Consider the following 69,444-nt stretch of genomic DNA (forward strand, 5'->3'; position numbering starts at 1 on the left):
CCCATCTATGTTGATTTGATTGACTGAATTGCTGCATGCTTTTCTTTATGACATTACGCCTACACTTATATTTATTATATTTAGTTATTTTATAGGGAATTATAGGAAACTATGGAACATTAAAAAATAATTGTTACTGAGAAGGAGAGAACTTTGACACTGTCAGATGGTTGTACATATGTCCTAAAATGGATGCATGGAAACCTACAATATGTTGGGACACTATAACAGCTACCAAAACATAACATGTCAATCAATATCAAGGTCAAACAATATTTGTACTGTTCCCAGTGCTGGGATTCCACGTCATCATCTATCTCTCATTTTTCTTCTGCTTCATTTTTCTTATTTTACATTTATTTTACTTTATGTGAACATGCATCAACATATGGCTGCCTGGGTGTGCACTGGTTTATGTGTGTCTGTATTAGAATGAGGATGTGAGAATAATTTAATTACCGACCAGATAGAGCGGGTTACTGAGGTTAATATCCTGCATGCACTCTGGTCCTCTCCGGACACAGTAATTGCTTTAAGCACATTAGGAAGTTTATTGACTGCGATGGCCTTTTAAGACATTACATTTCTGCTGCTTAGTGTCAGACAGGAGTCGTCCGGTTCTGCTTACTGTCTCTGTCTCCCTCTATCTCTGTCTTTCTTCCTGTTGCCCTCTGCTCGCCTTGTCACTCTCTCTTCTCTGCATGTGTCTCCGTGCCTGTATCTGCTTAATTGAAGGCTCCTTAAATATGATGAGATTTGTATAGAGCCTCATCCGTAGAGGGGGCTTGATGAGGTTTGATTGGCAGGTGATTAACTCCTCTTAACCCGAAGATTCATTTGTCCTCGGTGGAACAGTTACACTAATGACACCATAAAAGGCTTCTTGATGTGTCAAATTCTGGAGCAGAGCTCTGGAGAGAGAGCTTCCAACAACTCCTTCGAAAAAGTGCAACCCCCTCACTTCTCTTTCTCTCAGTTGAGATCAATCCACTCAACACCTCCTCAGCAGATCTCTCCATTTTCACTCAACTAGACCTCTTAATGAGGATGGAGGTGAATGGAAGGAGTTATTAAAAAGTCCTCACCTTCCTCCTGGGACCGCTAAAGAGGAATTATATGCAACAAAGTGCACTTACAACCCCAGTTAGAGTTATTTCACATTTCTATTGCCATAAATCCACATCCACTTCAGTCATGACAGGAGTGGAAAATTATTTCTAGCCCAGATAGAATTTGGTGTTCCTTTCTTTTTTATAAGGGATGTGCTGGAAGATTTTCATTAGGGGCTTCAGGTAAAGGAAAAAAAGAAAATTACAGATTGGAGGAAAAGAAGGGAGGAGTTGAGAGACAAGGAAAGTGATGGGGAGTAGAGGAATAGCAAAGGAACGATGTCGCAGCTGACAGGGTGGGGAGCCAAGCAATAAGTACAGCAGATATAGCCAATGTGCAGAGATAAATGATGTAATATCTGCATGGATCGATGTCTGTACTGTCCCTCTAAAAGGGGTTCTCTCTATAAATCACATCACCATCCCTCCTACTGCATGTGCACATGCGCACACTGAAATACACACATTCACACCGCAAATACACGCAGCACTCCACAGCTATCTCAATTAGTATGAATTAAGATGTATGGTTGTAAAGTCTAAGTGGCTCGACACCACTATGTAAATGTCTTCTTCCATCTGTCCAGTCCCATCACTATGCAGATGGTAGGAGGAACCAAGGAGGAAATCAATTTGTTAAGATAGCACTATCCAGCTAATGAGAAATCAAGTGGCTTGACTTTTCACATGAATCCCATCATGTCCGCTCATATTATGAAACTAAGATGTCATTAGCTGCACTTAGTGTGACTAATAGTCCAACCACATCCTTGTTCAGTATCTTTGCTAACAGTCCCACCCTGTGGCATTTTCAATAATTACATTTAAAAGGATCACAGGTGAAAGGGTGGGCAAAGTGAAACATCTCACAATGCAAAACAGTAGTCCTGCTTTAAAATAAATAAATAATTGAATTGAACTATTTTATTGTTTCTTTTATTGAAAAAAAAATGGATCAAAACTCAGGGGTTGAAATATTTGTCTCACACACATTTGCCCCTTGAATAATAATTATGATGTGGGAATTTAAAAACACAATGTTGAGTCTTTTTAATCCAGAGTGGCACGCACACACACACACACACACACACACACACACACACACACACACACACACACACACATACAAACACACTTGCAATTTCATGACTTTTTGGGACATTACATTGACTTACATTAATTTTCTGGAGACTAACCCTAACCGCTAACCCTGACCCGAACCTTAACCAAGTTTTCACCCTAAAATATAATGATTTTTGTAATGGGGATGTGCAATTATCCCCATTATTTAATAAAAAAGGCAAGTCCCCACAATCTCACTGCGTAATTAGATGTCCTCACACGACAGGTAAAACAACCTCACAAACACACACACACACACACACACACACACACACACACACACACACACACTCCCATTGTACCCAATGTTGTACTTTTAATTGATGATACATTAATAGTCTTTTTGAATCTCAGAAAAAACTTCTCTTTGTAGGTTGGACATCTGCCAAAAAAGAGCAGACAAAGGGAAGGGAGAGTTCCTTTTAAATGTATAATTAGTGCAGTAACATTCAGAGACAGAAAATGCTACTAATATATTTACAATACAAATACTCTATGTTCAGGAAATGTGTATGTGGGCAGATGACTATAGAAAGACATCTCAGAATCTCTTTTGCTTTGTCCACCGATCTTTAAGAAATAATTACATAATTTGATTAAAAAATGTAGTTAGTAAAACTTCTTCCGTCAATGTTGGCAAATTTATTCATATAGCATTTTTTTTTACTTTTCCTTATCTTTATACTGTGATGCTGTAGTGCAATGACTAAAGAAATCACATGTAAAAAAATGATGATTGTTAGAACTCTTTTAAAGCTGATGCATATATTGCAAACTATTGGAATTAGAACTTCTTGTATAAACAGCATGAATTTCTCCAACAGTTTCCAAGACAGTAAAATTACAAAAAGTGGCAAAGGAGTATAAGACCAAGAGTTAACCACCGTGCTAGCGGTTCTGTGAGGCTAAACAGTATGCACTTTGAACTATGCTAATGTTAGCATGGTAAAATGCCCACAATAACATTATACGGATGAATTAGTATGTTAGCAAAGTAAAGCTAAGGATGTTGGGAATGTAACTCTGGTATATTATTATAAACCAAAGTATTGAGATTTTGAACAAATGATGGCACTAGACTAGAGGAAAAGTCAAGGGTTCATCAAAGTAAATATTCATCCTCTGGTGATCACTGATGTTTGTGCAAAGTAGTAACCATGCTACCATAGCTACAAATCACAACGTAACCAGTAACTGTGGAGTGTGTTCATTGACCTTCATTTATTCAAGCCTAACAAAGTGCTGATAGACTCACATTCACAACTGGGAGATTAACAATCAAGCTCAGCATTCCACTATTACACATTAAGCAGTTTCATCACAACACTTGGTGTTGACATAATGACGTCCCATTGATTTTAGAGTGTGTAAGAGGGGCATTTTTCTAAAGTGTTTATTCTCGACAAGCTGTAGCCAATACAAAAAGTGGAAAGACAATTTCAAAAGCTGAGTTATGAGATGTACAGTAAAACATGAGGTAATTCATTTTAGGTTCGGTTGCACACCATTCCAGCCTTTGTTAGAGCAGGTGTCCTCTTTTTTTTTTTTATGATAGATATGCCAGTTCAGAAATACCATTAAGGCACAGAAGGAAGCATACCTCATACAGACAAAACAAATCGTGGAAACCTGTTCTACAGCATGATGAATGGTGATTCTGCCTCTCCCTGTGTCAACTAGAGTAAGCAAATTGTTCAATCATTGCTTTTTCATCCATGGTGGAGGTTAAGGGATCACTTGTTTTACCATTGGGTGTGTTAGGGGTAACTTATTGATTCAGAAGTTACCGGAGAAACTGAAGGATGGCGGTGGACAGTCTCCTAATATGTTTTTGTCAAAGACTGAAGCACCTTGATATCAGCATAAGTAAAAGTGAACAAATGTTTTGAAAAAGTGAGCTGTCAGTTCAGAAATGACAGTGAGTATCACAGTGTGGCCGATGTCAAAGTTTGCTATCGTCCTAAGGTGACACTGTACAATGCTGCATCATGACAGTGTGGATTGTGAGAAAAGCCACTGTGGTTATGGTTGCTAGGAGTAACATTCTCTTGTCCATGGCTACCAAGTTACAGAAGACAAGAATCTCAGAGCCATATATGGGCATGTGTCTCACAGAGATGATGTCACCAACGTCTGCAGAGGCTCCCCTTTCATTCGTGAGAATGTAAAGACATGGAGTGGGTGTGTGCTCCTCTGAGCTATAACGACAGGGCATGCAGAAAGTAGTGTGTGTGTGGCTTCGAGGGAGACAGGCAGGTTTAGTTAAATGAAGTGAAACAAAACTTGAAGAAGAAGCATGGAATGTAATTATTTCTACACCCAGATTAATAGCTGAAGAGGAACTTTGACACAACTGCTGTACGTTCAAAGTGGAATGAGACAGGAATTGAAGGAAGGCCCCGAAATATAGGTATTAGCAGTTGTTTCAAAACATCAGAGTTAGATAGACAGCAATACAGGAAGAGAGAGAAAGGGAACAAGCAACAGAGAAAGAGGCAGAGAGGAAGAGAGCAAGTGTAGAAAACAAGACAGGGGAGAGGTTGTTTTAGTTCAGTGCTAAGCCTGTTAGCTATCTTACTGAAGGCTTCCTGCGTCAGCACCATGGGAAAATCAGGTAAGTGAAAACTGCACCCAGAGGATATCAACTCTGATTGTATCAATTTGGCCTGAGTTAGAACTTTGCCCCCATGAAACTGTGTGTGGGCATGTGTGCGCTTGCTTGTTTACTGCATGTGTTTGTGAGCTTTGCTATCTTTGAGAAGTAGAACAGAACAAATACTAAACAGTAAAATAAATGATTAACTTTTTTTCATCTTTAATGGTGCTTGCAGTAAGATTTCTAAATGGCTTTTACTGATACTTAGTTAAAAATTTTCTTGCAGCATGCTGAGTAGATGCTGTCTGTTAGGCAGCATTAGTATTTGTATTGTCTGTGTGTGTGTGTGTGTGTGTGTGTGTGTGTGTGTGTGTGTGTGTGTGTGTGTGTGTGTGTGTGTGTGTGTGTGCGTGCGTGCGTGCGTGTGTGTGTGTGCGTGCGTGGCTATTTCAATGTGCCTATTGTGTGGGCACTCGAGAGATTGTGGGACTTATGAAAAGGCCAGTGAGTGATAGGCACCGGGCAGCGGGGGGTGATGTGGATGACGTTTTCTACTCCATCATCTGCCATGTCTTGTACTCTGAGGTCAGTCAGACTTCAGGTGATGAACTCACACTTCAGCTCGAGTTTGTATTCTGCAGCCATGCATGAATCGTCATGTTGCATCATCACGTCTCCTTTGTCAGATTGCTCTCTCTTGCTGCCTAACCCCTTACTGCCTCTCTCCTCCCTGTGTGTCAGCCTCGAAGCAGTTTGCTGAGGAGGTGCTGCAATGCCATAATGAGTTGAGGAGGAAGCACCAGGCCCCTCCAATGAAGCTGAGCAGCAAGTTAAGCAGAGATGCTACCCGGTGGGTTGATGCACACAGATCAAATTAGAAACCATGTCTACTCATACCAGTCATTGTTAACCTGCTCTGGATAACGGTGACAGTTCCAGCCTTTCAAATGAAATAACTACAAAATATGAATATGATATTGAGGACTCTGGTGTGTTACAAGTTATGTTGACAATTAATTGTGTTGAGTAAATGCAAACTTCATCAGTGCTGTCAGGAAAGATAGACACAACTATCTGTCTTGAATAATAGACTTCCAGTTCATTTCCTCAAGTTCAAGGTGCAATAGCTACATTCATTTGCTAAACAACCTTTCATTTTACCTATTACCTGATTTGGCAATGTACATTAAAAGCACTATATAATGTTTGGAAAAGAAGAATGTATTCCTCAATTGATTTCAATATGTTGTATCTTAAAAGAAGAGAAAGTGATAAAATAGTCCACACCGGTATATGTTTATGTCTATGATAGTAGATATTTTGAGTTTGGAGATAATCTACCATTTAAAGTGCAGCAAGTTCATTGGGACTTGATGTGTGTAAAGGCACTTGCCAAAATGACACCATCATTACCGTGTCCCCCCTGTTCAGAGCTGCATTTGGTCATTTACAGCTGCATGTTTTGGGAATAATTTGCAGATTAAAAAACTAAATAAGTAACAAAGCTCACTGAACATGTGTTTGAAGAGCTGGAGTTTGTCTTTCCATCTTGTGATGAGGATGTGTGGTTTATCCACACCATGTTGTGAGAGTCTCATGGGAGTCACATACTTGTCAATACAGTCTTTTAAATAGAGACATGAATAAGTTATCACCAGGCCCGGGTGTTGAACCTTGTCCCTGCACCAGAGATTGTAAATGATATCACTGTATCAACACTGTGTTGATAAAACCTATACAGATTAAACTTTATGGAAATATTGTATAAGCCCCAGATGATCTTTTCACCAGTAATAATATCAACCCATTTACCAAAAGAGATTGTTTAGAGGAATTGCTTTCTGTGCCTGTTTAGCATCTTTACACTAGATAAAACCTCTGAGGTAAGGTTTTTTCACTGTTGTTCACTGTTTATCTTTGAGGTCTGGAAGACGACACAATGCATCAAGCTTTCAAAAAGGGAGACTTCTAGAAAGCCTAAATCTCCAGAAATGACCTACTTTAAAGTATATGCCACACACTGTGGCTATCTTTCCATTTCAGGGATGGATTTCGATGCAGGATTCAAAACTGAAAAAAAAAAAGAAAAGATATTCTCAACTGTCTTTGTCCTGGTCCACAGTTATGCTGAAAGTCTGGCCAGTACACGGATCCTGAAACACAGTGTGGAGTCCAGTAGAGGGAGCTGTGGAGAGAACCTTGCATGGGCCTCCTATGACCAGTCAGGTACACACCAATCAGATTATATATACGCAATATTCTATTCATAAAACTGAATGATTTGGTATATGTCCTCTGAGGTACATATCCCTCCATACAGGCCCAAAAGTTTAGTCTATGGGGCTCTAAGCAGACTGTCCTACCCTGAAAGTGAACAGCTGGGATCTATTTCCCCTCCACTTCGCAGAGTGTTTGAGAGCTCAGACACCATGACTCACTGCAGAAATATGTCAGCGCAGGACGGTGTGATTCATAAAACATCTCCTACAGTGCCGCACTAAAGTGCGGCACTGAGTGACAGAAAGTTCAGCGTCGTAAACAACATGTGCTCGGATGAGATTTGTAGTTCAAGGGTCTTCTTATATTGCTCCCAGTCTGATCAATATGTACAACATAAAACCGATTTGATTGTCCTTGAAGTTGAGGTTACACTTTGTTCTATGCATGTGCAGGAAAGGATGTTGCAGACCGCTGGTACGACGAAGTGAAACAGTACAACTTCAACCGCCCTGGATTCTCCTCTGCCACTGGTGAGATTTAGACGAGCGGTGAGAGGATCTCTCTCACTTCTTTTCATATTTCAGTCAGTGGCAAACCCCCTCAATAACAACAAATTGGCCAGAATTACATTCTATGCCAGAATAATCATAAATAATCATTAAAACTTTTCCAATATTTATATCCAGTATACAACAATCAAAATCATAACAAAAAAATGTAAACCTGAAACAATTAGTTGATTCGTTGATTGGCAGAAAATGAATAAGCCATTATTAATTTTTAAGAAAAACAAAAACATGAATATCATTGTGTTTTGGACTGAAACAAGCAATTTAAATATATCAACTTGCTTTGGGAAACTGTGAATTGCATTTTTAATTATTTTCTGTATCCCAGATATTAATCAAGAGACTAATAAAGGAAAAATAATAATTTGAAATAATGAGAACGTTGCACATCACATTGAATACAATAGGAACATTTAACATGATTAAAATCTTCTTTAAAAGTCACATTTTCAGATTAATTCAAGCATCCGTTTTGTGTAAAACTAAAATCTTTATTTTCGCCCTGAAACATCAAACTTTTCTCCTCATGTTTTTTTCTTCACTGCATTCATCTCAATGTATCATTTCTTGTTTTGTTTCTCTTTGTCATTTTCTGTTAACTTGTTGTCAGTTTCTCTGTCTCTGTGTCATGTTTACCCAGGCTTGGGCTTATTCCCCTGCTGATGTCACACCTCAGCCAGTGTGACTCAGTGATCAGCCATGGGGAAACCACAGTCCACTGTATCACTCCTCAGCCCACACAACATTTCCAGTCTGGCCTCATTCCTCCAGATGGTTTCCCAATAGCCTCAGACTCAAGTGTGCATGAGTCTGTTTAAGTTAATCACACATAAAGGAGATCACTTAGGAGCTAATCATAATTCACACTGATCATATTTAGCAGCCTTAAAGAGATAGAAAGGAATGAAGTATACAGGGAAGTTTGGGACTGATGAGTGAGGCAGGAATCAAGATTCCTTCGTCTGTAAATATTTAGAGGAACTGCACTCAGCTTTGAATGTGTCATAACAAGTCTGTTTTTTCACCCTGCTTTTTCTGCCTTTAATTTCTTTCTATTTTTTCTTTCTCATTTCACTCACCACCTAGGCCATTTCACAGCGATGGTGTGGAAGAGCAGTAATAAGCTGGGTGTCGGTAAGGCCACTGCATCAGACGGGTCTTCCTTCGTGGTGGCCCGGTACTTCCCCGCTGGGAATATCACTAACCAGGGACACTTTGAGAACAACGTCCTCCCAGCTAAAACCACCACCTAATGATGTATAGATCCCCAACACTTGACTGGACAGTCTGAAGTTATCAGTCTGCAGTGCTATGAAGAATATTCAGGAGAGCACCACTCCTTGCCTAGTAGAGATCCATTCTACCATCTTGTATTGATTTTGAATGATGAAATGCACTCTGGTTTAAAGTCCATGTCCTGCTTTTTATGGACCTGTTTACGCTATAGTGTTTAGAATAAAAGAAGCACTACTGTTTGACATTGCTAACAAAACATTTCCAGGGGACCATTTGGATTGTTTATTTGATCATTTACATTGCCTGTGACAATATTTTATTCATTAATGCCAATACTTTCATATTTTCACACACTGAAATACATCATAGCCTCACATTTGTATTTGAGGAAATGGGAGTTAAGTCATTCAAAGGGACAGGCTTTACGCGTTTACATTTCATTGCATATAATTTAAAACTGATCAACATTCTTATGTGTTTGCGTTATTGCCACAACTTGTCAAAGCAGAACCCTGCAGTCCCGAGTGTGTATGTTTTGTATTCTAATAAGTTTTGTACAATAAAGTTGATAGATTGTCAGAAATGCATTTGGCATCTGTCTGGGCACTTGTGTCATCTGAATTGTGTGACATTATAAGAGAGTGAGAAAGAGAACAAAATTAGAGTTTAATTTCATAATGACATATTTTTTTTTAGATGTCACATTTGAGTCTGGTACTGTAGTGACAAAGTGTGAGTCTATGGAGTATGAATAATATAGAAACATTTTAGACAGTGTTAGTTATAAACACTGACTAATGAGCTTTTTTTTCCAAGGTTGGTGTTAAAAGTCTGAATAATTGTGAGACTTGCATAAATCTCCTGGGTCCAAAAAACAATTTAGCAGGGGAAAGTATTTCTTGAATATCTGCAGACTGCTATTGCAAAACATTAACACAATCATTATACAATCTTACAGTGCAGCATACTTGCAATATTTTGGTTAAAAAGCCATTACCAGAAATGGTGTTTTCCCCATTTCACCCGGTCCTTGGCATGAACAGCCTGTGATGATATAACAGCCTTTCACATTAAAAATCTATTTAGACCATATAGATAATAACCTGAAGACTTTGAAACGTGGATGAGAAATAAGCATTTTGTGTGTTTTTCATTTGCTCATACTTGAAAATATAGGCTTGTTAACTCTAAAAATCAGCATTAAAAAACTTAACTTTTTATCAAACTTTATTGTTGTTGTTTAGTTTGAGTGATAGCAGGTTCCAATCTGAGGTGAATTGGAAGTATCCTAATTTTAAAACAAGCAACACTGAACCATTTGCAATCTCTCAGTAAAATCAATATTACAAAGCAGTCACGGCCCACGTTGGAACAGACTTTATTTAGCAGATATTGGGGATGCAACATACAGTAGCAGCGATACAGAAGAGTCAGTGGCGTATAGGCTTTATAGGCTGGAGGAGGGGGTCAGGAGTCAAATCGTCCTCACCACTCACATGGTCAGCTCCTAAATGGAAGAGGGAGAGCGAGACAGAAGAGACAGAAAGAGAAAAGAGATACAAAGAACAATGGTACAATTAAACAGTGAAAATAATCATTGTGAATAAATCAAATTCAGTTGAATACAAAACTATTACAATTGATTTTCCTTCATTAAATCAGAATACAAAACAGTCTTCCCATAATTGAAATGAAGATTGAAGTCACTCTTGATGTCACACTACATAAATAAGTTCAATTGACTGGGATAACTAGTATGACAGGCTCTGTTTTTACTCAGTCAACTTTTGATAGTGATCTAAAGGCAGCTTCATCTTGCTTTGCACCCCATCAACAAAAAAATCAACTGCGTCACTAAAACAGTTTTCTCAGTGTGAGTTGTTGCTGCCACCTGGTGGGCATGAAATTGCACTGATGACCCACAGAACTGTAAAGGTTGCTCAGTTACTGGGGAGAATCTCTACTTGTCATTTGTCCTCTTTCTCCTTTACCCCCCTCCTCCTCTATGCACTCCCCGCCCACTGGCTATGACTCATCATTTTGTTCACCATCTGCCCTCTCTCTACCCTCTTCCTCTCTCACTACCTCCTTCCCCCTCCTTCCTCCTCACCATGATAGCATTCACAATGTCATTCTTGTTGTGTTTCAGTGCGCGGACGGCCTTGGCTCGTGACACATTGGCCTGAGCCATCACCAGCTCAATATCCCTCTGCTCAAGACCTCCCTCATCCACCTGATGTATAACAAAGAAAAAAAGTTAACAACAGAATAAAAGATTTTACAGAACACTATAACATACAGTCCTGACATTAGTGTGATAGGTATTCAGAAACAATAGTTTAAGTACCTCTTCTTCCTCCTCTTCACTCTCTTCCTTGATGGTGAGGCTGGGTGGGACAGGTGGGGCCAAGGGAGAAGAGGTCACAGGCACCTTGAATTTCTCTGCAGCCGCTTTGTGAGCCTGCTGAGATAGGTCCTCAATCTGACAGGAAAGGAGAGGTTGAGAGGCAATACAATACATGTGCTAAAGCTTGAATAACTAAGAAAGAAATAAAGACTTACCTTTGCCTCTCCAAATACAATGTAAATGTCTGATGCGGGGCTTTTGAACACATCTGGTCTGCTGATGACAAACAAGATACTCTTGGACTTCCTAATGGTGATTCTGGTCACACCATGGACCGGCTTCAGACCAAGTTTAGACATGGCCTACACAACACATACAGCAGCAGAGATAGTCAGGAATAAAGACAAAATAACAAAAAATAAACACTGGTGTCATTTACACTCCACTTGATTTATTCATTTATTTTTTATTCAGCCAATAGTCTGACCTTGCGGGCCTTCTTCTCGCTGCGACTCTGTTTTGGTCTGTTTAGCCCTTCATCTGGAAAGGAGATAGACTAAAAGAAAAAACAAATATCCGATTTAGGATATAGGATTTCACTGCTATTTTGCTGATGTCAGACAGTTCTGTTTTCTCTTGCACAGACAGGAAGCGATGCATTTTATGTTTATAGCAACATCAGTAACTGCAATTTGCTTAAAACATAAAAAAAAAGTATCAACTAACTACAATTCATTATACATCAAGCCGCCAAATCATTTGTTATGCTCTCCCCAGCTTTAATTCTAATTTGTGACATCAAGATCTTCACATAACATGCGTTTCAGTTTTCAGGCTGTCAGTGGGAAAGCAAACAGGCTCCCCCGATTTAGGTTGGAATCTGAAAAAAGGTTATATTTCTCAACATAATCTCAATGTAGTCCCAATATCACATGTTATGAAGTAGTATGTGTTCTAGGTGTTAAAATGGTGTTATAACAAGATATGGGAACCTCAGTAGAGGAAAAGATGGTTTCCAATAAAGCAGCAGGAGCCGACTCACCTGGGGCTCTGATGGTCTCAGTGGCTCTGGCTCCTCAAGCTCAGGCACTGACCCCTCGCTCTCAGACTCATTACAGGAAGCCAATATGGAACCTACACAAGCACATATTCAACACATATTCCAGTACATGTAAGTGAAGGGTATCTTATCCTTATTGCCATAGAAACTAATCACCATATAAGAAGTCATGAGAGCATAAGTGTATCTCATTAGTGCAATGCTGATGAGGAGCATTCATTAAAAAAAATCCCCAAACTCATCTAATCAATGTCAGGGGATTAAATTACCCCAAGGAAAATACATGCAATCATATGGTATCTCCATACTTTGTGATTTTTTTTTTACATTATTTGCAACATGTTATTGGCAACAACAGGGCACACACATCAGTAAACTGTATAATGCAGAGAATTTAGGTCTCTTGACATATCGTCTGTCGTGACACTTTAATCTATTCTGTCATATATTGTCAATTTATATTCAAACACATGTAAATGTAACAAATAATAACAGTAGCTGTTGGTTTATTGTCGTAATATTGGTATATCATAATGGTAATATTGTAGGATTCGAGAGAGTGACAAAAGAGACAAGGGTGGAGAGAAGGTGATTCCTGATGTTGAATCTTATTTCCAATATGAGGTCAGAAACAACTCACAATTGTTTTTGAAGGAAAGGTCGATCTCTTCTGCAATCTTGTGGCTGTGGTTGATTGGACAGCCTGACTGTCTGTTGGACATTTGGTGAGCAGAGAAAGGCTGTATTTCCCGCTGATTGGATGGACCAGACTCTCTCTGCATGGCTCCATTTCTGTTTCCTGCTACTGCTCTGGCCTGGGATCTGTGGCCACGTCGAGGCAGACCACCATCATCATCACTGTCTGTCTCCTCCTCAGCCAAACTGGGACCTTTCAGAGTACACATTAATCGATCATATTTGTATTAGGAAGTACACATTTGACTTTAACAAACTTGCTGTTCTTTTTTTTACCGCTTAAAACCCACAGACCAGGGGAATATAGTGGCCATTTTCCTTTTTGATTACAATCCCAACTTGCAAAGCACTTTTTCACTGTTGCCAGAACAGACTGTAACAAAAAGGATAAGCTACTCCTCAATATGTATTGTATTGTGCTTTAAATCTAACAAGCCATAATTTCTACACTCACCTCTGCACCTGTCTTGTATGCTCCATGTGCAACCTTGCTTGATTTGTTTGTAAGACTGGATGTTCAGATTAGGCTGAGACTGGGGAAGGGAAATAGAGTCTGGAAAACATGCTGAATGAGTCCCAGGCGCAGGTGAAGACGACTCCTGGGTCGGCTGGGAAAGGCTTAAAAGCGTGGCAGTGGAGAATGAGGGCGAAGAGACACTTGTGGTAGATGTAGTTGATGCAGAAAAGACAACACTCATCTCTTGGAGGTTGTTGTTAGGAAGAAATTGGGAATCAGGGGCTTTTTGTGTTGTGGGGGAGGTAGAGCAAAGTGTAGGGGGGGTGTGGCATATGGACAGAGAAGGCTGTTGCTGGGCTGAGAGGACAGGTTGGGATTCCTGCACAGGTGTGGGAAGATCATCATCTGGCTCGGTTGAGGCACATGGTAGAGGAGATGAGGAGGAAATTGGAGGTGGTGAGGAAGACAGTGGAGTCAGAGAGTATGATACGGTATCATGGGAGGGTGGGCTGTGGCCAGTATCTATGTTGTTATCATTAATATCCACTGTGATTCCTCTCTGACTATCAGATAGTGGTCTGTTATCAAGCACTTCCTGTTTCTGATGTAATTCTTGGTTCATTGCCAACACAACATTGAGGTTGTCTGGGGTATGCGTGGTAGAATTGCAGTATCCATGGCTAGGACTTTTGAAATCAGGACTGGGACTGTTACCCCCCTGCATCTGTGACCAAAATGCAGCCTTATCTGTTCCAGATGTCCTCTGTTCACAGTCCGACGATGACGCTTTGTGGTTTGCCTTTCTACCTGTCTTCGTTTTAGAATTGTTTGTGACCCCTTTTGTCCATCCATCTGCTGTGAGATTTAATGGAACAGAAGGTTTCTTTGGATCATCAACAGTTTCAGGGCTACAGTCAGTATGACTGCCTGTTTGGGATGCCCTTTGTTTGTTCTGCTTCCCTCTCCTCACTTTCTTAGCAGCAATTGGTTCATCTGTGCAAAGTTCCCCTTTAGGGATGTGACACACATTGTGCTCTTGGCCATTCTGTGCATCCAAGGTTTTCCTTTCCTTTTTGTTCTTCTTATCTTTCTCCACACCTGTCTTTTTTGCTTTCTCTTCCACTTTTTCTTCCTCATCATCTTCCCCTGAGTTACTTCCAACACACTGCTGTCCTTTAAAGGCATCTTTAGTCTTTGGTTCATCAACAAGTCTGTCAGTCACATGATTGACATCACCTTTTCTTTGGCCTTCAGTCTGACGCTCTGCCATCTCAGGTTTTGACTGAGAACTAGTATTCTCCAACTTGTCTTGACAAGTTCTACTTGGTCTGGATTCATTTGATTTACATTTAGGACTAAAGGAACCAAAGGATCCGTGTAGCAAAGAAAATGCTGTATTACTCTCTGGAGTGATTTTCTGACACTCTAGACTAGTATGATATCTAGATCTGGCTTTATCTGGTGAACTGAGATGCTGGTTTGTTACAGCTTTGTCCAGGTGAGTTTCAACTAATGGCACTGAGATGCCACAGGCACCTTTCTTTGAGGATGGTGCCTGTGTTGTGTCTGATGCCTGGTATATGGAGCTGTCTTTTTGTTTCCCTTCGTCAGGAATTGTGTCAGAAACCTGAGGTGGCATCTCCTCAAGTGGAATATTAGACACAGAGTCTCTAACACTAAAACTCACACTCTGGGGTCTCACTTCCTCTGATAGAGCATTCAGACTTCCACACATGGCTACTTCCAAGGAGTCAAAAGCAGAGTCATTGTTATTGTTAGAGTTCTGCCAAGTGTTTTGTATTTGTGTGTGAGTGTTATCTCCATCATTGTCTGGATTTAGATTACTGACATCATCCTCAGGGAATCTGGAGCTTCCATCCTCGCCTCCGCCTGCTTCTGAGATCTCCTCAATGGACTTCCAGCTAGCCAAGTTGGACTCAGAAGCTCCCTCACTTACCAATTCTTCATCCGCCATCCGGTCCCTCTTTCCACACAGACTGTTGTTGTCTTCCTCATCCAGAACAGAACGCAGAACATTGTCATAATTTTCACACACTTCACTGCTCATGTTGGGAACCACGGCCATTTGTGTGCTTTGGCCCTCTGTGTCACACATGAGCAGACCCTCTGCCTCTAACTCATACCTCTTCCCCAGAGACAGGGAGAGAGACTCCCCTGCTCCCCAGACAGCAAACTCAGCCCCTGATCCTAATCCTAGACTGAACCCCAGCCCCATCCTGTCATGGCACCATGCCCCAGCTCCAGGACGCATCTCCCTGCTCCCACCCATGCTGTCTGTTTCTGAGTTTTCCCTTTTGGGTGAGATGGCAAGGGGTGAGTGTGGGGATCCAACAGCTCCCAGCACCCCCTCATCTGTACTCAGAGTATTTTCTCTCAAGTTCTCCTGGGCAGAGTCACCAGGGGTTAGGGCCAGATTGTCAGCAAGCTCTGAGATGACCTCTGAAGAAGTAGAAACAGGGATATTACTGGGGTTGGGACTTGGGTCTTTTGGGCAGGAGAGAAGAAGAACACCTTTATTCAGGTCATTGGTGGCAGAATCAATGCTTCGACAATCCACACTCATAGACTCAGCTGAGGCATTCCCATTCCTCTGGTCAAGTTCAATTTCAGACTCCCTGTGAGTACTGGCCCTACATATTGCCTCACCCCCTCCAAGCACATCCGATTTATTGGAGAAAGACTTTGATAATACAACTCTACTTGCCCCAACAGCCCTGTGGCTTTCTGCCTGATAATGACGAGGCTTGATGAGCAATTTGAAAGAGTCTCTTTCTGGTTCTTCTGTGGGTTCCTCCCCTGAATAATCATTGCTCTCTTGCAAATCATCATCTTTAATCTGGGGATTTTCCTCAGCCAATTCTTTTTGAAGAACTGAACAATCAAGGTCTGCCATCTCCGAAGGAGGAGAGGTGTGGAACTTAGAAATAGGATCGGGTGGACCACGAAAGACAACAGGAGTGGTGGACGGGTTAAAATGACTGCGGTTTATAGGCTGTTTAAAAGGGTTGGAGGAACCAGAGATAGCCATCATCACACTCTCACTCCCACTCGCATCCAGGTTGTTGGATGACTCTGGTTGACAAGAGATTGCTTCTGAAGGACCGGATAGTTTCTGGGAATCCACTGGTTTGTCTGTGCTCACTTGTGTGTGCAAAGGTGTCGTTTGACCTATCCTGGTAGAATTCAGTTCAGGGTCGGACTGCCGTTCAAGGGGTGTAGGCTCATCCAGAGGTTTGGGTTCTATATCCACAAGTGTGTCTGTGCTCAGTTGTGTGTGCAAAGGTTCAGTTTGACCCGTTCCAGTGGTAGATCCCTGTTCCGGCTCTGTTTGGACTTCAGACAGATCAAGTGCATCTATTGGTGTGGGTTCTAGTGATTGTGCATGCCTCTCAGTGCTGTATAGACGTTCGTCCTCCTCCCCATTATAGGAGGCAGAATCTAATGAGTCATCTGTATCGTCTTGGAAACAGAAGGATTCGTCTAACCCCTCATTGATGGATGTCTCTGAAAGTGAATGAAGGAAGGATGCTGAGCTGTCCTCTTCTGTAGGATCCTCCACTGCTTTGGGATCACACTTGTCATCATCCACTTCCTGCTCTTTTTCTTCCTTCTCTTCCGCCTCTTCTACCACTTTCACCTCTACCTTAGCTTCCTCATCTGCCTCATCATGGTCATCGTCTTCATTATTTTCATCATTGTCACCACCGTCAGCAGCGCTATTAGCATTGTCATCACCCTCATCATCATATTCATAATCATCATCATCCTCTTCATCATCGTCATCTTCGACATCTGCCTCCTCCTCTCCTGCTGCGTAAGCATTAACATCCTTTCCTTCATTTCTGTCATTACTTTCTCCTATATCATTCTCGTCCTCTGTGGGGAATAGAGTGATTTCCATTGAATCGGCCTTAAAGATAAGGCTGGTGTGGAGGGGAAAGGAGATGAGGGAGGCAGGGATCATCCTTTCCTCCTCTGGTATATCATCAGAACAGGCTGCCTGGGAAAACATGAAAGAACTGGGGCTAAACCTACCAAAGGCTCCAGGACAGAAACCATCCAGGGGACTTACAGGTGAGTCAGGGCTGAGGCTAGATGAGGCCATGGTCATGCTCTCTGTGTCAGGAGTCAAGGCAGTGGAGGGTCGTTCTGGGAGGTTATCCATCTGTCCATAATGGTCCTCCGATATACATGCTTCCAGTTGCAATTTCAGGCCTGTCTGCATGGGTCTAGAGTACTCTGCTCTCCCGCAACTAGCCTCTTCCAGTGGGCAGAGTGAACTCTCAGACTCTCCCCCATCCTCCTGGGAGTCACTGCTACGGCTGCTGCTGCTCCTTAGAGGGGATGTATCATCAGTCACCCAGCAAGGACGACAACTTTCTCTCGAAATCATTATCTCTTCCTCTTTTAGAGCCTCTTCCTCCTCAAGGATCACTGTCCCTGTTATACCCATCCGTGAATTCATGACAAAATCCTCAGGACGGTATAGGCAGAAGTCTACTGCCCTTTCCTCCTCCCGTTCTAGACCTGCTCGTCCCTTTTCCTCCCCAACTTCATCTCCAATCTCTGATAAGGAGCCCACAAAGCAAGCAGGGGCCTCCTGTGCTTCTTCTGTGAGGAGCAGGTTGGGAGAAGTGGAGGGGGAGGTGGAAGATGTGTAAGAGGAGGTCCAGCTGCCTCCCTCTGCTGTGATATAAGAGCCAGAGGGAGAGGTGAGAGGAGAACAGAGGTCCTCGCTGTCTGAGGGAGAGCCAGGGGAGAGTGGGCTGGCTGGAGAACCCGGATATGAATGATGCTTAAGGTGCAAAGAGTGGGAAGCCATCTTGATTGGGGTGGAGGGAGCGGTATAGTATAGGTCAGGGTCAAGAGATGTGGGCACACCCACTCGTAGTGGGTCAACAGCGTAGGCTGGCTCAGAGAAGGACAAAGCAACTGGACAGGCCAGCTCAGAAAAAGAAAGGGAAGGCACTTCATCTTGAGAAAGGGTTTGACTCTCTTCCTTTTTGTCTTTCAAACTGTCATCTGTTGTGATTGGCTCTGGGGAGGAGGAGGAGGAAGGGAATAGGGGGTTCTGAAAAAGGGAGGGGAGTGGAGTTGGGGGTTGCATAAGGTCTTTTTGCTGATCCTGCTGTTTTTGAGGGATTTGGAATTGGTTTTCCTCTTCCAGCTCTGTCTCTTTCACTTGTGACTGAGGACCTGAAAAGCTTGGAATAGCTGGCAAAGGGATAGCCTGACCACTTGGCTCAACCAGGGGTTTCCTTTTCTGGATCTCTGTTGTTTTGAGCAGTGTCTCTTGACCCATCACCACCCTTGCATCAATGGTCTGTGGCTCTTGATAGTCACTCTCCACCTCAGAACCCGTCAGGACCTGGGAATAACACAATATACATACATAATAAAGTTCATATCAGTATACCAATAAGATGTGTCTAGAAGCACATCTTTTGTAAAATTGTAAACATGCTCATACACACAAAACACAAACCTTGATTCTCTCCATCTTAACAGGGACATGGCGGCCACATGGTCCATGTCCACCTAACTTTCCAGAAAGTCTGGCTGTGTTGTTGCGATAGTCAGAGCCTTCAGGTTGTGGTCTTGGAGTACCAGAGGAGCTAGGTGTTGCATGAAATAGCCGTGGACCAAATGGAGAGGTGTATGCTGGGAGTAGCTTCTGAGGAGTACTGGGAGAAGGGCTAGAACCACTGTCACTAGGGGAGGAGCCACTGTCACTAGGGCTGGAGTCAATAGAAGGGTGTCTGGTCATGTCTGAAAAACAGAAGAAAACAATACAAAACAACTTTTAAATTAAAAGGAAGAAGCAGTTGAATCAACATTTTGAATCAAGGAAACTCTACTTGGCAGATGTATGGTAAATTTGAACTATAGTAGGGAATTAACAATGAAGTGAGATCAATCGAGCTGACTGAATTATCTCAGCACAACCACACCAGAAATGATGGGAAAGGCTAAGCCTTCTTTATTGTAGAATAATATACTTATTATCTCTTCAGCTGAACTTTACATTTCTTCTCCCACACACAGCTCCAGAAATGTCATCAAAATGGCAGTCAGTAGATTAACCAAATGTCTCTCACCTCTGTGTGTTACCCTGACACTTGAAATGGCTTTGGAGAGCAAAACAATCACCACAATTTTTTTTTAAATGTTTGAAACTGATTAACCCTGCCTGTTTTGTTTCTCCATAAAGCTGGACTGAAAACATGGAAGTGGAAAACAATGCTTCTCTATACACACTTCAGTATCTTACTTTACATCTCCAAGTTTCTCTGTCGCTCTTTCTCTTTCTGTATCAACATGCACAATTGCACAATTAGCCAGAAGCAAAAGAAACTGTCATTGAATTACGGTGTTCTCTGTCCTCTTGTCCTTCTAGACTATGCTATCATCTTCATAACTGTCATCAGGAGAGAAGAGATCACTGAGACGAACTGACAGGATGAATCACAGAAATGGGGTCAGGGGTGAGTGGAGGGACTCTTGTATGAGCAAGAAAGGGAAAACAAATGGAGGGAGAAGATGGAATTAAAGACTGTATTCTTTACTTTTTCAGTTCCACTGCTTATCCTCAATTAATTTGCTATACATCCGCAGTAATATCCTTAAATGCCATGTAAGTCACTTTTTCTAAAGCACAAATTGAGGGAACAGAACCTTCATTTGCTCTCTTAACTGGGCCGTTGCCACGGTGACCTCCATCCACATGCTGATTGGCCATTATAACACACAAGTGGCTCAGCTCGGTGCCAGCCACATACGCACACGCCCTCACACACATACACAAACTTGCTCTGCCAGGAACTAGATATCACTTTCTAATTCAATCTCTGTTCTGTATCCCATCCTTTGTCTTACTCCCTCAAAATTCCTCTTTAAACTATTTCTGTAGCCTCTCCGCAGCCCTGCTTTAAACATGAATATATATGTGTGTGTGTGTATATATATATATATATAGCTGCCTCTGCTTTGTTTCACTTTTAGTGGTGACTCTTAGCTCCCTTCTCTCGCCTCCATGTTCTTTTTCTCTCTCTCTGCACAGTATATCTCCTCCCTCGCTGCTCTCCGGCCCTGCCTGTGGTTAGTGGCAGATGCATTCATCAGCACTTAGCAGCTCTGCCTGATTGCTGCCCAATAATAAGCTCTAGCTGTGTTTATGTGCGAGCTGAGTCATGCAACAAAGACTAAAACGTTCCACTAATCAAAGATGCACAGTTAAGCATGCACAAAAGCCAACTGCTGCTCTACACTTACATGTACAGCAATATGTAATATGGTTAATGGGTATAGAACATGTGATTTTTTTTCCTCCTGTATGGACTTGTAAATAGGTACCTAGTTTCAGTGACCATATGTTTAGGTGAACAAAAATGCATAATTAATTTATATTTGACTTACAGAAAATCAAGCAAAGCCACCATATTAAACACATTCAGAAACACTGTATCGTTCTCCCATATATGCTAGGCATTGGAATCACATGTAGAACTCCACACTATTGGAGCTACTGTTTTGCTAGGATGTTAAATGAGCCAATGACATGTATTATTTCTGCTAGCATAACTGTCAGTCTCCGTCTCTTAGCTGCAGATTCACTGCTGTAAATGATCTGTAGATGTCTGCCCCCTCCCTAGCCCAGCCTGCAAGTCTCCTCTGGGAGGATGCAGTGAAATTGAGCACCCGGCTTGCCGTAAGAGGAGCAGGCCGCAGCAAGCTGAGCAGACTAGAGCTGCGTCACAGAGGCTGCAGCGCTGGCCTGTCTGCAAGGGGTGCCTCTATTATATCTGCTGCTTGGATTTGGCCTTAAAGAAGAGACACCCCAATAGTCTCATTATGCCCCTCTTTGTCTTTCTCCATAAGATCTCACCTCTTTCGTCATAATCAATCCTCTAATCTCTCCTCTTTCATCAAGTATGCGCCAAAAGAACAACTTGTAACTAGAGCATCTGACAATTCTCTCTCCTCCCTCTCCTCCCAGGATTCAGGCCAAGAAACCTTAAAATAATTCCAAACCTAAGAAAAGATCAGGGCAATTATGAAGTCAAAGGAGGAACATTTCCAAAATAGCAAACCATTGTAAACTATCTCTAGCAGAGAGGAGACAGGGAGTTTCCATAATAGCCATTTAGTTTGTCCATCATAACTGTCAGACGTTTACAACAACAACACTGTTCTCAAAAGCTAAATTGTGTGCAATAACTGCAAGAGACACAGTCGTCACAAGACTTTGTCCCAAAGCCGACACTCTCACTCTGACCATTATTGCTTGACTGTAGTTAAGGGGACAAATTTATTAAATATATAAAAATTGACCCTTCCAATCACTCATCTGCACTGACACAACATTATCTTCTCCTATCTGTCTCTCCCTATTCTCATTTTTCATGATTTCACAACGTCAGATATACTGCAGCAACATGAGCAATAAAAGACAAGATTTGTGACAGAAGCTCTTGTGCACACAGGAACACAGGAAACATAACATGCTGCTGTGTCATGTTCCTGCTTATAGGCTAGGTGAAGGGAGGAGCCACTCTATGCTTACAGCTAGCAAATTTGCTTGGGAGATGTGGATGCAGATGGGGTGGCGCCGGGGCTAAAGATGGGGCAGCGGGATGAGGGATAGGGGTGAGGATGCCAGGGTTAGGGTGGGGGAGATGGGGCTGGGAATCGGATAAGGATGGGGGCTGGAGAGATAGGAATCACACAAAGCTTTTGGCAGTCAGTCAGATTGTTTGTAAATAGGGATGGAGGCTTTGGGCTTTAGGGAGGCTGCTTATATTTGCTGGAGGGGGAGACAACCTGCAATTTAGTGAGGAGGCCAACATGCAACTGAACCACAGCTTACTCAAATTGCACATGTCAACAGACAGACAGAAATGAAGTCACATGGCAGTTTCAAGCAGATACTGTTTACCTACACTTTAACTAGCCCAGTAGTCTCTATATATCTGCCATGCGTCTATCCTGCTAACTCTCCCCCTCCCCCCCTGCCACAATCTATTTAGCACTACTATGCTCATACTCTCTTCTCTAATTATGTCCTTGTCTCTTTCTTTAAACGCATCTACCTGCTTAACTTCCTCTTTCGTCTTTCTCCATCCCCAACCCCAGATGTCCTACCTGGTCCAGGGAGCCCTGTCTCCTCAGCTCCCTGCTCTGGATGCTTGTTGTCGGTGGGAACAGATCTGTGAGAGCTCTCCCCCGGCATGCTTCTCGCTGGCTCTCTTTGGCTCTGACGCAACAATAAACCATACAGCCGGAACAGACAAGGTGAACAGGGAAAGGGAGTGAGAGAGTGAGAAAGGAGAAGAAGGGGAGGGGGACCTGAATGCTCAGCGACCCAACACTCAGATCCTCCCTGCAGCACGTGTCTGTCTTTGTGTGTGTGTGTGTTTGTGTGTGAGACAGAATGAGACAGACAGAGAAGAGAAAGAGTGAGAGATGGGAGTAAACGCTGGTCTCTCTCTCTGTGGTGCAGCAGTGATGCTGCTGTTGTGGGCGTGTGTTTTAGAGCCTCATGATCCAGTTCATCTGAATATACAGTATGTGTGTGTGTGTGGATTCTGAGAGGGAGCTGCAGTATCCTCTCTTGATGCCCACATCCTGATTCCCTCCCTCCCTCCTTTCCTCCCTCCTATCCATCTTCTCTGTATCTCACCCCCTCCTCTCTCAACCAAGCTGACTGGATCTTGGGGGATGATGTCAGCAGATTTGCACTGCTCTCTCAGTGCTGCCCTCAACCTTGAAGGAAAGAACCAGTACTGCAAAAACAAGAGAAAAATAGAGAAATCAAGCAAAGGAGGGAGATTCAAGGAAAAAAAAACATCGGGAAAGAGAAACAGAAAACACAGACAAACAAAAGAGCCAAAAACAAAACCTAAAAGTGTACTGCTAATTATGCCATCTGCCTCCTGCTCTGATTGCATTCATTCCCCAAGGATTCAACAAGGAGTCATTTACCCTGAGGGCAAGCTACAGCATCTGTCTGCTCTCCATCTTAGACACCTCTCCTGCACTCTTACTTGTTCTCCTCTGTTTTCCCTCTACTCTTATAGACAAAAAGTAAAGGAAATATAGATCAAAAGAGAGAGAGGGGGCGGCAGCACTGAGCCAAATAATCAGCAATGGCAGTTTCCACGGCAACCTAAAACTTCCCATGTCAGATTGCCAGCTCAGCAGAAGTGCTGCATACTGGAAGGTGTATAATAGCCTCCATGCAACCCGGTTGACCTAAACAAATATAGCAGCTGATAGACTCACAGTTAAAAAAAGGAAAACGGTGTTTGTACATGATCATCTCAAGTGTAGGTGTCCTGCGCACAGCAGCACTTCTCAGGTATCAGTCAGAGGCAGTACATAGAACAATGTTTTACCAAGATCTTTTTTTATTAAAGTACCGTTTGTGTGATGGGTTGAGCAGCAATAAAGCTTCATTGCTTTAATAAGGAGATTGGCTGCACCTGCACACTGCTAACCCATCAGACAGGAGATACGACCAAGGTGTTCAATACCGGAAGTGCTAGCTGGGCTCTTTGTCATCAGTCCAATCGATCCATTAATACCCAAATATTGGTAAGAATGAGGTAGGCACCATGGCCCCTGATCATGTGATGGTTTTCTGTAATCTTATTTTCTGCTCTGGCTTTGTAATATTCTTAGAGGCTCGCTTTCAATTGAATTCCTTTTCTCTCCTCTGCACTGACTTGCATTTGTCAGTCTTCTTCCCTCTGCCATCTAACAGCCTCTGATGTCAGTGCTGCTGCTGCCCATGATGTTGTGTAAGCAGTTTCAGGGGTAAGCAAAGTGTTTATCTGTGAGTTTTACCCTTGTTGATTCATAATAATGCTGTTGCTCTTTAACAATCATTCACATTAAAGCACAAACATAGATTCAGTGGAAATTTAGATACAAGATATCAATCAAAATTCAACACAGGACTCAAAGATATGAAACGCGTACCAATTTATCTACTATGCAAACTTGCTATACTTACTATACTTATATCTTCATAACCTCGCCCCTTCATATCGTTTGTACCTCTTGCATCGACACGCTCCCAACCGCAACCTCAGATACGCCGATGCCCACCTCCTTACCCCCCCACTCTGTCCAAGCATCGGACCTGGGGGGACAGGGCCTTCTCCATCGCTGCCCCCTCCCTCTGGAACTCCCTCCCCCAACACCTCAGACATTCTCCGTCACTCGCTACTTTCAAAACTGCACTTCAAACTCATCTATTTAAATCTGCTTTTAACCTGTAAAATCAGTTATGTTTTTCTTTTTCGTGTTGTTCCTTACTGTTATGTCACCTATTTTGTTCTTATTGTAATTACTTCTGTTTCTGTTTTTACCATGTAAAGTGTCTTTCAGTACCATTTAAAGCACCATACAAATAAAATGTATTATTATATTACTATATACACAATGTATTCATCTATGCACTGGATGAACAAAATAACAATGTTGATGTCATTTATGTTAGCAAAGCTGTGGAAATACTCGTCAACCCTGCTCTATGCTGATTCAATAAATGTTTGCTAATAATACTGATCACATGCACCAGTATGCCAGAGAGGTGTGCCACTAGCTGCCACATGTGAAATTATGCATACCCTATCTGAATACCACACACAATACTGTGTGACTGCAACAGGCCCCATGCAAGAATCGTCAGACAAAACAAGTAAAAATGTCAATAAAACAATTTATTCCATAAAAGATGACACACATTCACAGATTCTTAAATTATTCCAATCTATTCACATGCCGATATTAAGCCCAAGGTTTTGGCCAAAATTATACAAACGGCCTGGATGCTTCCGTTTTGACAGGTCACTCGCAGAAGTAAAGACTCGGTCTTAGATCATATCATTTCAACAGAAGGACTCTCTTTTGTGTTTATTTCTGTCTCTCTCTAGCTCCAAAAAGCCTTGCTCGCCATCACCATGGAAACAGGGAAAGCCCCACATGTTGCCAAGGGAACCAGAGTGAAAATATGTTTTGTTTTTTTCACTGACAAAAGTATGAGAGAGCTTTTCTGCAATGCTGCAGAAACGTGGGTGTGTGTGTGTATTCCCCGTGGTCCCATTAGATTGGGAAAGCTCAGATTTAGCTGCGTCTGCAGGACTGATGGCTTCACTTGGCCATGTCCTCGGCCACGGCCTTCCCCATTTTATCCTTCAGGTACGCCAACTTCTGCCAGTCTGTCTTCAGCTCCAGCCACTCATAATACGGCACCTGAAAGAGGACAAAAGGTATGGAGCTGCTGAGCGAGTACCTTCTCATTATCAGTGAATGCTTAAGAGAACGCACTTTTAGAACTAATTTGATAGTCACACATTTACAGACACATATAGGACAACATGCTGGTTTTTAGTCTTGGGTACATGTGGTTGCCCTGTTAACAAATCCTACAGCAATGCCTGAGAGGCAAGTGATGTTACTATTGGCAAAGGAGGGTGTCCTAGATGAGAGAGAGCGCTTGCATTGGCCTAGATGCAGCAGCAGCAGCTCTATTTATACCACAGACTGCAGCGGAGCCCACCTGACTTCTTCCTCTACCAAAGTACTGGGTCCATTGTTTGCATGGCCTTAGACTGTCAGATACAGCAGTGCTGCTTCTTTGCAATATTTCCCACCATCACAGCGAACACAACACACCAGGAAATTTCTTTTGCAATTAATGAGTGTGTAATGAAAATTGATCTGACGAACAAGTAGCTCAGCACACCTTATCCACAGCAATAGACTAAATAACTTGTTCACCGTTAAATAAAACCTTTTACTTTGAAGTAACTAGACCCTGGCCACAAACACTGCTACAAAGATGGGTTATCCCATTGTCCTGCCTCTACCTACCTCCACTGTGATGAAACCAGCCAACTGGAGATGTCGCTTCATCATGGCAAACCGTCCCAGAAGGTCTTTACTCTTTGAGCCAAAGTTTGGAAATTCCAAAGCCAAGAAAGCAAGCCTAAAAACAGATGGAGATGGATGGAGCAAGGAGGGGTAAAAAAAAAAGAACTTTAGACAGCTAGAGCAAACGATGCAACGTTTAAAAAAGGGACAAAAGCAAAATTAAATCTTTAACAACCCAAGGCTACAGGATTCCCCTCTATGACTCACCGATGTGCCCCTACAGGAAAAGCCTGGTCTCCTCCTCCACTGGGAAGGTGAGGGGCACTCAGCATCATCATATCAACTGGTTTGTTATCACAATCCACCACCAGCTCACCATCTGATTTGAGAAAGGCATGCCAGCTGTTAAATAGCTCTCAGAATGAATGACACTCCTTCACCTTAACAGAGAATGTAGTAAATGTTACTTTCAGTGTAAAAGTCTTGTAAAGGACCTGACAGCATGACACGTAAGTGAGCTCAAAGTGTATCCTATATACGGGCTACTCTTACCAATAGTCCATCCATAAACAGTGTCAACCCCAGTACGAAGGGCCTCTGTCCTCCCACCCACCAAACTCTGTAAACTCCCTCTAAGACTGCTCTGCAGGGGGGAGAGGGGGGAGCTCTTGACCGGTACAGACGGGGCCTTCAGGGAGGATGGAGTATCTGGGGAACCCGGGTGCTCCAAGTGGAGAGTAGCAGCAACGTGGAGGAGCTTCAGCTGATAATTCTCCACTCGAGCTGGACTGCCCTCTATTGACAGAAAAGACAACAGAAATAGAATGAGTGCTGCCAGTCCACATACAGAAACTCTTTTCAAAACCACTTAAAGAATGTTTTAGTAATCAATGCTATGCTTCAGATCTGTGAGACAGTGGGATTAATGTCCCTGTCTAACCAGAAATGTGTTGGTGCAGCACTGCCATCTACTGAGCCAGAGTGGGATTTTTAACTATGCTTAACTGTATTAATATAAAATGTGTTTCTGCATATTTATGAATCCACTATTTGTCAAAAACAGGAAAAGGTACAGAAGAAGAATGAACGCCCACAGCTATGAGTCTTACCTGACAGTTTGGTAACGTGATTCTGTTGTGTGAGGGGGATGAGGTAGTGGGGCTTGGCCTGCTGCAGCACACACAAAGCCCAAACCACATCCGTCTGCAAGAAGGGCTCCAGGCCAGAGAGAGAGTCCTCCAGCACAGAGTGAACCTTCACACAAAACGGCACATATCCAGAATACGTTAAAGGTGGGAAGTAGAAGCAACCATGTGCAGTCAACAGACGAGCCTTCACTATTATTAGTACCTTGCTAAAGAACTCTTCTCCTTTGCTGGGCTGGAAGCTCAGTCTGGCAAAAGTCATGAGCAGATTACAAAGCTGGAGGGTGCTGTACTTCTGACTGTTTGCAGTGAAGTGCTGGTGAAGAAATGTACGAAGAGTATTACACAGCGAGGGAGAAAAGATTCATTCAAATACTCCGTTAATTAGAGATTGAGCACTTTTCAAAATGAACTGAATTGGAGTTAATGATGACTAACTAATGACTGACCTCAGCAAAGGCCTCAAAGAGAGGAACGTGGAGCCATTTGAGGAAGCCCAGTGATTTAGCACAGCGTGTGACATCAGCAGAGCTGAGCTCAGTCACTCTGGGTAACAACTCTGAGGCCATTCGCTGAAATACCTGAGAATGGTGGAAATTCAACTTCCCTATAGAAGAGCAACGACAAAGTTGGTACTGTTAGCATTAAACAATTTGTTACTGAGCAAAAAGTAAGACTTAAGCTATTCCTTAAAACATCTTTATAATCAGGTAAAGAAAGCAAGACAAAAGCAAACCAAAACAAATGACAGATGGGGCAATAAAGACGTGGATATACACTATATTAATTTGGTTCATGCATTCCTTCTGTGTTAGTGAATATGTAACGATCAGTGTTATTACCGTATGCAAAAGCCATGTCCAGTATGAGTGGAGTGGTGAACTCTGACGAGGACTTCTGGAGAAGGTGGTAGGACAAAGCTCTGAGCAGCGGGACAGATCTGCGGCTCTGAGCTGCCAGAGATACACACACTTTGCGGATCTCCTCTGCTGAAAAGCCCTCTGAGAGCTCCAAAGCCTGCAATACAGACATAGTATTGCACTATGGTTTGGGATTGTATAATTTTCCAAGACAGTGATCACTTTTTTTTTTTTTTTTTTTACAAACTGGCCTCTCCAGACGTAAATATATTCTAGCCGATGCATACTCATCAGTTACCAAGTAAATGGCATTATAGATTTTACTATATGCTTACATTTTATACCATTAAATGCATATGTGATATATGCTTTCAATGATCTTATAACATTACTTTCCAGCTCGTTTTCCAGAGGAAAATACCCCCAAGCTCTTAGAGACAGCACTTAATATTCTGTTTCCTACAAACCTGGTCTAGTGATGTGAAGTTAAGGCTTGGTTAACATGTTTAGCTAAGCCATTAACGTTGTGTTAAATGGTGGCGGATGTTTTTAAACTTTGATACCTTGTCTTCGAGTCGGTCTATCAAGGTAGGTGACATGCGTTGTCCATTGGATATCAATGCACTGACAGTTTTAGCATCAGCAATTTCAGTCCACCGCAGTTCCAGCTGTTTTAATGCAGCATTCACTATTGCCACATCCTGCTGCCCTTTTCTGCCTGCTCCCCAATCTGCCAGATAGCCCAACTGCTTGTAGGTCAGCCGGCGGACACGCCACAGGACCTCAGTCTGGACAGAATTGAGTACTGAATCAGTGGAGGGAACACCCATCATCCAGAAAGCTCGCAAGACAGACACTAGATTGCCATTCCACACTGCAGACACCTGGAAGAAAAGCACACACAGAAATGAATAATCAATCTTCAGAGGCATAAAATGTCAGTTACCATACATAATAATAATAATAACGCCAGTCCAGCTCAGTATGCGACTTCCTTACCTGCCGAGATACTGTATCCATCATAGCCAGAAGCCTTGAATCGCTCATCCGTTCTGCTTTTTGTTCCTTAAACTTGCCCTCCGTCCTCAGCACCAACAGAGTCCACTTCATCAGGGCATTAGCAGCTTGATTACCATTCTGTCCATGCTCTGCCCAGGCCAACAGGACGTCCTCTGGCACTACTGCCTTTTCCAACAACTCATCCAGCTGGGTCCGTGTAGGCATGCTTGGAAAGTGGTCTTCCTTGTCAATTGTCCTTCCTTCGCACATGAACCTTTGTGTAACCCGTGGCCAGCCCTGAGCCCTCTTCGTCTCTCCAGGCCCGGCCACAGGCGGAGGCAGACGGGCAGCAGCAGCAGCTGGCGTCTTGGAGGAGGAGGCCCTGCAGAGTAGACGGGCATATCTGCCCAAAAGGCGGCTGGCCATTGGGTCTGAGAGACAAGACAGTGGCCACGGGGAGGAAAGGATTGAGAGAGAGGGTTCCTCACAAGTCAGCAGCTGATGTCACCATCTTACACCGAACCTATGGGGGAATAAAGCAACAAGTGTGGTTATAAGGACAGGTTACCAGGTTAAAGGGTTATCTCAACAATCAGCTGATCCTTCATTTTCTCAATTAAATTTAGCAACAATTACATACTGTTCATGTTCACCTAACCATCTTTCACTGGCCAGTTTGTAATCAAGCGCTTGGGTAGTGTAATGTTTCCAACGAGGGAAGTTGTGTAACCCATAACTGTTCACAATGGCAATAATGTAGCTAGGTTGAGATTAGTTATGTCTGTTGCCATTATTGTGATTGAAATGACATCCCTCCCAGTAAAGTGTGATGTTAACGGACGCTGCAGTCTGGGAGTGCATGTTTCTTCGCTCATGTAACGTTAAATCCTGACCTTGTCGCTAAAAGGAAGAAGCACCGCTGACCGGCAGCGCTTCATTTCGTCCCTCCTCGTGAAGCTGAGCGATATTAACAGAAGCGGAATAAAGACAGAACCTCAAAGCACCATCAGCTATCATATTAATGCAGCACTTACCTGTAATTAACGATAACTTTGGTCAAAGCTGTTCACATGGAGCTTTCTGTCAGAAGCAGTCGCAAGAAAATGACGTCGCGGGGCGGTGTCACGTGACTCAGCTGTAATTGGCTAGAAACGTTGGACTTCATTCATTGTTTATAATTTAAAGGTTTGGACTGCTGGTTGGACAACACAAACATTGTGAAGGTGTGGGGCTCTGGGTAATTTTTACAAACCAATTACCAGTTAATAGTTCAAAATGAGCTCCAGCTCAACCAGCTACAACAGTAAAATCCTGTTTTTAATTGAACACATCAGTAATAATAATAATCTAATGATAGAATACAGTAATTCCCAAAGTCTGGGTCGGGACCCATGAGATTTGAATCGGGTCGACAAATAAAATAGCATAATTTCTTCAATAGTCTTTTATTTAACATTATGTGCAGTTCACCTTTGAGCCACATGAGGGAGCCTGAATGTTGGTATTGTTGAGATAATTGGAGTCTACTTATAACATTGAATCTAATATGAAAGGCTAGTGAACATTTTGTTTATTTAATTGATGGGAGGAAATTAAAAGAACAAGATTTGTTCTCACTTATAAAATATTCGGCTCGCATGTGAACCGCGGATTAATTACACAGTTTAACATTAACCATCACAGTGTGAAGTAAAGTTTCACTGATGACAAGTAAAAATATGCGATCTGGACATCACTATTCATGCTTATGTAATGTAACGTTAGCTAGTTTTAGGGAGGTAGCTCAAAGTTAAATTTCAAGGGCCCCTGGGGAGAAACAAAATGCTGTTTAGTTTTTGGTGTATACAATTGAAGAATTCGCACCATGAACACTTAATTAAGTAAAATAAACAATGGCGACTTCAGCTATTTAACGTTGCGTTTCCTTGGAGTTGGGAGACTCACAGGGGAGCAGAAGGAGCAGAGGCAGTTAGACTGACTTTTAGTCCCTTTTCTCGTCACTTAATGGGTCAAGCTCCAAAAATGCTTGATTCTGGATTTCCCTTAATGCAACTCAAGGGCTTCTTTCTTTATGCCTTTCTTAAGATTTATTTAGTGCTGCATTGACAAATGACACCTTTAAGTTTAAACTGGAACAGACTTAGATTTATTTGTAATCTGAGTGAGCTGACCCTTTAATTTATCAGAAAGTAGGGAATGTGTATGTGTGTGTTACCTGTCTTTCACTTTTTTGTTACCCCATCGTCCCATCTAATGCATCTGTTCTCTCCCTCCTCACTTGTACCCCAAGTAATGTTGAATTAGAGCTGATAAAATTAGGCAGATAGCATTGCTTTGATTATACAGCCACTGTCACTCTACAGTAAAAAAACAATATTGACTCTCTTAAACACAACTTATCTTACCTGACTCTTATTTACCCAGCATGCAACATGCTCTGGGCAGGAATAGTTAAGGGACAGGGTGACCTCGGTTTTACTTACTTCCCTTCATTACAGGATAGTACAATATTATAGGATTCAAAATAATGCATTTTTAAATAAGAGTTGTGTTCCCATTTTGTGGAGTAATTTATTTTAATGTCTACTATTATAAACTCAGCACAAAATATCTATCTCTATCTGCATCTGTCCAGTGTGCCTGTTTTAACCTCTACATGTGTAATGATTCTTTGACAGAGGTTCTTGATATTTAGAGAGCACGGTAGAGAGGCCTGCTGACGCATATCTGATATAATGACCCTCAGCCAGGCACAGGTTAGTGCTGGGCTTTAATGTAAATGACAGCAAAACTCAGAATTTAGTTGTAGAAATGATAAATAAGGTGCACACACATGGGAGTGTAATAATCAAATGTGGTGGACAGAAGTAGTGTCTGGTCATCAGAGTAAACTGGACCACTTAGCCAGCAGGAGGTGGAGGAAAAAACAACTGCAGTGATGACACCATTGACTAGGGTTGATGCTACCTATTGTAGTACTGCTGATGAGCTGGAATTGTCGAATAGTAGACTGAAATTGTTTAGTGCAGCATTCATTGTAAATTGATGCAGTTTAATGTCGGGCGTACTGGTAGGAATGACATTGGTCTGTGTTAACCTTCACTGTTCCTTTCTTCTATACTCCAATCAGTTTATCAGGAAAAGAAACGTGCAGAGGGTAGATAAGAGATACCAGCATAGCTTGATACGAGTGTATTAGTGTATTAGTGTGTGTGTTGTGTGTGACCTGCCTAGAGGTGACATTGTTGCTACCTGAGGTACCATTTTACGCAGGTAGTCGTTTTGAAGTGCGTGTTTAAACATACGTGTGTATGTGTCCAAAGGTGTTTGTGTGCATGTGCCTATAAAAAAGGGGAGTTGTCATTTATAAAAGGCTTTTCCAGAAAATCTGTTCTTTTTCTAACCATTGTGTGTGTGTGAGTGGGTGAGCAAGAGAAACAGGGTTTGTGTTTGGGACTGGACCCTAGCTGACTGCCAAAATTCCGGGGGCCAAGAAGAAGGATCGAGTGGTCTGGACCTCCATTGATTTAGGAGAGCAGTCCCCTAACACACCTGCAACCATGACTAAAAAGGTAGGCCACCCTGAAGATTAGCTGATAACCATTCACCTTGTGAATTATTGGCCGGACATTTAGGTAGACTGGACCTTACTTTACTAATACTTTTTAAAACTTGTTTACGTATAGTTTTGTTGAAGTTATTCTTTCAATCACAAAGGTAATTTAGTTAATGTTGGTGAATCACTCGATAAATCCAGTCATACAATTGTGTATGCATGTAAACACGTTGCCATTCACCATCTGCCTTTAGGACACGTACGACATGTTTGAGATGGATGGAGATATGGACAAGAAGAAGAAGAAAAAGATGAATAAGAAGGACAAACTGGAGGGCATGAAGAAAGAAATGGATATAGTAAGTAAATACAGAAGCCTCAGGGCTTCACAGTAGTGAGAATATTTAGTAATGAACTCTCTGTCCATTTGTAAGTATCAAGTTACAACCAACCAGCTACGAAGAAACCACCTTGATTGACTCTTATCTACCCTCTAAACGTTTTGGTTGCTCTGAATGAATATTGCAGTCTGTCTCCTACAGGACGACCATGAGATTACAATTGAAGAACTAGAATTGAGGTACAACACTAGTGTTACCAAGGTAAGACATTTCGTACGTAATGACTTTCTTTCTTTAATGTTTGTCTTTTGTTAGTGTTTTGTAATCTTTTCACTTCATTCTCCTTCATTTTATGCACTTACTTCCTTTTCTCTTCAACCATATCCAACATCCTCCCAATTTCCCTCTGTGTAGGCCCATTAGGTTCAAAGACAATGGTGTTTCCAAGCTCCCATTTTTTGTGGTTTGTAGTTTCTTTAACCAACCAAACTCATTAATCTAATCTGTTTTTCTGATTTCCATTCACAGGGTTTGACCTCCACCTTTGCCGCTCAAGTCTTGGAGAGAGACGGTCCTAATGAACTGAAGCCTCCCAAAGGAACTCCTGAGTATGTGAAGTTTGCCAGGCAGCTGGCCGGAGGGCTGCAGTGTCTGATGTGGGTCGCGGCTTGTATCTGCTTTATCGCCTTTGGAATTGAACTTGCGAGAGGGAACGTCACTTGCTTTGACAACGTATGTTATATTTCCATTTAAAGTTTTTCTCCTTTAGTGCCCTGTGAAAAATAGACTAAAGAATGCATTTTTGTCTTATGTGGATTGCTTTGAGTCGGAGGGAAGAGAGGGGGACGGAGACCATAAGGAAGAAGAATGGGGGGGACAGCAACAGTCATTGCTAGCTACCTGTTTTTATGGTCATATTTCCTTTCTCACTTCAGCTGTACTTGGCCATCACTCTCATTGCTGTCGTTGTGGTAACTGGTTGCTTTGGTTACTACCAAGAATTTAAGAGTACCAACATCATTGCCAGCTTTAAGAATCTGGTACCTCAGGTAAGTCGCACATAACCAATTAAAAATGTGCAACTCCATGTCTGTACATTGTTTGAATTTAATATCAATTGCTTGTGTGTCATATCACTTTTCATCTTTTTCTTTTTCTTTCACACTTGTGTTTTCCTCTCTCACTCTGTGTCTTTCTCCATGTGTTTATCTCCTTTTATCTTTGCTAATTTACTCCTGACATCCCAAAATAGCAAGCCATTGTGATCCGTGATGGCCAGAAAAACCAGATTAACGCCTACCAGTTGGTGGTGGGGGATTTGGTGGAGATCAAAGGAGGAGACAGAGTCCCTGCTGACATTCGCATCATCACTAGTCAGGCCTGCAAGGTAGATCACACGCATACACTATGCTGTACTGAATAATATTCATATGGATTAATAATACATGTCTTGATGCAAGCTCAGACTTTATTGGGTTCACGTCAATCAGTGTTTACATTTTGTCAAAGTTGGTTTGCCAGTAACCCCTTAATTATAGCATCCTAAGTAGGCCGGCCAGTGTAATATAGTAAGTATTTACATGGGTATTTTACAACATGTGAGGCCAGTTGGGGTAATGTTTTTGAATAGCCAGAAGACAGAGGAAGACTAAATCACTCTTGTGAAATGTGCCATATTTCTTGGGCCATTCCTACCCCATTTTATCATGTGGACATGTAATGATCTATTTGTGAATATACTTTGTGTACCAGGTGGACAACTCATCTTTGACAGGCGAGTCTGAACCGCAAACCAGGAATCCAGAATGTACTCATGAAAATCCACTGGAGACTAGAAACGTTGCTTTCTTCTCTACAACTTGTCTGGAAGGTACTGTAAGCAGTACATACTCTATACGTATACAAACCCTAGACTAGATATGATCTATTTAGTCATAAGTCATAAGTATTTTTTTGTTGGTAAACTCAAGAATAACCTCTCCTTTCCAGGTGTGGCTACTGGCATGATCATTAACACTGGTGACCGTACCATCATTGGTCGAATTGCCACCTTGGCGAGTGGCGTCGGCAATGAAAAGACACCCATTGCCATAGAAATTGAACATTTTGTTGACATCATTGCCGGTCTCGCAATCTTTTTCGGGTTTACCTTCTTTGTGGTTGCCATGTTCATCGGCTATGCCTTCCTGGAAGCCATGATCTTCTTCATGGCTATCGTGGTGGCTTATGTGCCAGAGGGGCTACTTGCTACAGTTACTGTGAGTCACCTTACAAATGCAAATTACTCATACCATTGTTGTATGTTGTCTTGTTCCCATTATGGATATCATCTGGACTGTATAAATGCTCATTTCTGAATGATGGCACCCGTGCAAAATCACAGCCTGTGTATTAGTGAATCCATGCAAAATGGATGTGGATGATTTAGTTCATCATATGTGCTGTAGGTTCTGTATTAGCCTGTCAATCGGTAACTGCCTTTCTGTCTTTGTTACCAGGTTTGTCTGTCTCTGACTGCTAAACGACTTGCCAGGAAGAATTGCGTTGTGAAGAACTTGGAAGCTGTGGAGACATTAGGTTTGTTTGCCTAAACATCAGACATATCCTGTTCCTGACAGCTTTGTTGAGTTTAGGGACATTATGATGTACAGATTTGAGATGAAGTTATTACAGCATGCATGTATGTACAGTGTACATGTGTAACCCTTAAAACTCTGTGTGTTTAGGCTCCACTTCAGTGATCTGTTCTGATAAGACGGGTACCCTGACCCAGAACAGGATGACTGTAGCTCACCTTTGGTTCGACAACCACATCCACGCTGCTGATACCACTGAAGATCAGTCAGGTAAACACATGAATACAAGTTTGTTATTGTTCAAAGCATTTCCTTTTGAAATTAATCAATACTGTTATTGTGAGCAATGGTAAAACGTCGATATAATATAGGTGGATTAACGTTATTTTACATTTGAGTAATCTTTTAGTATGATGATGTGTGTTATCCAGGGCAGAGTTTTGACCAGTCATCAGAAACATGGCGTTCCCTGGCGAGGGTGGCTACCCTGTGCAACAGAGCTACATTCAGACCTGATCAGGAAGGTGTACCTATTCCTAAGGTACAAGTTTAGTTTAAGACATTTGTTGTCAACATCCATGTGAGCTGACAAAATGTCACATCTTGCTCTCTAGCTTTAATATTATATATTTTGCCTACATTGTTATTTTTGGTTTAGAGAAGCTGGTTTCCCCCTCCAATTTATTCTAAGAAAAGAAGTGTTCCTTTTGTCTCCTTGTGTCTCACAGAGGCTCGTGGTAGGAGATGCATCAGAGACTGCTCTGCTGAAGTTCACTGAGCTCACTATAGGGAACATCATGGATTACCGTAATCGCTTCAAGAAAGCGGTGGAAGTGCCCTTCAACTCCACCAACAAGTTCCAGGTGAGTGTGGGGCTTTATATCATCCTTGATCAATTACTACATTATAAACCAGAAGTTTAGTGAGCAAAAAATGTTTTTATATTTAATGTTATCATTGGAATTTCCTACTTTGATGAAGTTATCCTAATGTACTATAATCCTGGGATTCACGGTGGATCTAGGCGCTCCGATTCATTTTTACTTAGCTTCTACCAACCGTTTCTCTCTCTCTCCAGCTATCTATCCATGAACTGGAGGATCCTCTTGACCTACGCTACCTGTTGGTGATGAAGGGAGCACCAGAACGTATCTTGGAGCGCTGCTCCACCATTTTGATAAAAGGCCAGGAGCTGCCTCTTGATGAACAGTGGAGTGAAGCCTTTCAGACAGCTTATATGGACCTGGGAGGACTGGGAGAGAGAGTACTGGGTGAGGGAGTACTTATTATGACCCATATTTGACCTAATCATGTGACTTCACAAAAGCAAATGATTTTGTGTGACTTCTAAAACTCCAAAGCCTTTGTTACTTAATACACAATCAGCATAATTTCTACAATTTAGTTTTGCAGCTATCTTTTTTGATATACAATAGGAACTTTATATTAGTTGTGCTGTTCCTTTCTCCCCTGCTAGGTTTCTGTCATCTCTATCTGAATGAGAAGGAATTTCCTCGTGGCTCTCGATTTGACCCTGATGAGATGAATTTCCCCACATCAGGATTGTGCTTTGCTGGTCTCATCTCAATGATTGACCCCCCAAGAGCCACTGTACCTGATGCAGTGATGAAATGTCGTACTGCTGGCATCAGGGTGTGTTCACATTGCCCCACATTCACATAAACGGCTTGTTTGGGCTAGTTTATTCATTTATAAATTTTGTATGTGTGCAAGAGACTGCATTTTCACTTTGTGACTTCATGTTTATTTCCCTCTGTGTGTGTGTGTGTGTGTGTGTGTGTGTGTGTGTGTGTGTGTGTGTGTGTGTGTGTGTGTGTATGCAATATCTCTTCAGGTTGTCATGGTGACGGGGGACCATCCAATTACAGCAAGGGCAATAGCAGCAAACGTTGGTATCATCTCAGAAGGCAGTGAAACAGTGGAAGACATTGCAGAGAGGAAGCGAATTCCTGTTGAACAAGTCAACAAGAGGTATTGGCATAACTGCTGTCGACACATGGGGATGATTGATGAATGGATTGTTCCTTATATGTGACATATAAGGAACAATCCATTGCAGTATAATGTTTATTTCTTACTGTGCGACTACAACACATAACTACAGAATCCTACATCATCGTCTTATCACAGTAATTTCACTGGACTGCAGTGTCTGAATGCATGCCTGTTCCTTTGTCTATTTATTCTGTCTGTCACTGTGTTGTCTGTGTGCAGGGACGCCCGTGCTTGTGTGATCAGTGGTGGTCAGCTGAAAGACATGAACAGTGACGAGCTGGATGACGCACTGCGAAATCATCCTGAGATGGTGTTTGCAAGAACATCTCCTCAGCAGAAACTGATTATTGTGGAGAGTTGTCAACGTCTGGTAAACACACACACACACACACACACACACACACACACACACACACACACACACACACACACACACACACACACACACACACACAATATGTATCCAAATCATGTTTCCTATGTATATCAAGGGTAGACACTATAAAGCCAACATCTTTTTTCAATATGGTCCCCTGGGAGGATCGTGTATGAGGAAGCAGCAGGGGAAGAGATTGGTTTGCATGTATTCATATCCAGCATGTATGATCACACTACGTTTTCAGGCTTGTGTCAGATGTTTTCATTGTTCATCCCACCCCAGGGCTCTATTGTCGCAGTGACAGGTGATGGCGTCAATGACTCTCCGGCTCTCAAGAAGGCTGATATTGGTGTCGCCATGGGGATCGCCGGATCGGACGCTGCCAAGAACGCTGCAGACATGATCCTGTTGGACGACAACTTTGCTTCTATTGTCACTGGAGTGGAGCAGGGTGAGACTGTGTGCTTTGACAAAACAACCTTAACTCAAGGTTCACGGTCTGGGACATGGCTCAATGGTCATCCGACCATGTGATGGTGGTTGTACACGGATGACATCATGCTGTGTCTGTTCATGGATGTCTCTGTTATTTTAAATATTATCAATGAATCTGAAGTAAAACAGATAAATAGTACTTAATAGATTGCCATAAAGTACCAGCCCCTCGAACTCAAAAGAGCACTGTATTCTTATGGTTACTATATGCAATTTGAGAACACATAAAAGTCAATAGTTTGTATATTTACAGTATATTGAGCCAATTTATTGAGGTGTGTGTGTGTTTGTGTGTGTGTGTAGGCCGTCTTATCTTTGACAACTTGAAGAAGTCTATTGCCTACACACTAACCAAGAACATTCCTGAGCTGACTCCATATCTGATCTACATCACCTGCAGTGTGCCTCTTCCTCTGGGCTGCATCACTATTCTGTTCATCGAACTGGCCACTGACATTGTGAGTAATTGTCATTGTAGCCCACCTACTCAATTCCTCTTTTAGTTCAGGAACTTCAGATTGTACCCCTGTTGCATGGGAGGTGAATTGGAGAGGGTCTACGGAAATATAGAATTTAGTTATGTGCCTACAAATAGCCCAATTTAAATGAATATACTCTGACTAAAGTGCAGAGAGGCCTGGCTAGCTTAATACAGCTATACTGTCCTGTGAGTAAACACTCCCATGCGTTCCTATGTAGCCCTGACATCCATCACTTCAACACATGAAGATTTAACAGTCAACATTTATTATGACAGCAAACATTGTGAACCACAGAATCATTCAATATAACACACAATAATAATACCAAGGATGTGATAGTCCGTGTGACAGTAACCGGGCGTTGGCGCGCTTGTTGGAGCTCAGTTGAAATCCTCAGGAACATTTGTGGTGTATAGTTCCTCGGTTACTCTGTGAGCGGCTTGTTTTGTCTCCACAGAGCCAACACTTTAGCTGATAGCCTCAACTAATCCGTCAGTTGAAGTCAAGAGCAGAAAGTACCCTGAGAAGAGCCCACTTTATTCCTCTTCATGAGCCGCACCGTTACTCCACGAACCTCCGTGTTGAGCCTTCGGCAGCCTGTCAGCCTACCCGGAAAACACAAACTCGTCTCTAAAGTTAGAGCGTCAGGTTAAACAAACTTCTAAATGATTCTTTCAGTTCTTGTCTATGTATTAACATTTATAGTGTCCGTGTTCCTTAAGTAAAAAAACAGCCGTTCACTCCGTCATTCCTCTCGGCGACCCTTTGTTTACTTCCCGCTTTTCGGTCAATCGTCCCGCCCCTCAGAGAACCCGGTAGGTTACCAGAAAGTCTCCTGATTTGCTGGCAACGCATGTACACCTGACCAACCAATACGATGGACACGAGAGGCTCAGGGCAACTCAAACTGTAGGACATCAAACCATGAACCCAAATGCAAATACTGTACTGTTTCAGACATTTAAGAAAACACACGTAAACAAATTAGCAGGGCGCTACATCATTAGTACCAGATCAACAAGAGAGCAAATTACTTAGCATACCATTACACTGGCTATTGTCTTTTTTTTTTCCAAAGATGACAATTGTCTAATATTTGATTGCTTTTCACTGTGATTTTGAATCATCACACACTCACCTTATCCTTTTATAACGAGTGATTTGGTGACATTGACAGTAAAGCCACTCTTTCATCTTCTTTACAGTTCCCCTCCGTCTCTCTCGCTTATGAGAAAGCAGAGAGTGACATCATGCACCTGAAGCCCAGGAACCCTCGTATTCATCGTCTGGTAAACGAAGCCCTGGCTGTGTACTCATACTTCCAGATAGGTGAGTCTGTGTGTGTCTGTGCCGGTGAACAAAACATGCACACTGTATCTGTAACTGTATTAAGAGCAGTTATGTTAAACTGCATATTTACTTCACCCAGACACAAAATAGACAAACGATCTATGAATACTTGCATATCCCACTTACAGACTTTGCTTGACACGTCTTCTAATGTTACACTTTTGAACAATAGGCTATAGCAGATAAGACAACACCTGTAACGAGTGTACTCAGAATCCCTCTGGAGGAGGCTGAGCCACTACCCTTCTGAATTGTGACACAAGGCCATTAAACTAGATTTATACACCGTTACGATAGTATTGACACTTTCTTCATTTCTTATTCCTCTTGTTTTCAGGAGCCATCCAGTCTTTTGCAGGTTTTACAGATTATTTCGCAGCCATGGCCCAGGAGGGCTGGTTTCCGCTCTATTGTATCGGCCTGCGTTCTCAGTGGGAGGATGTTCATCTTCAAGACTTACAGGACAACTATGGACAAGAATGGGTTAGTATAGACGTGAGGTCCTACCTTTGGGAAAACATTTTTTTCTCATGTGTTAATTCTACAGAAATTGGTTGGGTCGAGGGAATACTTTCATTGTTAACAGCATAGTAACCAAATAAGTCCTCCCTTATGTCCTCTGCTTACAGACCTTCAGTCAGAGGTTGTACCAGCAGTACACATGCTACACTGTCTTTTTTGTCAGCATAGAGATCTGTCAGATCTCAGATGTGCTGATCAGGAAAACTCGACGTCTCTCAGTGTTCCAGCAAGGCTTCTTCAGGTCAGTGAAGACCCATCCCGAACATGCATTGCTCGGCATAATTTATTTTAATAGCCAAAGTTAATGCATAAACATTTACAGGATTAATTCTGTGTCTGTGTCATGGCAACATTAACAACTCAAAGCTTTTGCTGCATTCACAGTTATTGACAGAATGGGAAGAACAGGAAAACTTGCCATTATTCCAACTTCAGAATGTTCATGCATTATTCCAAGATGGGTACCCCTTGTTGTGTTGCAGTCATATCATTTAAAACAGCCTAAATTAGCTATGTTCATGGTGTTAAGCATCTTCAACTGTTTGTCAAAAGGTGGAAGCAAATCAAAATTGAGTATAAATAAAAATCTATAAAATGTTTCAAAAGGTGCCAAAAAGAAAATCTAATTGCTGTTTTGTAATTGCTTCTTTATGTATTATTGTTCATGTCTTTCTTGTTTTAACTGTTGTATTACATTTATAGATGTTTCACTCATAGGGACTTGTAGCATTACCATTGCTTAGGAATTACTGCAGATAAACCAATAACCCCTGAACAAACACAAGCCCATGCTTACTCTCGCACGCACACACTCGACACAATTACATTTTGTTGTTTGTAATGTTTTGAAATTATTATCATATTTCATATCTTGTAAAACATCTTGTCAATAATATTTTACATAATCATATCTTATGCATATTCATTTTATGTTTTCTGTAATATTATATAGGCGGAGGCTTCAAATAAGCCCAGTTGGCTTTTTGCCTACTCCTGCACTGTGATATTCATTTATCCTTTGTTTCTTTTTATTTTATTGTTTGAATTGTGCAAATAAATAAACTAAAACTGTTACAATTGTTAAAACAATCTGCTTGATGATAGATCCTAACTGGGTGTTTTTATTTTGTTTACTTCTGTGCAGGAACAAGGTCCTGGTTTCTGCCATAGTCTTCCAGCTCCTTCTGGGTAATCTGCTTTGTTACTGCCCTGGAATGCCCAATATCTTCAATTTCATGCCTATCAGGTAAAGGCACACAGTGGTGACCATCTGAAATCCAAGCTCAGACTGGATTAGAAGGATTTTGTGAATTCTGAGAATACAAACTTTAATCAAAACATGAGTATGGAGCAGGTAGAAAGTCATTTTCCCACGATAATCATTGTTACTTTCCATACTTGAGATTTTAAAAAGAGCTGTAGCATTTGGTCTAATGTTAAATATTGTGCTTCCTCTCCAGAGTCCAGTGGTGGTTTATTCCTGTTCCATATGGTATTTTAATCTTTGTTTATGATGAGATCAGGAAATTAGGAGTCAGAAGATATCCAGGAAGTAAGCAAATATTCTTTATCCTTCTTTCTAACCTTTAACACCCATTCATCAATCACCATTAACATCGCTACATCTATTCAGTATTCATTAATCCATGGCTTGTAATCTCTCAGGTTGGTGGGATCAGGAATTATACTACTGAGACCAGAGAGGCTCTTTCTGTCATTCATCCATCCATCTGCATGAAAGCATCACTCATAAACAGAATGCTGCAAACCCAGAAGACCATCCTCAATTCACCATACATCTACATTACTTTGAGATCTATGTATTTATAGCTTAAATTGTCTTTAAATATTACCATTACATTAATATTCAAGGGTCTGCCTAAATAAGTAAAAAGGTGATAATTACTGAATGTCACCAACTGATAATTCACACAGATGTATTGTGTTGCAGCTCTTTGACTGTGGTTGCATTGTATTTGTACTAATAAAACATTTTCAGACTGGTGATGAAAACAAAAGTAGTGCTCCTTTTTTAAAAATTCTGTAATGACCTTTTCTTTAAGGTTGTATCTTTACTCAAGTTAAAGTTGGCATCAGAACATTTTGAAATTCATAAGCTATAAATGGAATCATGTCATGATCATTCAGCAGTAGTCGGTTTCATGGCTTTCTAAAATACACTTTGAAACAGGAGGCTGCATCTATCTGGAGGTGACAAAAAGTAAGCAACCTACAGCTGCATAGCCTAACACACAAAACAACAGTATGATGATACCTGAAAATGGAATTTATTATCAATGTTTGATAAAGAAACATGAATGATAATCATTGTATCATTTAAATATCTTACTGTTGTTGACATCCAGACAAAATCAAGTTTTTGAGGCACAGACTTGGCCTTTTTCACATCTTGTGTGTATCATTGTTTCTCTCCCAAAAAAAGACCTCTTCATAGTCCAGGACCCGTGTCAGAAACCAAATCTCCTTCACATACAGTACAGCATATATTTTGATTTAAGGGCTCTCTTTTCCATAAAAGTCTCAATATATCATGTGCTGCATTTACCATTTTGTGTCTTGAACCACCAGTAGAAAAACTAAATTACCATTAAAGTATGGCCTCAAAAGATACTCCACCAAGTGAGAGAAAAGAACTTTCCTCTGCACCTCTTTTTAATTTTCAACATTTTGTCCTCTCGTCTCTACCGTGTCTCTTCTGAACCTCCCACAGGATGATCTTGTTGTCACAGTAAAATCCCAAAGGGCAAACATGTATCATGTCTTGTGTATGTACTCACAAGTACCTTTTTGCTACTTCTTCTCTCGTCTTTCTTCACTTTTGCTTTCTAAATCTCTACTCGACTTTCCAGATGGCAATCTTGCCGTCTCGGCGTGCAGAGCCACTCAGGACGTATCGATCCTCGGCAGAGCAAAGTGTCTGGATGCTGTCTGAATGGGCCTGCAGCTCCTTCGCCACAGTGTGGCTCTCTGCGTCCATCACCAACACCTGACTTCTCAGCTGACCGTCACATTGACCTCCGATACCACTGCGGCCACGACAGCCCACCCAGATCTGAGGGTGGGAGAAGGTATCAAGGAAAGGTAGAAGGGGTTAAGTGATAATTGAAGAGATGGGTAAAAGAAAGAAGGAAATGTGAAAAGAGGGAAATCCACAACACAGAAAAAAAATGGTGTTGAAGTTACACAATTTGCCAAAAAATTCATATCCGCTTAATAAATTACAGGTAAAAAAGTGCAGCTGTCATATATCGCAGCTCACCTGGTCCTTGACTCGAATCATACAGGTGACTCCTGAACTGCCTGGCAGGGAGATTCTCTTGGATGGACGCCTGTGGTTGTTAGTGTGCCAGAGACACAACTCCCCTGAGTCTGCACAGCCCGTCCACAACTGACCTCGCTGCACCAAACAGTACAAAAAGCCAAAATGTTTTTATGCAGACAACCATGTTTGACAGCCAAATAAATTATAATGTGGTTGCTTCTGCATTCACAAGTATCGGAAAAAAAAGTTGTCTGCAAATACCTGAACCTCTCGGTCTCATTGGTTGCATTACCAGCATTTTTTTTTGCTTCAATTAACTTTCTAATGCAGGTCTGCATAATTGTTTAATTTCGTAATTGACTGACATACAGGAATTGCTGACTGAGCAGCAAACTGAATGACTAAATCACTACATGGCTGCAAACTTGCTTAATTGTTGAACATATTAGCTGAGGATTGCAAAATCACCTCTGGGATGATGATGAAGCTGCTGAAGCTACTGGGCACGCTCCGTACATCATCAGGAAGTGCTATTCTTCTTTGTGGAGTCCCACTCTTTTTCAGTTCCACAATGCAGTCACCACAGCCTGCACATACACAGACACTTTTCAACAAGGCATTATCAGGGTATTTTCTGCTGGTATGGTGCATTTTGAAAGTAATGTGTAGACGCTATCGTTCGAGTGCAGGCATGTTAAGACAGGGATGCAGGTCTTATAGTCGCCATTTAGTTTACACTATAAAATGAGGATGAAGAAAATTACAAGCCACATTGACAGACAGAATCGGGTACATTCAGCCAGTGAGCAGCAAAGAAGCTTTCAGTGGAGAGCAATACATGCTACGGGAGTTTGTTATTTGAGTGTTAGTGTGTGAAATAAATGAGCAATAACAGCTGTTTAAGGAGCAGAAAGGGAAGGGAAATATGTGCACTTACAGCACCACAGTGTTCCATCATAGATCTGTATGGAGGAGAGACGGTCACAGCTGAGGTGGAGCTGTCGCTTTACTTTGAGACTGGCTGTGTCCCATTGCAGAATCGTCCCATCACAGCTGCAGGAGTATGTCTGCTGACTGGGAAAGGCAGTTTGGGTGAAGCTTTCATTTTTATACTTACACATTTACTCACCTTTATAAAACTCTGCATTAATGTTTAACTTGATAAAATTGACATCTTAACTAGAGATAATCACATCTCTACCTGTTGTGTTGATCTCTGAGGTCCACAGTGAGTCCAGTCACTTCATGTCTGTGCTCAGTCAGCTGTTTGTTGCAGGACATGCTGTGAGTGTCAATGATGTAGATTACTGAGTCCTGGGAGCCAATCCACACTTGCTCCTGGACCAATCCCAGCATGCAGTTCTACATAGAAGAAGATGCGACACATACTTTTTATTTTTACTTGAAGTACATACTGCAGCTGCCCATACAAAGTATGTACTGTTGCATTCAGTATGCATTCAATTGGGTCCTTGACCTTTGACTCTCTTGCTCATATATCCAGATCACCAGATTTCTTTTTCACTTTCATACTTCAGCCCCAACCAACGTGAGGCAGACTTTGTGCAGCTCCCTCTGGAGCCACAAAAGGCTTTCTACAACTTCTTTCACATATGCAGTTTTATTCATCAAGAACTTTAAACAGACTTTGATGCATAAAGTTGGTGGAGTTCCTCTTGAAATAAATGTTACTCCTAGCGAGTACAGCATGTCTGCTCTCACCAGCTGCGACGCTCCGACCTGGATGCAGTCCTGCCGCATGGACCAGCTAGCTGCGTCGAATACAACCACTTTGCCCCCACTGAGAGCCACCCACAGCTTTGGGTTCATCTCACTCTTTGAGCCATTGCTAGTCAGCTGACCTGGAGTAAGCCAGAAAGAGACAAAGGGTGAGAGAGCAGTGGACCAGTGAATTGTGAGAGCTGACTGCATGCAGGGTGGTTTAGTGTGCTGGGACACCACAACAATGAAAATTAGCAGTGGGCCTCAGTATTAATAAATGTCTTCAGTGGCAATGGCAATAAATACATAGAAAGGATAACAATTAGTTGTCAGGGATTTTGATAGAAATAAATACCAAATCAATACACACTACGTCACATCATACGTCAGCTATCATTTCGGTAAATTTTGTTTGTCTGCTGTATTTAGTCAAACTCAGTTATGTCTTCAAACCACGGCAGTAGCCTCCAGCGGCTTTTGTTCTCTGTCACAGTCTATCATTTGTTTACACTAACAGCTATTGTCCCGCCTGCTAATACACAGCACAGCAAGACTAATCAGGTTATGTGAATAGGGTTCACTAAAGCATCTGCTGCCATATTTTCAAAGAACATGAGAATCTGTCTGCTCATGCAGCGGTTCAGTGTGTGAACACTGAGTCATTCAATAACAAGGAGGAGACAATGGGGCAACACATTGTGTGAAAGTACAGCACAAAAAATGTACAGATATTAATCCCACTTTATAAATTGCTCCACATAGTACCTGGTGTGTATAGCAGCACATGTACAGTCTGAGGTTCAGCCAGGTCCAGTGATGGGTTGATCTTGTGTTTTAAAGTCTCTGAGGTAGTTTTAGGCACCATCATGGGCACTGGTCAGAGGAAAGAACAATGTATCAATATGACACAGAAGGTGAATGGAAAAGGGTATAAAGAGAGGCACGGGAGAGAGAGAGAGAGAGAGAGAGAGAGAGAGAGAGAGAGAGAGAGAGAGAGAGAGGGAAACAATGAATTAGAGCTAAAAGGAGCAGTTGAATAATCAATTAGTTGTTGTACAGATGATTGAGGATTTTACATGTTTCTTTGTATTGTGATTGTCTTGTAGACGTTGTAATTTTATGCACTATTTTCTTTGATTTTATAGACCAAACGATTAATACAATAAATTCTATGAAGGATAGGCAACTCAGATTTTTAATCAGAATGTATATAAACAAAATTATACTATTTAGAAGCAGCACAAGAGTGAGCCCAGACCTTCATGTTTGATCTTATCAAAGTAAGCCAGCTTTGAGGCAGCAAGGATGGACCTCTGTGTCTGTAGGCAGCCCATGACAGCATCCATTAACAGGACGTTGGTCAGAGCCTCAGTCATGTACTGAGGGTCCTAAAGGGACGGTAAATAAACCATATGTTAAATAAATGTTAGTATAGTACACTGTCATTGACACAAGGGGGGTAAGAAAAATTAACACATTGAAAATTGATTTATTTAGTCAAAAATGATTAGTGTAGCGGTCATATTAGGTTTTATTTAAATTTGCATCAATTGTCAGCCCATATATAAGTCAGCAGCAGCCAAGCCCACTGGAAGCAGTGGGGAGGTCAAACACCAGTCTCCACATATATCCGCTGTTCATTCATTTACTGTGATTGAAGTCACAGGTCAGAGTTCACCATTGTACACATTTGACCTGGGAATCTTCACGGTGGGCAGATGACACAATATTGTCTTGATGGATTGTGGAGTGTTTGAAAATGGGGAGTTTATTATTATTATCTATTAGTGGTGGGCCATCAATCGTTGTTGTACCTTGTGCTGGTCGGCCATCTTGCGTCCGGCCCACATCTCTTTCACCACAAGGTTCCAGAGTTCGGTCTCTGTCTTCAGATTGGCCTCAAACACCTCAACCCTACCAGACGTCTTGATATGAAGGGAAGGAATACGAACAAGTAGAAAGGAAGCTGAGGCAATCTTCACCTCCTGCACAAAGATGGGGAAGTCATTTATTGAAAAAGGAGTGCAGGATTATGAATTAAGAATCCAAAGATAACATGATTTCAGAGAAAGTTAACAACACTTGACCTGTATGTCTCTGAACTTTGTGATTTCCAGGAAGCCTTGCCGTCCAACAGTAAGCAAGATAAGACGTTTCTGAGTCATGGCAATTTTACCGACGCCAAGGGAGGTCTTGACACACGACGACAACTTGTAGACACACTCGCTATTGTCAAGATGGTCTATGACCTCAGAGGGCAAGTTGAAGTCTTGTGCCTCGGCTTCCGTCTCCTTCCAGAAGGTGTAGAAGACTCTGAAGAGTTCGGGTTCAACCTGCTTTGGCTGGCCTGGGACAGAAAGAGAGAGGGAGAGGTACGCAACCAGATGCAAGCAGACATACAAACATATTTAAAACAAAGAGACATTGAAGGGGGAGAAAACATGTGCAATTTCAAGCTGAAGATGTACGTTAACCCACTCACTCAAACAGATTAAGTTAGTTCCACATTCAACATCAGATGTCTCAGAATAGTGCGTATTATTGTTCTTCATGTGTTACTAAATGACCGTGTTGTGGTCATAACAGACTCCTACAAGTCATTTACAAGCCATTAACGTTCATTCCTGATACACTTTTGTCAGTTTTTTTATTCCATCAAGCCGTGCATGATTGCCTTTCACGGCAGATAAAAGTCAAAACAAAGACGGGGAAAACCATGTTGAGGAAAACAAAACCAAAGAGAGCGGCTTCAAAGTCTTTGTGTGAAGGGGTTCATTGGTCAGTGGAGTGTCACACCATGAGCTTACAACTTTTAAGTCTGAATCCATTTCATGTCTCGTCATTTGACATCACCCTTTTCTTTCTCTCATGTTTTGTGTTGCTCTAAACAGAGACTTCACAGCAAGTCCATTTACCTTTCACCTACTAATTAGACTTTCTCACTAGAAATTTGTAAAACTTAATTTCCCTCCGAATTAAAATAAAGAGCCTTATCTTATACCTCATGATGGTAGCATACAGTTTTTTAGAGCTTATTCACTGAAACAAGTGCTGGGTGGGGCCAAAAAAAAACAATGCTTGTGAGAGTGATGACCGAAAACTGTGAATTGTAAAACCGAGACAATGACACTTGACAATGACACGCTGATGTCAAGTGATAATTCTCATTGTTTCGTGACGGTCATTTGAGCCATTGTTATTGTAAAAAACATTGACTATTGCTGCTTTAATGAACTCATCCATTCCACAACCTGTCCACATAAATCTGAAAACTATTCTAAAAATAACATAATCTTTGTCTGGTCAATAAGTAAAAATAAAATACATGGTATAGAAGAATACAGTGTATCTTTTCGCTTCACTTCAGTTGGACACAGTTTTGCATTTAAATGTGGAAGGCTTCAATTTACAAGCTGTGTGTGTGTGTGCATGTGTGTGTGTGTGTGCTTGTGCGTGTGAGCAAGCAAAAGAGAGCGTGCTGTACAGACTGTACTTCACGCTTACAGAGAATTAAATGAGTGCAACAGATAATCTAACGGCTGTCTGATTACACCATGTCAGCAACAAGTGATGTAATCGATTAAAAATGATTTAATGTAATGCTTGAATAAAAAATAATTACTGTGATAGTCACTTCTGTGTCCACCATCAAAGGATACGGACATTTTTTTCAAGATTTACCAATCATTCACCATGGATTTGAATCAGCACCAGTGATGGGAGAGATTTTTTAGTACTTTCCATTGACTCACTGCTGGTTGCAAAATACAGCATTTTTAAGTTTGAGCTTTGAAATTGCAAGCTTCTATTAAATTCATAAAAATATCCAATACCAAAAGAGATGTCTAAACCACACACACACACACACACACACACACACACACACACACACACACACACACACACACACACACACACACACATCATCCTGCCTGTCCCCACTTACCATTAGTGAGAGCATCAAATAAACGATGTATGGTTGCTACGTCCTTAACAATGCCGCACTCCTGAACGCAACGCACAAACTCTTCCTGATGCAGATGCTTTCGGGGAAGCTCAAACTTCTTGACATGGTCATCAGGCTGCACCGACAGCTTGTCATTCTCCGTCTTCACCTAACAGATACGAATAAAAAGACATATTGTTGAGTTTGTCCTCCAACCACCACTTCTACAAGATGGGAAGAATGGTTGTGTAAACTGACTAACCTTGAGGATAAGTCTCTTGAGTTCGGGTCTCTTGTCAGCTTGCTGTCTCTCGTCCCGGTGCAGTGAGTCCACGAGCCATGTGACCAGCTGTGTGGGGAAGATGGCGGTGTCGGTCTTGTAGAGGTTCTGGAAATCACCCAGAGCGTCTAGCCGACGGCAACACAATGTGTTAATGAAGCCACGCAAGTAGTAGAATCTGCAGAGACAAACATTATTGGAATCCATCCTCAAGTCTTTGGGGTAACAAAGAAGATCAGCAACTGAGGACCAACAATGTGAAGTGGTAAAACACTCGATTGCACTAATAAAAATGAAGGAGACAGGAATGACAGAGAAAGGATGACAACAGGAGCCTCAAAAATAATAAAAGCAGAATACCTGGCCAGCAGCATAGAGTTCTCCTTTTGGACTGAGAAGATGGCTTTGCCAAGCAGCTGGATCAGCTCGCTGTAATAGTTTTGGACAGAGTAGAATGACAGAGAGGCTGGGAAATCTGGGAGCTTAAACACTTGTGGCGGTTTAGGAGGAGTTCTCGCCGCTAGGACACAAAGAGGTAGGGAGCGCAGGGGGAGAGAAAATGTGAGGAGACACAACAGAGAAACGTTTAATCTTTTCCAGCCATTTCTGTCTGTCTGTCTATCTATATCTTGAATGTTTGTGCCTCTGTTGAAGTCTCACTGGGGTCAGACGTAACGATCCTGGGCAGCATTGAGTTTCTTTGGTGGCTGATAGTTTGATTGTCTCCGAGGTTAGGGAGGCTCATCCCCAGTCTCTTACTCATCTTGCTCTCTGTAGTAGAGCTCTTTCTCCGGGCTTGAATCTCCTGCATGGTGGGTCTGCGTGGGACCTCAACCATAGCCTTCATTCTAGACGACACATGATAGATGCATTTCAAGGGTGCTTTTCCAGCACAAAAAGGAGATGAAGACAGTATGCCAGAAAAAATAAAATAGCCATATTGTTAGAGAAGAGGTTTGCAGTGGTTATTTGGTACCTTGTCTCAGCTGAAGACTCCAGAAACATAGAAACGGTTGACTGGCCCAGTGAACTCAGTTCAATGTGGTCAGGTATGCATTTGTGTTGACACTAGACGTGTGCCTGACTACTTCTGAATGTGGCCTCAGCAACTGGATCGCCATGTATTTCCAGTATAGTAATGTTCTTTGAGGCTTTTTTTAGATTCAATAACTTACCTCTGCATCTCAGAACGAGTGCTGAGTTCCATTCGAGCAAAGTTGTCCATTTTCCTGTTGAGACGGTCCTTGAGGAAGAAATGGAAGATGTGTGTTTCCAACACCTGCAATGCAGCCATGTCAATTTGAAGGTGAGCACCTCGCCGTTCAAGTTAAAGTAATAGAAAAATATTTCTTGTTTTACCAAGTGAGTATTTACCTGTTTGTAAAACAGCTGTTCAGATGGCTCTCTGGTTTTCAGGAACTCTTCACTGTTAAACACTCGATGTTCGTAGTTTAGATGACTGCTAACATCCCTGTTATATACACACACATGTATACATTAACATAATGTATATTTGTAGGGGAAACACCCCGTTAGATCTCAGTGCAGAAAGAACACACACAGAACCTGAATATGTTGACGATCAGTTCCAGTGTGATCCTCTGGATGTCGAGGTTGAGGTTGTGTTGCCACGCTCTCCTCTGTGCCCGCTGCTCACTGATGTCAGTGCAGCTTCCATGGTGGCAGTGATACAGGTCAAAATGAATCTGCAGTGTTTGACACCTGCAAAAACACACTCATACTGTATAAACTAATAGAAACTGAGAAAAGGATCAGTAAAGCTGTACATCAACAGTCCAAGATTAAATCCAAATTAGTTTGTTTGTATTACTGTAGAGTATTTTTTCTAGTACTTGTAGAAATTAGCAGTAGTTGCATCATTCTTGGCATTACTGTGAGCACCTCTGTGTGAAGCAGTCTGCAGCAGCTGGGGGAATCTCTGGTAGGTCGAGAGTCTCAGAACAAGAAGTGGAGACACTTCCATTATCAATGTTGATTAGGACCAGATCATCTGTTTCCTGGATGGAGGAAGATCAAGAATAAAATAAATCTCTTCCACAATTTGGTTGTGCATTAACGGATAAGCTTCTAATGCAAATATATGACAATATGCTGCTCAAATCTGAAGCAGAAGGCTTGACTGTCCTGTCATGCTCACCTACTCTTTTAGTCATAATTCTGAATAAGAGATGGATATTTTGTACCGTACATTTGTACACAGCATTCCAATTACCCCCTTCACCCTCCTACTGCTTTTTCTAAAAACTTTGATGGCAAAGATTGTCATGATTTGGAGGCTTGTGTACTCACAGTAGCAACCTCTTCAAAATGGCTGAGATGGCAGCCCATGAGGAAGGCAGTAGGGGCCATGAGAAAGTCCAGCATGCCTCTGGCCAGGACAGGAACATATGGCTGCTGCCACGACAGAGGCTGGACATGAAACATCAGAGAGGCACGGATGGACAAATGAATAGATCCAAAGATGAAATGACGGATGGCTTGGTGGAGGATTATGAAGGATCCAACACATTTCAATGTTGCACTGCAACATGCATAATGTCAATAGTAAACTCAATAGTAAGGTACTATTTCAAACTGAATGGAATGGCTTAAAATGTCATTACATTACTATTATAACATTAAATGTATTGTGCTTTAACTTTTTCACAATTTGGATTCAGTTTCAGCATCCAAATATGCAACCATGATATAGATATAGATATCATAGTTGTATGATAGATGAGTTTTTAATTCAATTCAATAAAAGTCCTATGGAGAGCGACTTTATTCTCTGCTCAGGTAGATTCTACTCCTTTATATCTTTGCACAGCTAATAGATGTTTGATGCTGCATCAATGCTCTGATTGTCGAATACAGCACCTTGTGGCCTTTGCAGATATGCAGACACCGATTTTCAACGGACCTGCAGAAAAAGCAAGAAGCTCTCCGCCACCAGTGTGAGTCTGGCCCAGTCAGCAGAAAACAGCACCACCCGCTGCTCCTGCAGGAGACAAGACAGCCCCTACAGAGACGGGGAACAGAAAAACAGACAGACGGAGAAATAGACAGAGTTAATATGAGCTTCCTCCTGGTTCACTCACATCAACTCAACAGGTGTGTGTAGTACCTGTAGTAGCTGCTGTGGCCGGAAGCAGAAGAAAGGCAGATGGAGGTCTAAATCTATAACTGGATGGTCTTCGTCTTCTCTGGATGGTAAGACAATGGTCAGAGGACACAAGGTAAACATCTGCAAAAAAATACACAGCGTTATAGTTTGTTTTCTTCTATGGTCTGTCTGGCTGCATCACAGTCATGTACTGAAAATGAATGTATGTACACACTCGCCACTACAGCACCAACAGTATTCTGTCATAACAGCAATATTAACCTGATAACCATGATATTATGAATGCTAACATTTTTAAGACCACAGTAACCACATGGCACACACACACACACACACACACACACACACACACACACACACACACACACACACACATACCAAATGTAGTTGTCCAGGAGGAGGAATAGGCACCAGTGCCAGTTTGGCTGCAAACTCCTTCACTCTCTCCTCCATGTCAGATAAACGACAAGTTCTTAGCTGGATTAACAGACTGACAAAGAAGCACAAACAGAAACAGACAGGAAGATCGTGAATTGTTTCATTTGGTGAAGCTAAACCGATTTAATTTGGTTTCGTACACTGTTTCTCACCATGACAGACAGTCTTTGAGTGCAGTGAAGTAAGGATACTTGGATATGACGCAAAAACCGTAGGCAGAGAAAAGTTTAGAGAACTTGAAGGATCCAGCTCCATTCTTGAAGACAGACGTCCCTTCCTGTAAAAACACAAGAACAGAAAGTTTTATGTACCTTTTCAATGTGGGCATGCTGTTATTGACACAAGCTAAATGGTTATGTTTCTGTATCTTAAAGAGGTTTTTATTTGCATTAGGTTAGAGATCTGGTTGTAGCAGTAAAACATAGCTGTGTGAATTATAACATGTAGTACTGACTACCAGTATCGGTCGGTAACATTGCATTACTACTCCATGGGTCTTGTTGCCAAAGACATCAGTGAAAACCAGGAAGTGGAATTGTTCATCTTTCTCTTCATTGGTTACTTGAAGCCCACCTGGAAACAAAAAAACACAACATGTTAACACATAGGCATGATATAGTACAGTTACAAGATATCCATTTTCACTGCTGTATGGCTGAACAACATGCAAGTTAAAAATCAAATATCTCAATTGTTGACCCACATGTGTGTGTATACCTGGGAAGCAGAGCTGAGGTAAAGCCATGAGGTCAATGTCTTTAGGAACACTGACATCTTCACTCCCGTCTGCTGAAATAATATGAAACTAAATTACACAAATATCTAAGTGACCAGGGACAAATCACAAACCTTGAGGAAAAACAACATGTTTGAGGCTCCACAGAAGTTTTGTATTTGAAAAGCCACTAAGGCGTGTTGTGTGGCTGTCTGTGGATAGAAGTAGCAAACAAACATCAGACCTTGGATGGAAGTCGCTGCAGCTGGAGGAGGGTGTTCCCTTTTCTTCCGGAGAAAAGAGCGCCGCCTCTTCCCATGTGACCTCGCTGCTTCACTCTCAGCGGGTGGTCTGCTAACAAAGGGAGGCGCCAGGACATGCAGTACCTCCGGCTCCAACAGGAGGTGCTCTGTAGATCCATTATTGTTAATGGCCTGAGAGGGAGATAGGAAGGGAAGGATCCTCTATTCTTATCATAATTAGCTTTGATACATGTTATATTAACCTACATTACACATATTGTACATTCATGTGGCTCATTTAATAGAACTGATCCTGACACCTTAGCATCATTATTATTTAGGCAATATTTTAGTTGTCTGGCCCAATCATCTCTGCGTTTCCTCTCCCTTGCTCACTGCACAATATCCAATGCCAAAGATGATCTTTTTTGCTGAGTCTAAAATAAATGAGAATCTGGAGACAATATTTTGCTTTTTCTTTTGAAAATGTTTTGGGGGGCGTATTTTTGTCATTATAAGATACAGACAGGAAACCTGGAAGAGAGAGGTTTAAATCCAACCAGCATTTTGATATGCTACTGTTGTGCAGTTTAAAGTTAGCATTGATACTGAAAAAAATCTCAATGGGACTTGTCTGGTTAATAAAAATAAAAAGGTAATAAAACATGGGGTTTACCAGTATTCACCATACTCATTAAAGAATCATGAAATACGAGCAAAACTAAAATAAACCTCCCGCTACAAAAACATTCAAACAATTAATGAGGCTGCAAACACAAATTATTCACTCTATGATGACAATACCACTAACAATTTTCAGTTTAAAGTCACATGTGTGTGTCGGAGTGGGATTGGAGGCAAATACCTGGTAGACCTCACTGAGTTTGTCGCTAGATGCTCCTAGCACCACACACGCTTCCAGCAGAACAGGAGGCAGATGGTCCGCCATCACTGACACCAGCCCAGGACCCAGTAGGACCAGCAGAACAGGGCCAAGCTGCCAACTCAGACCTGCTGGATCACAACCACTGACAGAAACAGAGAAGAGCAGAGAGGCCAGTCAGACAGAGGAGTAAAAGAAAGATACACATGAAGATACAGATAATGGTTTGTGTGTTAATAAGGCAGACGGTTGTCACAGTTCTCTCATCTTCATCTTTCTGCATGAGAAAAACATCTATCAGCTAAATAAAGTCACATGAGTGCTTGTTCCAACTCATTATCACTGCTGCTGTTCTTCTTAACAACCAGTCAGACATGTTTTTACACCTCAGGATTATTCAGAGAAACAGCTCCTCTGCAATTATTACCGCTACATGAAGAATCAGAGTTTAATTTGATTTGACTACATCAGAGATTACATGGTGCAGTCATCTTATTTTCCACATTGCTTCTGTGAAATTCAGGAGCTACTGCAGAATTCTGTGATGCACTACTTTGTTGAACTTTGTTTAATACAGAAAAAGATAATTGATTAAAAAGAGCAATTAATATATTTCCACAATTTAAATCCAATTTACTAGAAAAACTCCACAGCACAGTGTATTTACAGAAAAGTTTATCCATGGATCAACCCACACTCCAGAGAAATACTGGATCTGTAACTGAATCATTCCAATGTCTACATTTGTGAATTTAATACACTGTGATATTGAATACTGTGTGAATCAGTCTTTGGAATAAATATTGTTGACAGCAGATTATCAGCTTGTCATGTCACCAGTGGCGCCCATGAAGTTCCTAGGAATCCACATGACGACTCAGGAAAACAACTAAATTGTTCGACTGATTCAAGCTATGTGGGGGAAATGCATGAAACACAATGTCATTCATCATGCAATTAGTATTTCTATCTGCACATCCACATAATGTCATAAAGCACGGACACATTATCCTACATCCCATCTTTGCTGTTCTTTTTCCTTCTATGGAACAGAAGGCTTTTTACAACTGAGTCACCACATTGAGAAGCAAATTATTTTTAAATCACATTTCCCATGTTTCCTGGTTTTGGTCCTTTCTTGGAAAATTAGACTCATGTGTGCAGAGCAGGATGGAAACATGCACACAAAAATGGAGAGAAAATGACTTGTAACTAGTGTATATAGACTATATCAAGTCCTCCACCCCTGCATATTTTTGACAGAGGAGATAGTGAGGTGCCAAAAAAATAGTAACACTTTAGAAAAATGCTGAGCTGCACAAAATAACTTATCTCCATAGGAAATACAGTATGCTTAAATATTTATGTTTTTATCTTTATTGTACTGTTAAAGATTCCTTAAAAATGTTTGATCATTGCAATAACCATTGCAACAATGTGGCACTGTTCCCTTGTTTGAAATGAAATGATAACTAATCAAAGAATGTCAAGCATTACTGAACTAATCACCAATTAAAAGAGCATGCCACATGACCTGCTGCTGTCACTCGACTATTGGTCCAAGGATGTGACATGGTCATAATGTACAGTACAATCATATGATCCTTGACAAACAGGGCACATTCCACATCAAACCATAACGACACAATAATAGTGTTACATCTGCTGATGTGACACAAACACACAACAGTCTAACATCGCTATCTTCAAGGCCTGATGTGGTCAAGCTTACAGTGAGAGTAAAATAATGCGCCCTTAAAGCACTGTCATTTCAGTGGTCAGCACCTTCAGAATCAATGAGATGGAAATAAAAAGTAGTGTAAAGTAACTGACAATGTGCCATGTGTCTAACTTTACATGTCACTCTTTTGATCAGCTGCGAATTCAAATCCAGAAAACTTTATCAAACAGGATTATCCAGTTTTCATAAAGAATTGCTCATTGACTAAAGAGTGCCAACAGTTAGGGCATAGTTTAAAAAAAAGAGGTACACATCAAAACAAGAAAATCATTATATGATCCTGCTGGAAGTGATGTAAATTGTAAATTTGTATAATTTTACACAATATAATTTTGTAGTCACATTTTGCAGGATAAAAGTTTAGCAAATACTTTAGATTTTAGCAAAGTCTTACGAAATGAATGTAGAATTTGAGCTACTACAGTTTTATTACGCCTGCGACTCGTGATACTACGTCACAAGCAGCACAGGTGAGACGATGTTTCCAGTCTATCGCAACTTGTCAACGAGATTCTAAAGTCATTCAATAAACTGTCATTAAAAATGAGACTTCTCTTTCAGGTAACTAACCTCCTCTACAGAGCGGCTCCTCATTCATCCGCCTTCACATTCATGACAACGGTCCGGAGCTGTACACTCATTCCACATGCCCAGCGAACTCCTGCACGACTAAATAGCACGAGCTCAGTCCGGTTTCACATGTTTACCGTCTGTCACTCTCTGCTTCCTGTTTCTCAGTGTGGGAGTACAAACATGCGCATTGATGATTTGAAAAAGCACAATGCAGTATAAAGTCGATACTTTCTAGAATAATAAAATAGCTAATAGCCTCCAGTATATTGTTGGCTGCTTATATACTTATATATAATTTGTAAAGAAAGTAAGAATCTGACGGCGTGTTTGCACGACGGCACCAGAGGGCGCTGTTGTGCAGAATAAGTTTTAGGCTTTGTAGGACATTATAATGTGTCTAGTTTAAGTTAATACAAAATACAAATTTGTCCATCATAATTTTCATCATATTCTTAATGCAAACATTGCTTTGTATTGTGTTTAAATTTGTCTTTGTGCCTGTTTCTGCTCGGTGGGGCACTGCAGAGCTGGCTCACTTAATGGCGCGAGAGCCGACAGCTTGTTAGCTAATTAAAGAAGAGCTGATGTTGTACTGAGTCAACGTTACAATAGTCGTGTGGATTGTCATTTTTAGATGCATATTTGAGACAGTGTACGAGGGAGACTCCAGGCTCAGGAACCATTTGCTCAACAGGCTCCAACCCTATTTTAAGGGCACTTCGGTCATTATTCAAAACGAACTTTTGGATTGAATGTAAAGTTACATTGTTTACAAGAATGAGGTTGCTCAACAGCTGGCAAATGCAACCTTGTGGATATGTCCTGTAAGTCATAAATGCTCATAGTACTGCGCTATATAGTAATAAATGCCACAATTACATCTCTTGAGGCGCTGAACCTATAAAGCTCGTAGTGCAAACATATCATGGGGCTGTGTTATGAGTGTAAGTATAGACCTTTTTGTTTACTTCCTGTCAGCTACCAAGGAATATATAGGTTCCTTGTCAGCTACTGCATAAACACACCTTGCAACAAGGAATGTAATTTATAGGTTCCTTGCATTGCAACAGGAAATACAGACGGGCCCATTAAGAATGTTTATGTTGTCAAGTTTGAAAAGGTCTTAACTGTGAAGTTGTGACTTGTCAAGGAGCACCGTCCAAGCGTGGATAGGTGACCATCAGCGATGCCTATGGTCCGTCGTCTGACATGCAGGATCAAGTTAATTTTTTTTCTGTACAATGTACTCAATTGGAAATTGATGCGGCTGGCATCAACTAGGCGAAGGACAGCTTCAAGGAGAATGTAGGGCCTGCGACTCGGCAGGTGGAGGTTAAAAAAAAGCGACCATTTGATTGTAGCAACTCTTTGTGAAATAATTTCCAGAGGCCAAACTGGAATGCGCTGTTAAACTATGACCAGGAACGAATAAGGCAAAGCTGAACACAGAGTTGAGCTTCCTCTACCAGCATAGTGAACTAGACACAGGTAACACCACCGTCTTTCTCTCTATTGACGTCCATTCATGAAAACAACCCTGTCTGAAACCGTGACGCTTGTTCAAATCATCATCACAACACCAATGACCAGCGGTGAATCAGAGAGACACTTTCCACTCTGAAACGAATGGAGACATTTAGGCCTTGATGGAATACAATGGAGCAGCACTGGTTAAAAGCCCTGGCTATGCAATCTATTGAACATGAACTCATCCATGGACTGTTGGATTTAAACAGCAAGGTCACGGAGACGTTTGCACTGATGAAGGACTGCCGCACCTCCTTCCTCTTCAAGAAGCACACATCGGTGAGTCAAAATGTCTTTATTATTTGGAATATGTTGCGTGTATTGGCAGTATGCCGTTCACTGTATGATTGTTGCTTTGCTTTTTTAGTGTCCTCATGTTGGTGTCCTACTTCCTGTCCTGAGTGTTAGGCTATTTGATGTGGACAGTTCTTTAACACTGTCCTTTGGTGGTATTATGTTGGTATGGTAGATATGCTCTGCATTAGTTGTTGTGATTGTAGATGGCATTGATCTGAGCCCCCCCCATGAACCTGGTAGAGCGTGCGCAATATGAGTAGTGCCGCAGCGGGCAGGGTTTGATCCTGTTGTAATAACTCATACTAGCCTGAAGATGGTGGTGGTTGCAAAGTGTGTATATTTAATTTAGAAGGTTTGCTTCTTATTTTGTTTTTGACTAAAAATACAATCAAACAGGAATCACAAAATATAAAATAACCACTCCAATCATTTTACAAAAAGTTAACAAATTATTACTTTACATTTTATCATATTGGAATTTATATTATATAACATCAATTCACTCTCAATCTGAGTTTGCAGCAAGTGATTATTTTCATGGTATTAAGGAATAGTTTCATTAGATTAACATTCTTGCGAAAACAAGTTTGCTCAGTTGTGATACGAGTTTGTGGCAAATTAAGTATCTTTATTTCATGTACTTGGTGCTATTAAGGACTAATTGTGAGTATTGTACATTAGGGAACTTTTTTTTCGGATTAGCAGCAGTTGTGAACTTCTTGGATATTGTATTTTTCATGGACTGTAAGCACATCTAAGCACATTTGGTTGACTATCTCGTGAACTAAATATGTGATTACTTGTTATTGTAAAATAATGTAAAGAAAAGGGCTAATGAAGACAATACATGTAGAAATCGCATGTGTGAGCGATTGTCATTAAAGACAGACACAAGTGAAGGTGCATTCATTTTCTTTTTTCAAATAATTGGTACAAAAATACCTTGGTCTCATTGTACAAAAGTCTGTGCAGCAGGAAAAAGAACCAAAAATCACTTAAAACACGCCAAAAATAGAGAATCATCATTTGATAAAATCAAAACAATTTCAATAAACCAGGGGCCTGCTCCAGGATTCCAATATTCTGGTTCAGTACTATAGTTTGTTACTAAAAATGCACTAAACACACTAGCAGAATCTCTGCTTTATTATTTACAGGGAAATTAGTGATTAATTATATTATTTAGTATTCATTTTCTTAACATTTTCCCTTCATATCTGATGCAAATATCCATAGAACTAGGATGTTCCCTTTGTAGTGATTGTAAATCTTGAGGCTTGAGATCTTAGAGACAATCACACCATAGAAGACACCACTGTGTCATGACATAGCAGGAAACAAGGACCCAACGAATACTGTTGGGATTAATCGTGAACAAAGTAAAGAAGTCACTCGACATCGTCAGTGAAGTCATGAAAATAAACCCCTTCTTGCTGTGAAACACAAAATCTGTGCAATGTTTTCACCATTGTTACCTCTGAGTTGGACAATCATTTAAAGAGGAAAGTGAACTGAGAAGGTCCAGTGTTTCTCTTTAAGATTCATTTGGTCATTTTACTTCAGCCAAACGGCATTTTGAGTTTGCATAGATCAGTTGTTGGCCTTGCATAGAAGTGGTTCTCTCGAGCATTCAGTATGCAGCATTACAGGTTTCTGGAACAGTTTCACACCATATGACATTCAACCTCTCAAATTAAAGAAACAATACTCCTATTAGTTAGCTTAAGGCTGCTCTGTGCATTTACACTCACTCCCATATTCAAGAGTGATGCTGCTGAAGATGTACCTTCAAAGAGGAGACACTGTGCTGTTTTAATTAAATTGTGCAGAAGTCTGTAGCTTATTACACTGTGCACTCTGCAGATATGTTAAAGTGTGTAGGGACTATGCTAAACATGATCTTGCTCCACAGAGTCTCTGCTTACCCTGGTTTGTTATTCTATGTAAACTGAAGCCTGGCAGTATGGGAGCTATTTATCTTCTCGTTTGTTCTTTCTGTTCAGCGAGACAGTTTTACGACAGTCAAATGATCAGCGTGGGACACTAAACTAATGTAGGCTCGGGCAATTTAATTTCCAATGCCTTTCTATATTTTTTGATTGACTGCATATGTCAAATGCGCCATGATGAATATGTTCCCTATTTCCACTGTACTTGGAATGTTGGAATGTTGAAGTGCAACACCACTTAAGGTTAAACGTGAGCGAACATGTCAACACCACCATTTACAGTGTAAATTCACAGGATTTTCAATGCAAAATCTGTCTTCATTGGCACAGATTTTGCATTGCAATTGTTTGGCAATTTGAATAAAAGCAACATGGATAACTCAACCACAGTTCCAAACGTGCATTTTCACACCTTCCGGTTGAATTTCTTAACTACATTATGATGAAAATGATTATTGTGTATCATGGCATGAAAGGAGAATATGGCCTTTTCAGAACAGGTGTTACTGTACAGGCAAGAAAAAAAAACTTGACAAAAAAGGGCCCTTCTAACTGCGCACTAGCTTGCTATGTAACAGGTTCAGGCATTATAAATGTAAAATTAAAAAAGTTTATGAAATGGTTATGTCTGCAACAAATGTAGAAGCCCTTTAGTTTGGAAACTTGGCATTTATAGAATAACAATATCAAGTATGCAGAGACCGGAACAAATATTAACAATTGTATTTAGTCAACATGTAATGCAGAGGTGCATTTACGACTTTTACAGCACTACGATTGTCCATCAAGTAACTATGGAGCAGCTTCTGTGAAGTTAAATGTCACACATGATGTCATTCTGCAGCATCAGTGTGGCAATACTGTTCAGGAGTGAGACAAAGTGCTCTGTGTGCTTCCTATTTGATTTTCACAATAAAGGCTTACATTTGTATCAGTAGTCTGAGCTAAGTTAGTTTGAACAGTCTCACCAAGTCACTATCATGTGGCTCTTTGTGTTTCAATGGCTTTCCTCTATCCATCGAGCCATCTAAACGGTTATTTGTTTTAGAGTTGAGGTAGCAATAAGAAGAAGAAGAGATTCATGTAGAACGTTGTGCCATCTTTCCTCCTTCAGAAAGGCACAGACATTTGGTATAACCCACACATGTTGTGGTGTGTGCTTAGTGAGAATAAAACTAAACAACTCTTTACATGCTCAGGCAACAGAGTGATTCTCTTCCTTCTTCAAAATATCTCCATATGTGAGGTTCAGCAGAGCCAACCTCTGGTCACTGGTCCTTCCTCCATTTGGCTCTGAATCTCCAGGTTTATCCACCAGGTCCAGGTCCAGGTCCTGCTCTGAGCTGCTGGGCTCCACATCAGGATATATGACAAGGAAACAGGCTGTAAGGAAGCCAAGGAAGGAGCCTCCTGAGGCCACTGCAGGAATGACACGCACACTGCCAACTGCGTCTACCACAGCTCCGAGGGCGGATGCAACCAGAATCTGGCTGATATAGACCTGGAAATTAAACAGGATAGAGTGATTGAGTATAATAGTATACACTTTAATGATATTCATGCTTTCCATAGACTGCTATCACCACCATGGATGCTGCTGGTGGTCAGTTTAAGTTTAGAGCTGATGGGGGGGAAAAGTATGAATGCTCACCTGGCAGGACAAGATAGCGCAGTCAATACCAAAGCCTCTTCTAGTGTTTGCTGGACTGTGGTGAATGTACTGAGGAGAGGAACAGTAGAGAAGAGACACATCAATCATATGTGGCACAGAGTCTCAGTGTGTAGGTTTTCATGATGGAGTGTTTAAGGCCTTTAGGTGAAGTTTAAAAACTATTATTATGCTGACAAAGCTTACAGGCAAGGCTTCATCAGAAAATACCTCAAGTGATGAGATACAGAACAAATACAATATTGACTGACTGACTGACTGAAGTAGTTTAAAAGTTGACACATTTGAGGGTTTAGTTAATTGCATAGCCTCAAGTTCCAAGGCTATATCACAAAAACTATAAAACATGGATGCTTTTTTTGCACTCCTATCTGGTGTTTTATTGCATATCGCCAGGCTCGGACAGTGTTTATATATATATATGTGAGTGTGTACTGACTGTTTGAGTACATACCTCTTTGATTTCATGGTACTGGCCGAGTAATGCATAGGGACAGTAGGAGATACTCATGGAGATGATGCCCATGCTACTGATCATCACCATTGCAACATAAACATTAGGGAAGATTGCCATGACAGCGGTTCCTAAGGTTGGAGAGATAAAAGCGGTTTAAATACATTTTAATTACATTTCACTTTATTCTGCATTCCCATTAAGACCATGTGTAACTGCTCCCAAATCCGCTGTACTTCACCTTATTATTGTTTATTTTATTGTGGCAACTGACCTATTGAGAATCCCAGAGTTCCAACAATGTAGACAATCTTAATGCTCAGATCAAAATTATCCAGGTACTTCTGAAGGATTGCTGAGTGGAGTGATGGAAAGAGGGTGAAAGAGACATTTGAATTATTGGAGGCAGCGTTTACTTGTATCACTGACCACTTGTTTTCTCTGTAAACACAGCAGTCAGGGGATTTAAATTCAAATGTAATGAAACGGAACAGTGTTTGTGTTTTACCAGAGCAGACAGCAGCAGTAGCAGCATAGACCACCAGTCCCCAGCAGCCCATCTGTACTCCTCTGTGATAGTTGAGTAGCTCCGTGGAATTGGCTGGTGCCTGGAAAAAAAAGTGGAAGAGTTTCAGCAATATAATAGTACACTTGACAAACAGACTGGATGACTGATATTGTAATGTTTGTATTTGGCATACATGTCTGTGAAGCATGCTGGGAAGTGATGAACATTTTGCAAAAGATATCTAATTCTGATTATTTTGAATGCTATTGCATTTTCACATCATTTTCACTGAAAAACATATGAAAATGATTACTAACAAAAGAGTGACTTTTGTGGGTATCTGTACCAAACAATGATGTTTTCTTAAATCTGTGGAATATGATATGTAGGCCACTACATCTCTGTAACATGACAATATTTAATTTAAAATGGTATTTTGACACACATTTGTAGCCGTATTGCGATTTTGGTAAAATGTTGCTTAATTGTGCTGGGTTTATACATCTGTGTTCCTTACTGTATGGTCTCCATGGAACATAAAATCAACTGTTGTTTAAACAAAAGGACACACAAGTGCATGAGGATGTGAGTGTGTGTTTATGTGTTTACCGTGGGGTCTCCGTGGTAGATGACTTGCCCCATGAAATCAGTGTAAAACACAGCTTCTGCTATAATGGAGAACCATGTGAGGAGATGACACACACACAATCTCCACAGCTGCCTTGGCATCTACCGAAGACAGAAAGGACACAAGGAATCAAGACTAGCAAGTGAACATGAAAAAGAAATTAGTTTAGTTTATTATTTCTGCGACAAAAGACCTTAAAATGTTGTAAATGTGATGCAGTGCAGTCGTGAAATTAGAGAAAGAAATACATCAATATTAAAGACATTTGCAATTTACCTTCAACATGGATAACCAGAGCAGTCGAACAGTTGTACCCTCGTCTGCTCCGCCCTCACTGCTGGAGCCCTCAGATGACAGACTGCTGGCTGAAAGCTGCAGCTCTCGCCTGCCTGGACGCCGCTGGAGTTCACTGAGGTCATTCAGACTTTGGGAGGTGGTGATTGGCCGAGGGCTCCATGGTGCTATTTTTCGCAGTCGATAGCGCTGCGATCCCACTCTTCCGTAGTAGGAGAAAGTGAAGGAGGGCTGAAAGAGGGGGAAAAAAGAGACCAACATCAACTTTTTCACATTTGCAAAATGACTATTACAAAAAGTAATGTAAAACATGGAACATCCAATCGTACCTGTCTGTAGAAGGTGTGTGGGTGTGGTCGTGGTGAAACTGAGGTGTTGGAGGGTCGGTTTGTGGAGGCGTGGCCTTTCATCGCGTTGCAGTGGTCAGAAGATGACAAGGCAGCATCGACACCGTTGGAAGCCTTGACCTGCTACGACATGAGAGAGGCACAGATGTACATATTAAAGGCACAAAGGGAAACTCAACACATGGGACAAAATATCTGAAACACAGTAAAGGAGTTTTCTGTCTCTAAAGAGTTCCATACATTGCCTATTAAATAATAGGGAAAATAATCAATACTTGTAACATTGCCTTGATAACATTTGTTTCTGTTTTGGCAAGGTAATTTAACACAAAGAACACTTGCCATCATAGCAGCTGATTTCACCCGGGTTTTCAGATGCGAGTCCCTTGAACCAGAACTGAACTGAAGAAGAGAAGGGGGCCCGTTTGATGGACCCTTACGCTCAGGCCAGTCTGGATTTGTAGGCTCTAAAACCACCATCCCATCAGAAAGTGCCGGTAGTCCGCCAGAAGGAGACGAGGACCCAATACTGTGGTCTGATGGCTTGAAAACATCTTCTAGCTCTGCCTGTGTCTCCGGTAGAAAGTGGTGCAACTGTGGCAGGAAAAGTTGTGACTCTGGGTCGAGGTCAGAATCCAACTCGATTGTAGCATCTGGCATGGCTAAGACTGAATCGCTTTTACACCGCACACGCTCCACAGTAAGGAAGTCTATTTCTCCTTCCTCCGGATCCAATTTGTTGTCCTCTCTGGATGGGGCTCGAGATGAAGCATCCTCCTCTGCAATCACATCGAGTAAAGGTGGCGTGTGGCCAGAGGGCCTGAAAGACAACTGGCTGCTAGAACCCCCGCTCGCCGCATCTTTAAGCTGGTTGGAAGGTGCGAAAGGTCGCTCGGGGATACTGAGCATGTGCAGTGTGACTGAGATGATGAAGATGATGCCCGCGAACAAGAAGAGGACCTGCTCCTGTGATTTAAATGCTCGGCCCAGAGCTGTGCCAGTCCAGTCGAGACCACCCAGCATGTAGCCCACTGCACCGCCGAGCCCTGGGGAGACAAGTGTATACACAGATGCACAAGTCAGAGGACATTCTGTGAAATAATTTGGACAATGTCTATGTGGACTGTGTGTGTTTGTGTGTGTGTGTGTGTGTCTCCATACATCCATGTAGTCTTACCAGCAGAGAAGGCGTGAATATTCAAGGCCATATCTTGCTCGTCAGTGTCAGCAACATCGAGAAGGTAAGCTCTGATTGGTCCCTCAGAGGCATCAGCACTGAAGTCCAGCACCACCACACCTAGTACAGTAAGGACGATGCCAATTGGCTGGCTGCCGGGACTATCACCAACGGAAAGACCTATCGGAACACCACAAAATATATACAGATGGGGTTTAAACAGTAGCATTGACAGAAGTGTTGATCTCCTTTGGAACCTTCTACTCACCAATTAATGATCCATTTAAGAACAGCGCCACTCCCAGGAGCACTCCCACACACAGGGCCAGAATGAACGGTCTTCTCCGGCCCCATCGCAGAGTACATCGGTCACTGGCTGAGCCGATCACAGGTGTAAGGATGAGACCCAGGATAGGACTGAGGAACCAAGTTAAACTGTAATATTGCTCAGGAAGACCTAGAAAAGACACACAAACAAAATGATTCAAGACTTAAAAAAAAGTCAAAGTATCCTATTCATGAGACTCTGTTTTGTCCTGCCAACTTGGTACAAAACGCATCAAGAAGCCATCCTATTCTCGTGTTTTCATTTAGTTTCCCCACGTTCCATTGTTTATAGAAGCACAGCACATGAGAGCTCTGCATGCATAGCTGAAGAACCACTAGTGCTCTTAAGCAGCTTCCTTTTTAGGGTGGCAGGATCAGTGCAGATAATGGTAGCCTGTTACAACAACACCGACAGAAATATGCAACACCTCCCGCTGACCGCCATGAGACAGAACTCATTCCTATACTGTAGCTATTACAGTAACAATGTAGTTTGATATTGTTTTTTACTGACTTGGCCCAAATATATGTGACATTTATTAGACGCAATGCTGTTAGTCTCCAGTTATATTAAAAAAAAAAAACTGTCTCTGCTCAATGACAAAAACATGATTTTCCACCCCTTATAAAGAAGTGGTTTCAGTACACGATTCAGTCAGCTGGCTGTGTGAGCGGACTGGTTCTCACAGGAATAACACGTTACCCATGCTGCCTTGCTCTACTTAAGTCAACAGAAGATGACTTATTGCAGTTGGAAAAATATTGCTTTCCGTCCCCCCGTCCCCTCTCTCTCTCTCTCTCTCTCTTGTAAATGGGACTACAACAAGACTTGACTTGTACCCTGTGTAGTTTTTGACCTCTAGTAGCACTAAGAAGCAGTTTTTTTGATTTTTTTTTTAAAAAGTGGGTCAGTGGGTCTCAGTTATGTTTTAGTCTCATATATGCCCGAATGTGAATGCACAAGGAGTAAGCACAAGCTCAGCCAAGTGATGTGATACACACAGTGGTTTCATATTATTCCATGGAATCGACGGATGAAGGTTATAAGCGGGTATGCAGCAATGCTTCAGCAAAGGCAGGGAAGAAGAAGACTGCTAGAAGGTTAACATTGATGCAAACAGTGCAGGTTTCAAATAAATAAATAAATCAAATGTCTGCAAATGTTTAATAAGGGCAGAGATGTTTTTTTAGACCTCAAGGACAGCCATTGTGTTTTGAGTAACAGTGTGACAAGAAGCAAAGCTGAAAAAACATCCTGATTGAGTTCAATTCTGTAACGCTACAGTAGGCTACGGTGGCTGACAGCTCAGTCACACTTGAGGGTGTTCAGAATGGACTACCACCTTTTCTGTCAGTCAATGCATGTCGGTTGCATTTCATTAATATATGTTTCAGTCTCCAAAATTGGGAATCAGGACATCATAGTCCACTCTGTAGTAAAATGATTACAACATACTGTTTTTTTAGGAAGTTCCGGTACTCAAAAGAACAGTTTTCAGTCAGATCCTACTTTGGCTTGCTATTTGCTGTATATCATTTTTGCTAAACTAACAAGCTCTATGGGCTCTAGGCTATGAAAAGAAGACATACAGTAAATTATAAATGAATCTACAAATTTAACTGACTATGCATTTTTTCAGTACTTGGCAGTATAGTAACCTAGCTAAACTGAACACCTAAAATATGCTCTCAAAAACACCAAAACAAAGTTTTTAAAACAATCTTTCTTACAATATTGTGAATAGGGAGGAAAACAGAGACTAAAATGTGCTGTGTTAGACATTCTTGTCATACCTAGCCAGTGGAGAATGCCTTTGTTCCATTTCTGCTATGGTGGCAAACCTGACATCTAACTACAGTGCCCCTGGTTGGCTACTGCTGGGCAGACCGGTTACATGACACAGTGGTGAAGACAGGGAAATCAATAGGTCCAGTCTGGCTAAGGGCAGTCAAATTCCACGATGTTGACACTGTGGGTCAGCCAATTTCCTGACACTAACCAGTTGAACACTGGTTAATTCTAATGCGGCCAGTATTGCTAAATTTCCCTGTCTATGAGAGAGTGACATCACTAGAACGCCTGTCTAAGCGAGAGAAGAGCAAGAGTCTGTCTGTCTGTATGTGACTGCATTGCATCTCCTTACCTATCTGCAGCAGCACTGGCGTCACCAGGGCTGTTTCCATGGCGTAGCAGAACTCGCGTCCAAACATCACCGCCCCATGCATCACCCAGCGATGCAGAGGGATCCGCATACCCCTTCTATCTCCTTCTACTTCCGCCTCG

The 69,444-nt window shown here is 41.6% G+C and overlaps 6 protein-coding genes across 11 annotated transcripts in view; 2 read left to right on the forward strand and 4 right to left on the reverse strand.

Moving 5' to 3' along the window:
- The first annotated feature begins 4,394 nt into the window (after positions 1-4,394).
- Positions 4,395-9,439, forward strand: glipr2l (GLI pathogenesis-related 2, like). Its single transcript, XM_068736492.1, has 5 exons — positions 4,395-4,845; positions 5,569-5,677; positions 6,950-7,053; positions 7,500-7,577; positions 8,703-9,439. Exons 1-5 carry the CDS (start codon positions 4,833-4,835, stop codon positions 8,867-8,869), a joined length of 471 nt encoding a protein of 156 aa, XP_068592593.1. The 5' UTR covers positions 4,395-4,832; the 3' UTR covers positions 8,870-9,439.
- Positions 9,440-10,213: 774 nt separating this feature from the next.
- nacad (NAC alpha domain containing) lies at positions 10,214-22,985 on the reverse strand. The gene is made up of 10 exons (XM_068736491.1): positions 22,575-22,985; positions 18,919-19,202; positions 13,410-18,801; positions 12,900-13,148; positions 12,242-12,333; positions 11,687-11,755; positions 11,415-11,561; positions 11,200-11,334; positions 10,963-11,085; positions 10,214-10,359 (listed from the first exon to the last, which is right to left on the reverse strand). The coding sequence occupies exons 1-10, from the start codon at positions 22,660-22,662 to the stop codon at positions 10,345-10,347; spliced, it is 6,594 nt and encodes a 2,197-aa protein (XP_068592592.1). The 5' UTR covers positions 22,663-22,985; the 3' UTR covers positions 10,214-10,344.
- A 2,153-nt stretch (positions 22,986-25,138) lies between these two features.
- On the reverse strand, positions 25,139-30,420 carry tbrg4 (transforming growth factor beta regulator 4). Its single transcript, XM_068736287.1, has 11 exons — positions 30,351-30,420; positions 29,317-29,839; positions 28,881-29,201; positions 28,300-28,474; positions 27,907-28,064; positions 27,663-27,773; positions 27,422-27,566; positions 26,865-27,107; positions 26,580-26,691; positions 26,313-26,427; positions 25,139-25,691 (listed from the first exon to the last, which is right to left on the reverse strand). Exons 2-11 carry the CDS (start codon positions 29,740-29,742, stop codon positions 25,590-25,592), a joined length of 1,908 nt encoding a protein of 635 aa, XP_068592388.1. The 5' UTR covers positions 29,743-29,839; positions 30,351-30,420; the 3' UTR covers positions 25,139-25,589.
- Positions 30,421-32,716: 2,296 nt separating this feature from the next.
- LOC137891473 (potassium-transporting ATPase alpha chain 1) lies at positions 32,717-43,037 on the forward strand. Its single transcript, XM_068736087.1, has 24 exons — positions 32,717-32,888; positions 33,127-33,231; positions 33,415-33,474; positions 33,742-33,945; positions 34,149-34,262; positions 34,466-34,600; positions 34,966-35,083; positions 35,203-35,471; positions 35,712-35,790; positions 35,940-36,059; positions 36,221-36,330; positions 36,518-36,652; positions 36,868-37,060; positions 37,267-37,442; positions 37,645-37,781; positions 38,025-38,175; positions 38,467-38,635; positions 38,983-39,137; positions 40,367-40,490; positions 40,849-40,994; positions 41,141-41,274; positions 42,178-42,279; positions 42,494-42,585; positions 42,699-43,037. The coding sequence occupies exons 1-24, from the start codon at positions 32,877-32,879 to the stop codon at positions 42,725-42,727; spliced, it is 3,069 nt and encodes a 1,022-aa protein (XP_068592188.1). The 5' UTR covers positions 32,717-32,876; the 3' UTR covers positions 42,728-43,037.
- A 268-nt stretch (positions 43,038-43,305) lies between these two features.
- LOC137891472 (DENN domain-containing protein 3-like) lies at positions 43,306-58,127 on the reverse strand. Of its 5 annotated transcripts, none has more exons than XM_068736085.1 (28): positions 57,981-58,127; positions 55,652-55,814; positions 54,789-54,978; positions 54,547-54,615; positions 54,287-54,402; positions 53,982-54,106; positions 53,770-53,881; positions 53,392-53,511; positions 53,188-53,286; positions 52,575-52,694; positions 52,167-52,282; positions 51,831-51,986; positions 51,639-51,735; positions 51,440-51,543; positions 50,925-51,112; positions 50,625-50,784; positions 50,247-50,442; positions 49,985-50,153; positions 48,126-48,385; positions 47,853-48,023; positions 47,297-47,426; positions 46,804-46,911; positions 46,039-46,178; positions 45,518-45,678; positions 45,254-45,390; positions 44,785-44,903; positions 44,314-44,451; positions 43,306-44,106 (listed from the first exon to the last, which is right to left on the reverse strand). In XM_068736085.1, exons 2-28 carry the CDS (start codon positions 55,733-55,735, stop codon positions 43,888-43,890), a joined length of 3,804 nt encoding a protein of 1,267 aa, XP_068592186.1. In that variant the 5' UTR covers positions 55,736-55,814; positions 57,981-58,127; the 3' UTR covers positions 43,306-43,887. The 5 variants fall into 5 exon arrangements, with proteins under 5 accessions (XP_068592186.1, XP_068592185.1, XP_068592184.1 ...); XM_068736084.1 differs by having other exon boundaries at positions 54,284-54,402; XM_068736083.1 differs by having other exon boundaries at positions 54,547-54,618.
- Positions 58,128-60,702: 2,575 nt separating this feature from the next.
- The window catches only part of LOC137891462 (solute carrier family 45 member 4-like), a 10,545-nt gene continuing 1,803 nt past the window's right edge, over positions 60,703-69,444 (reverse strand). The window contains exons 2-13 of one of the 2 annotated variants that reach the window (XM_068736069.1): positions 69,305-69,444; positions 67,102-67,290; positions 66,834-67,013; positions 65,999-66,702; positions 65,639-65,776; positions 65,292-65,540; positions 64,997-65,116; positions 64,388-64,487; positions 64,154-64,234; positions 63,880-64,010; positions 63,408-63,476; positions 60,703-63,257 (exon numbers count right to left, since the gene is read on the reverse strand). The exon at positions 69,305-69,444 is cut by the window's right edge and continues 545 nt beyond it. In XM_068736069.1, the coding sequence (XP_068592170.1) occupies positions 62,952-63,257; positions 63,408-63,476; positions 63,880-64,010; positions 64,154-64,234; positions 64,388-64,487; positions 64,997-65,116; positions 65,292-65,540; positions 65,639-65,776; positions 65,999-66,702; positions 66,834-67,013; positions 67,102-67,290; positions 69,305-69,444 (2,407 nt within the window). In that variant the 3' untranslated portion in view covers positions 60,703-62,951. Of the gene's footprint in view, positions 63,258-63,407; positions 63,477-63,879; positions 64,011-64,153; positions 64,235-64,387; positions 64,488-64,996; positions 65,117-65,291; positions 65,541-65,638; positions 65,780-65,998; positions 66,703-66,833; positions 67,014-67,101; positions 67,291-69,304 lie in introns of both variants that reach the window. The other variant, XM_068736068.1, reaches the window with a different exon arrangement.

This window comes from Cebidichthys violaceus, unplaced genomic scaffold, assembly GCF_023349555.1.
Source record: "Cebidichthys violaceus isolate CVI_PGR_0920_01 unplaced genomic scaffold, fCebVio1.0.p SCAF_7, whole genome shotgun sequence".
NCBI lineage: Eukaryota > Metazoa > Chordata > Actinopteri > Perciformes > Stichaeidae > Cebidichthys > Cebidichthys violaceus.

Excerpts from the sequence above, each read along its gene's own strand:
- glipr2l (XM_068736492.1), top strand. Across the intron at positions 7,054-7,499 it reads GGCCTCCTATGACCAGTCAG|GAAAGGATGTTGCAGACCGC; the intron begins GTACACACCAAT and ends ATGCATGTGCAG. Across the intron at positions 7,578-8,702 it reads TGGATTCTCCTCTGCCACTG|GCCATTTCACAGCGATGGTG; the intron begins GTGAGATTTAGA and ends CTCACCACCTAG.
- nacad (XM_068736491.1), bottom strand. The coding sequence starts at position 22,662 with ATGCCGGGGGAGAGCTCTCACAGATCTGTTCCCACCGACAACAAGCAT. Across the intron at positions 13,149-13,409 it reads CATACAAGACAGGTGCAGAG|GTCCCAGTTTGGCTGAGGAG; the intron begins GTGAGTGTAGAA and ends GTACTCTGAAAG. Across the intron at positions 12,334-12,899 it reads CCTTTCCTTCAAAAACAATT|GTTCCATATTGGCTTCCTGT; the intron begins GTGAGTTGTTTC and ends GTGCTTGTGTAG.
- tbrg4 (XM_068736287.1), bottom strand. The coding sequence starts at position 29,742 with ATGGCCAGCCGCCTTTTGGGCAGATATGCCCGTCTACTCTGCAGGGCC. Across the intron at positions 28,475-28,880 it reads TAGACCGACTCGAAGACAAG|GCTTTGGAGCTCTCAGAGGG; the intron begins GTATCAAAGTTT and ends TCTGTATTGCAG. Across the intron at positions 26,692-26,864 it reads TGTTTATGGATGGACTATTG|ATGGTGAGCTGGTGGTGGAT; the intron begins GTAAGAGTAGCC and ends TTCTCAAATCAG.
- LOC137891473 (XM_068736087.1), top strand. Across the intron at positions 39,138-40,366 it reads TCGAACTGGCCACTGACATT|TTCCCCTCCGTCTCTCTCGC; the intron begins GTGAGTAATTGT and ends TCTTCTTTACAG. Across the intron at positions 41,275-42,177 it reads TTCCAGCAAGGCTTCTTCAG|GAACAAGGTCCTGGTTTCTG; the intron begins GTCAGTGAAGAC and ends ACTTCTGTGCAG.
- LOC137891472 (XM_068736082.1), bottom strand. The coding sequence starts at position 55,735 with ATGGCGGACCATCTGCCTCCTGTTCTGCTGGAAGCGTGTGTGGTGCTA. Across the intron at positions 54,403-54,546 it reads ACCTCAGCTCTGCTTCCCAG|GTGGGCTTCAAGTAACCAAT; the intron begins GTATACACACAC and ends TTTTGTTTCCAG. Across the intron at positions 45,679-46,038 it reads AGGTCGGAGCGTCGCAGCTG|AACTGCATGCTGGGATTGGT; the intron begins GTGAGAGCAGAC and ends TCTTCTATGTAG.